The sequence below is a fragment of the Tamandua tetradactyla genome, chromosome 1 (assembly GCF_023851605.1).
Source record: "Tamandua tetradactyla isolate mTamTet1 chromosome 1, mTamTet1.pri, whole genome shotgun sequence".
Taxonomy (NCBI): domain Eukaryota; kingdom Metazoa; phylum Chordata; class Mammalia; order Pilosa; family Myrmecophagidae; genus Tamandua; species Tamandua tetradactyla.
The window spans coordinates 193,839,635-193,900,582 of NC_135327.1; the positions used below are offsets into that span (position 1 = coordinate 193,839,635).

At 40.8% G+C, this 60,948-nt stretch overlaps 1 protein-coding gene and 1 non-coding gene across 5 annotated transcripts; both read right to left on the bottom strand.

Moving 5' to 3' along the window:
• Positions 1-15,586: 15,586 nt before the first annotated feature.
• TRNAC-GCA (transfer RNA cysteine (anticodon GCA)) lies at positions 15,587-15,658 on the bottom strand. Its single transcript has one exon. It is a non-coding gene; the product is annotated as a tRNA-Cys (tRNA).
• Positions 15,659-31,248: 15,590 nt separating this feature from the next.
• Positions 31,249-59,394, bottom strand: ZNF777 (zinc finger protein 777). 4 transcript variants are annotated; one of them, XM_077148958.1, is made up of 6 exons: positions 59,277-59,394; positions 53,546-54,406; positions 52,340-52,466; positions 50,402-50,515; positions 35,640-35,891; positions 31,249-32,417 (listed from the first exon to the last, which is right to left on the bottom strand). In XM_077148958.1, the coding sequence occupies exons 2-6, from the start codon at positions 54,389-54,391 to the stop codon at positions 31,258-31,260; spliced, it is 2,499 nt and encodes an 832-aa protein (XP_077005073.1). In that variant the 5' UTR covers positions 54,392-54,406; positions 59,277-59,394; the 3' UTR covers positions 31,249-31,257. The 4 variants fall into 4 exon arrangements, with proteins under 4 accessions (XP_077005073.1, XP_077005054.1, XP_077005063.1 ...); XM_077148939.1 differs by lacking the exon at positions 59,277-59,394 and adding an exon at positions 58,479-58,603; XM_077148948.1 differs by lacking the exon at positions 59,277-59,394 and adding an exon at positions 58,479-58,602 and having other exon boundaries at positions 31,249-32,414.
• Positions 59,395-60,948: the final 1,554 nt, after the last annotated feature.

A 60,948-nucleotide genomic window follows, 5' to 3' on the forward strand; every position in this document is an offset into this window, starting at 1 on the left:
CAGTGATTGCTTACTATAGCTTAAAACAAGGTTATACACCTTTTATTAAAATTTTTGTATTTTTGAATTTAATCTTATATTTATTCCACATTAAGCATTTATTATACCCACCCTGATAACTTATGGTTCTGTATTCAAAAGAAGAATATTTTAAACAAAGCAAAGTCTTATGGTGTCTGAAATAAATAAGAAAAAAAGTCTGCCTCAATGCAATTGAACAGTAATTTAACCTTTTAAAAAGAAACATTAAGGTGTAAACTGTCAAAAATGAAACAATAAAAGCCAGATACACAAGACACATACTGTATTTTTCCATTTATATGAAATTCTAGAAAAGGTAATGTGCTGGTTTGAAATTGTTATGTACTGGCATTTTTATGCACTGGTTTGAAATTGTTATGTACTGGCATTTTTATGCGCTGGTTTGAAATTGTTATGTACCCCAGAAAAGCCATGTTCTTTTAATCCAATCTTGTGGGGTGGGACATTTTTTTTTGTATGCTGTATGATGGGGTCACATTTCATTATTTTTCCATGTGAGTATCCAGTTATGGCAACTGTGGTAGTTAGATTCAGTTGTCAACTTAGCCAGGTGAAGGCACCTAGTTCTGTTTCTGTGGACATGAGCCAATGGTAGGTGAACCTCATCTGTTGCTCATTACATCTGCAGTCGGCTAGGAGGCGTGTCTGCTGCAATGAGTGACGTTTGACTTAATTGGCTGGTGCTTAAATGAGAGAGCACAAAGTAGCACAGCATAAGCAGCTCGGCTTTCCTCATCTCAGCACTCACAGCTCAGCCCTTTGGAGATGCAGAAAGAAGTCACCCCGGGGAAAGTTGTTGAAACGCAGGAGCTTGGACAGAAGGCCAGCAGAGACCATCCTGTGCCTTCCATGTAAGAAAGAGCCTCAGTGGAAAGTTAGCTGCCTTTCCTCTGAAGAACTAACAAAACAAATCCCCTTTTATTAAAAGCCAATCCGTCTCTGGTGTGTTGCATTCCGGCAGCTAGCAAACTAGAACAGCAACACTATTTGTTGAATTTTTGTTTGTTTGCTGTATTTGTTTATTTTGCTTATTTGTTTGTTTTGGGGGGAAGTGCATACACGGGGTATTGAACCCGTGTCTCCTGCATGGTAGGCAAGAATTCTACCACTGAACTACCCTTGCAACCCCGGGTGGGACCTTTTGATTAGGTTGTTTCCATGGAGATGTGACCCTACCCATTCAAGGTGGGTTTTATTCCTTTCCTGGATCCCTTTATGAGAAAGAGTTGAGTGAAACTAAGAGAGAAAGAAAACGCCCCAGGATACGCCACAAGGACCTAAAGGAGCTGAGAGAGCCATTTTAAGAGAGAAGGGCCAGCAGATGTCACCACATGCCTTCCCATGTGACAGAGGAACCCCAGATGTGATCGGCCTTTTTTCAGTCAACGTATCTTTCTCTGGGTGCCTTAATTTAGACATTTTCATGGCCTTAGAACTGTAAATTTGTAACCTAATAAATCCTCTTTGTAAAAGCCAATACATTTCTGGTATATTGCCTTCTGGCAGTTTTAGCAAACCAAAACAGGTAAAACTACAATGATAGAAAGCAGCTCAGGGGTGCCAGGAGCTAGGGATGGTGGGAGGGCATGGATAGCAAAGAAGCACAAGGAAACTTTGCAGGGAGTGGCAATATTCTATATCAAGTTACACTGGTAGTCTTAAACTCATAAAAAATTACACACTTAAAATCAGTGAATGTAATTGTTCATAAGTTATACTTCAATATTTAAAAAATATTTTAACCAAATTTTAAACAATTCAACAAAAATATTTTACAGGAAGAAAAACAATGATTTTTTGGAGCAGTCTGGTTAGGTTGCCCAAAATACTGCAAAGCATATGGTTTATGTTAATATTTCCTTTGCTGCAATGTACTTGTGAGAAACTGAATTTTCATATTATGATACTATAAAAACAAAATATAGGCATATATAGGTTTGATATTGCACCCAAGGATCTGATTAAGCAACATCATTCCTAATAGTACAAGGATATGTGATTAAAAAGAGACAAATGCACTTTCTCATTACAAAATATTGGCTATTTTTATATGTGCTATTTTATAATAAAAATTTTTATGTGAAATATTTTACTTCATCATAAATTTAATGTGGCTAAACTCACTTTTGAGGAATTATCTGTATTTTGTTTATCTAGACTAGAGGCTCACCATATAAAAATAAATGTGTCCCCCAACCCACCCCACTTTCCACCCCATCCCTGGGAAAGGTGACTGGCCTTTGTGTTCTTTTTTTTTTTTTTTTATGGAACTTAATTTTTTTTTATTAATTAAAGAAAAAAAGAAATTAACACAACATTTATAAATCATTCCATTCTACATATGCAATCAGTAATTCTTAACATCATCACATAGATACATGATCATCATTTCTTAGTACATTTGTATCGATTTAGGAAAAGAACTAGCAAAACAACAGAAAAACATAATGAATGTCAATATAGAGAAAAAATAAAAATAATAATAATAATAAAAAAAAGACAAAAAAAAACCTATAGCTCAGATGCAGCTTCATTCAGTGTTTTAACACGATTACTTTACAATTAGGTATTATTGTGCTGTCCATTTTTGACTTTTTGTATCTAGTCCTGTTGCACAGTCTGTATCCCTTCAGCTCCAATTACCCATTATCTTACCCTGTTTCTAACTCCTGCTGGACTCTGTTACCAATGACATATTTCAAGTTTATTCTCGAATGTCGGTTTACATCAGTGGGACCATACAGTATTTGTCCTTTAGTTTTTGGCTAGACTCACTCAGCATAATGTTCTTCTAGGTCCATCCATGTTATTACATGCTTCATAAGTTTATCCTGTCTTAAAGCTGCATAATATTCCATCGTATGTATATACCACAGTTTGTTTAGCCACTCGTCTGTTGATGGACATTTTGGCTGTTTCCATCTCTTTGCAATTGTAAATAACGCTGCTATAAACATTGGTGTGCAAATGTCCATTTGTGTCTTTGCCTTAAGTCCTTTCAGTAGATACCTAGCAATGGTATTGCTGGGTCGTATGGCAATTCTATATTCAGCTTTTTGAGGAACCGCCAAACTGCCTTCCACAGTGGTTGCCCCATTTGACATTCCCACCAACAGTGGATAAGTGTGCCTCTTTCACCGCATCCTCTCCAGCACTTGTCATTTTCTGTTTTGTTGATAATGGCCATTCTGGTGGGTGTGAGATGATATCTCATTGTGGTTTTGATTTGCATTTCTCTAATGGCCAGGGACATTGAGCATCTCTTCATGTGTCTTTTGGCCATTTGTATTTCCTCTTCTGAGAGGTGTCTGTTCAAGTCTTTTTCCCATTTTGTAATTGGGTTGGCTGTCTTTTTGTTGTTGAGTTGAACAATCTCTTTATAAATTCTGGATACTAGACCTTTATCTGATATGTCGTTTCCAAATATTGTCTCCCATTGTATAGGCTGCCTTTCTATTTTCTTGATGAAGTTCTTTGATGCACAAAAGTGTTTAATTTTGAGGAGCTCCCATTTATTTATTTCCTTCTTCAGTGCTCTTGCTTTAGGTTTAAGGTCCATAAAACCGCCTCCAATTGTAAGTTTCATAAGATATCTTCCTACATTTTCCTCTAACTGTTTTATGGTCTTAGACCTAATGTTTAGATCTTTGATCCATTTTGAGTTAACTTTTGTATAGGGTGTGAGATACGGGTCTTCTTTCATTCTTTTGCATATGGATATCCAGTTCTCTAGGCACCATTTATTGAAGAGACTGTTCTGTCCCAGCTGAGTTGGCTTGACTGCCTTATCAAAGATAAAATGTCACCATGTAATAACATGGATGGACCTAGAGAATATTATGCTGAGTGAATCCAGCCAAAAACTAAAGGACAAATACTGTATGGTCCCACTGATGTGAACGGACATTCGAGAATAAACTTGAAATATGTCATTGGTAACAGAGTTCAGCAGGAGTTAGAAACAGGGTAAGACAATGGGTAATTGAAGCTGAAGGGATACAGACTGTGCAACAGGACTAGATACAAAAACTCAAAAATGGACAGCACAATAATTCCTAATTGTAAAGTAATCATGTTAAAACACCGAATGAAGCTGCATCTGAGCTATAGGTTTTTGTTTTGTTTTGTGTTGTTTTGTTTTGATTTTACTATTATTACTTTTATTTTTTTTTCTATATTAACATTCTATATCTCTTTCGGTTATGTTGCTAGTTCTTCTAAACCAATGCAAATGTACTAAGAAATGATGATCATGCATCTATGTGATGATGTTAAGAATTAATGATTGCATGTGTAGAATGGTATGATCTCTAAATGTTGGGTTAATTTCTTTTTTTCTGTTAATTAAAAAAAAAAAGAGAGAAGGGATAATTGGAGATGAAGGGATACAGACTGTACAACGGGACTGGATATAAAAACTCAGAAATGGACAGCACAATACTACCCAATTGTAATGCAATTATGTTAAAACACTGAATGAAGCTGCATGTGAGGTATAGGTTTTTTGTTTTTGTTTTTTTTGTTTTTTTTTTCTTTCCATTATTGTTTTAATTCTTATTCTGTTGTCTTTTTATTTCTTTTTCTAAATCGATGCAAATGTACTAAGAAATGATGAATATGCAACTATGTGATGTTATTAAGAATTACTGATTGTACATGTACATTGAAATGATTTCTAATTGTTTTGTTAATTCTTTTTTTAATTAATAAAAAAAAAAAAGAAAAAAAAAAAAAAAAAAAAAAAAAAGAAAAAAAAAAAAAAAAGATAAAATGTCCATAGATGAGAGGGTCTATATCTGAGCACTTTATTCGATTCCATTGGTCGATATATCTATCTTTATGCCAATACCATGCTGTTTTGACCACTGTGGCTTCATAATATGCCTTAAAGTCCGGCAGCGTGAGACCTCCAGCTTCGTTTTTTTTCCTCAAGATGTTTTTGGCAATTCGGGGCACCCTGCCCTTCCAGACAAATTTGCTTATTGGTTTTTCTATTTCTGAAAAATAAGTTGTTGGGATTTTGATTGGTATTGCATTGAATCTGTAGATCAATTTAGGTAGGATTGACATCTTAACTATATTTAGTCTTCCAATCCATGGACACGGTATGCCCTTCCATCTATTTAGGTCTTCTGTGATTTCTTTTAGCAGTTTTTTGTAGTTTTCTTTATATAGGTTTTTTGTCTCTTTAGTTAAATTTATTCCTAGGTATTTCATTCTTTTAGTTGCAATTGTAAATGGGATTTGTTTCTTGATTTCCCCCTCAGCTTGTTCATTACTAGTGTATAGAAACACCACAGATGTTTGAATGTTGATCTTGTAACCTGCTACTTTGCTGTACTCATTTATTAGCTCTAGTAGTTTTGTTGTGGATTTTTCCGGGTTTTCGACGTATAGTATCATATCGTCTGCAAACAGTGATAGTTTTACTTCTTCCTTTCCAATTTTGATGCCTTGTATTTCTTTTTCTTGTCTAATTGCTCTGGCTAGAACCTCCAACACAATGTTGAATAATAGTGGTGATAGTGGACATCCTTGTCTTGTTCCTGATCTTAGGGGGAAAGTTTTCAATTTTTCCCCATTGAGGATGATATTAGCTGTGGGTTTTTCATATATTCCCTCTATCATTTTAAGGAAGTTCCCTTGTATTTCTATCTTTTGAAGTGTTTTCAACAGGAAAGGATGTTGAATCTTGTCAAATGCCTTCTCTGCATCAATTGAGATGAACATGTGATTTTTCTGCTTTGATTTGTTGATATGGTGTATTACATTAATTGATTTTCTTATGTTGAACCATCCTTGCATACCTGGGATGAATCCTACTTGGTCATGATGTATAATTCTTTTAATGTGTTGTTGGATACGATTTTCTAGAATTTTATTGAGGATTTTTGCATCTATATTCATTAGAGAGATTGGTCTGTAGTTTTCTTTTTTTGTAATATCTTTGCCTGGTTTTGGTATGAGGGTGATGTTGGCTTCATAGAATGAATTAGGTAGTTTTCCCTCCACTTCGATTTTTTTGAAGAGTTTGAGGAGAGTTGGTACTAATTCTTTTTGGAATGTTTGATAGAATTCAGATGTGAAGCCGTCTGGTCCTGGGCTTTTCTTTTTAGGAAGCTTTTGAATGACTGATTCAATTTCTTTACTTTTGATTGGTTTGTTGAGGTCATCTATTTCTTCTTGAGTCAAAGTTGGTTGTTCATGTCTTTCCAGGAACCCATCCATTTCATCTAAATTGTTGTATTTATTAGCGTAAAGTTGTTCATAGTATCCTGTTATTACCTCCTTTATTTCTGTGAGGTCAGTAGTTATGTCTCCTCTTCCATTTCTGATCTTATTTATTTGCATCCTCTCTCTTCTTCTTTTTGTCAATCTTGCTAAGGGCCCATCAATCTTATTGATTTTCTCATAGAACCAACTTCTGGTCTTATTGATTTTCTCTGTTGTTCTCATGTTTTCAATTTCGTTTATTTCTGCTCTAATCTTTGTTATTTCTTTCCTTTTGCTTGCTTGGGATTAGTTTGCTGTTCTTTCTCCAGTTCTTCCAAGTCGATGGTTAATTCCTGCATTTTTGCCTTTTCTTCTTTTCTGATATAGGCATTTAGGGCAATAAATTTCCCTCTTAGCACTGCCTTTGCCGCATTCCATAAGTTTTGATATGTTGTGTTTTCATTTTCATTCGCCTCTAGGTATTTACTAATTTCTCTTGCAATTTCTTCTTTGACCCACTCGTTGTTTAAGAGTGTGTTGTTGAGCCTCCATGTATTTGTGAATTTTCTGGCACTCCACCTATTATTGATTTCCAACTTCATTCCTTTATGATCCGAGAAAGTGTTGTGTATGATTTCAATCTTTTTAAATTTGTTAAGACTTGCTTTGTGACCCAGCATATGGTCTATCTTTGAGAATGATCCATGAGCACTTGAGAAAAAGGTGTATCCTGCTGTTGTGGGATGTAATGTCCTATAAATGTCTGTTAAGTCTAGCTCATTTATAGTAATATTCAGATTCTCTATTTCTTTATTGATCCTCTGTCTAGATGTTCTGTCCATTGATGAGAGTGGTGAATTGAAGTCTCCAACTATTATGGTATATGAGTCTATTTCCCTTTTCAGTGTTTGCAGTGTATTCCTCACGTATTTTGGGGCATTCTGGTTCGGTGCGTAAATATTTATGATTGTTATGTCTTCTTGTTTAATTGTTCCTTTTATTAGTATATAGTGTCCTTCTTTGTCTCTTTTAACTGTTTTACATTTGAAGTCTAATTTGTTGGATATTAGTATAGCCACTCCTGCTCTTTTCTGGTTGTTATTTGCATGAAATATCTTTTCCCAACCTTTCACTTTCAACCTATGTTTATCTTTGGGTCTAAGATGTGTTTCCTGTAGACAGCATATAGAAGGATCCTATTTTTTAATCCATTCTACCAGTCTATGTCTTTTGATTGGGGAATTCAGTCCATTAACATTTAGTGTTATTACTGTTTGGATAATATTTTCCTCTACCATTTTGCCTTTTGTATTATATATATCATATCTGACTTTCCTTTTTCTACACTCTTCTCCATACCTCTCTCTTCTGTCTTTTCGTATCTGACTCTAGTGCTCCCTTTAGTATTTCTTGCAGAGCTGGTCTCTTGGTCACAAATTCTCTCAGTGACTTTTTGTCTGAGAATGCTTTAATTTCTCCCTCATTTTTGAAGGACAATTTTGCTGGATATAGGAGTCTTGATTGGCAGTTTTTCTCTTTTAGTAATTTAAATATATCATCCCACTGTCTTCTAGCTTCCATGGTTTCTGATGAGAAATCTACACATAGTCTTATTGGGTTTCCCTTGTATGTGTGTGTCCCTTGTATGTTTTTCTCTTGCTGCTTTCAAGATCCTCTCTTTCTCTTTGACCTCTGACATTCTAACTAGTATGTGTCTTGGAGAATAGACCTATTTGGGTCTAATGTCTTTGGGGTGCGCTGCACTTCTTGGATCTGTAATTTTAGGTCTTTCATAAGAGTTGGGAAATTTTCAGTGATAATTTCTTCCATTAGTTTTTCTCCTCCTTTTCCCTTCTCTTCTCCTTCTGGGACACCCACAACACGTATATTTGTGCGCTTCATATTGTCATTCAGTTCCCTGATCCCCTGTTCAAATTTTTCCATTCTTTTCCATATAGTTTCTGTTTCTTTTTGGAATTCAGATGTTCCATCCTCCAATTCACTAATTCTAGCTTCTGTCTCTTTAAATCTACCATTGTAGGTATCCATTGTTTTTTCCAGCTGTTCTACTTTGTCCTTCACTCCCATAAGTTCTGTGATTTGTTTTTTCAGTTTTTCTATTTCTTCTTTTTGTTCAGACCATGTCTTCTTCATGTCCTCCCTCAATTTATCGATTTAGTTTTTGAAGAGTTTTTCCATTTCTGTTTGTATATTCAGCATTAGTTGTCTCAGCTCCTGTATCTCATTTGAACTATTGGTTTGTTCCTTTGACTGGGCCATATTTTCAGTTTTCTGAGCGTGATCCGTTATCTTCTGCTGGCGTCTGGGCATTTAATCAGATTTCCCTGGGTGTAAGACCCCGCAGGTTGAAAGATTTTTCTGTGAAATCTCTGGGCTCTGTTTTTCTTATCCTGCCCAGTAGGTGGCGCTCGTGGCGCTCATCTGTCTGTGGGTCCCACCAGTAAAAGATGCTGTGGCTCCTTTAATTTGGAAAACTCTCGCTGTAGGGGGGGTCGCCAGCCGAAGCGGCTTGGGGGAGTGCCAATCCGAATCTCCCAGCCGGCCTGGGGATCTGCACACGGGGAGGGTCGCCGGCCTCCGTGCTTGGGGGAGCGCCTGTCCAAATTTCCCAGCCGGCCCGGGGCGCCAAGCGTGGCAGGGGGGCACCAGCCGCCGCGGCTTGGGGACGTGTCTATCCACCGTTCCCAGCCGGACTGGGAAGCCACGTGTTTGGAAGGAACCCTGGTCGCTGTTCTCTGCGACTTGGGGATCTCCGATCCAATTCTCCCAGCTGGTCCGGGGGGCCGTGCGTGGGGTGGTGGCGCCAGCCGCCACGGTTTGAGGGCACCGCCTATCCAATTCTCCCAGCCGACCTGGGAAGGAGGGAGGGAGGGACTCCAGCCGCCTGCCACCCCGACCCGGGGAAGCCCGCGCCCCTCGGCGATCTCACCAGAGAGGGTTCTCCCAGCCAGTCAGCCATTCCAGAATGGGGTACACTGTCTTCTTGGTCTCTGTCGTGGCTCCGGGAGCTGTTCTGTATCGTTTCTACTTCTCTAGTAGCTGTTCTGGAGGAGGAACTAAGACCCGCGTGTCTTACTAAGCCGCCATCTTCTCCAGAAGTCTTTATATAGAACAGATTTTAAAGTTCGGTATGGATTATAGTTCCATCTTCTAGCTGCTCCAAGACACATGCTCAGCAGGAGGAGGATGTGCGTGGCCCTAAGGAGGGGACATTCCTCTCTCCCCGTGGTGCCATCGCAGGTCCTGTTCCCATGTGGACACGGCCGGAGGAGGGTGGAGTTGCTGTGAGGCCTGCAGGCCCAGTGCCCAGTCAGGAGCTGGTCCAGCCACCACTAACAAATGTCCAGGACAACAGCCACCCAGGTGCCAAGGACGTGTGCCTCGGCCTTTGTGTTCTTGAGGTCTGAGTTTGGGGTGTAGGGGTGAGGATAAGAGGCATTAACACTATTGTGTTAGTGTGTCCGTGTGTGCACACGTGTGTATGCAAGGAGATCTTATCTGGCTAGGTGGGCTGCCTAGGATACTACCTCTAAACAAGCCAATCAAGGAGATTAACTTGTATTTGTCTGTGAGATGGAGGGGATTAGAGGTTTGATGCAAGGTGGAGAGAGCTGGGCCCCACTGGAGAAGGATAGGTTGGCTCCTCTAGGATGGGGAAGGAGGGTTTTGATTGTGGAGGAGGTAGAGACTTAAACTTAGTAAGACAGTCTTTGGGGAGGAGTCGCAAAAAAGCAGGTGTCCCGGGGCAGCTGGGATCACCTGTGCTTGGCCCTAAGGGAGCAGAGCCACATGGGGAGCTGCTTGCCTCAAAACTGCCCTGACAGATGTGGGTGAGGCGTGGGATTCAGTGACCACTGCAGACTGCCCAAACTGCAGGTTCTTACAGAAAACAGCAGGAAGGAGGAGGGAAGGGAGACCCTTAAACAGATCCACTGGGAGACCCTCACAAAGTCCACCCATTTTGGTGGATGTGACATAAGCTGAATTTAATTTGTTTTATTTTTCCATCGTAAATTGTGAGTTTTAAAAAATAAATACTGAATTTACATGGTATGACATTCAAATTGTACAAAAAAAGTATGCAGTGAAAATTCTTCCTCTCACCCCTATCCAACAAGCCTCCCATTTTCAGACCCTGGAGGAAACCATGCTAACACTCTATGTACTCTTCCAGAGATGGTTTGCACATGTGAATAATTAATGTATTTTTTCCCTTCTTTTTCTCAAACACAGATGGTAGCATAATATATACACAATACTGCCTATTGCTTTTCTCATCTAATTTAATTTCTATAAAGAAAAACTGTATTTCTTACTAGCAGTCATTTTGATCTGTTTTTCCCCTCAATACAGTAAACATTAATTAAATCAAACCAGCTCCATTCCTACAAAAAGGCATCCCTGGGAAAGAAACAAAGGCTCAAAGTTCTGGGGTGCACTCAGTTCTGTAACAGGAGAGAAGAGGAAGACTTCCTAATAGGACTTCAGATCCTCCACCTTTACCAGTTGCAAGACTTACCATAAGACCCAACACAGGGCAAAGGGAAGTTTGGCAGCTATTTCAGTGATTGAAAGAAGGAATATGAGACAGATTTGAACCAGGGCATCTTAATCTGCTGTCAAGTGCTTTACCCCTTAACCATAGGCCCTATTAGGACAAGTGAGCCTTATTAGGACTTTTCAATTTGGTAGCCATACTCAAGATAAGCTGTAACAAACAGGACAATGTTTGTTGGCCACTTATAATGTGCTAGACACACTGTTGTAAGAGGTTCATATATATAATTATTTTAATCCTTCTAACACCCTTTGATTACCCTTTGTGGTAATACTATCATCATTATCATCATCAACATGGTCATTGTGGATAAGGAAACAACGACACAGAGAAAACAAGGAAGTAACTTTCCCCAAATCACAGAGTTAAGTAGCAGAATCAAGAGTTAAACAACCACTACATTATCTTGCCTTGACTCAGCTGCCCTTTGAGAGGGGTGTGTGGGGTCTTGCTGGCTCATGTCCAGTTCTTCTGCCTGCCCTGTGGCAAACAGCCCTCCCCTGATACCTTCCCACCAGTCCTGCAAACTCTTGCCCTTTTCAACAATTAGGCTGCAGAGAGAAGCAAAGAAGTTGACCTTACCCAATGCCTTAAGAGAGACTTCTGGAAATAAGAAGGTGTATTAGTTAGGGTTCTCTAGAGAAACAAAATCAACAAGGAACACTCACAAATATAAAATTTATAAAAGTGTCTCACGTAACTGCAGGAACGCAGAGTCCAAGATCCACAGGGCAGGCTGTGAAGCCGACGATTCTGATGGAGGGTCTGGACAAACTCCACGGGAGAGTCTCACCAGCTGAAGCAGGAAGAGAGCCTGCCTCTTCTGAATACTCCTTAAAAGGCTTCCAGTGATTAGATTGAGCATCACTCACTGCAGAAGACACTCCCCTCGGCTGATTACAAAGGAATCAGCTGTGGATGCAGCTGATGTGATCATGATTTAATTCTATGAAATGTCCTCATTGCAACAGACAGGCCAGCACTTGCCCAACCAGACAAACAGGTACCACCACTTGGCCAAGTTGACACATGGACCTGACCATGACAGGAGGCTTGAACTGAACTTTTCTAAATTTGTGTATTAATAAATTTCTGTTTGAGGAATGTATCACATGGCACATAATTGGAAATATACAAAATGGAATACAAGGAAAAATTAAGACTCCAGTCCATCCATGTCACCCAGCTACCAGGTAAGCCTCTTCACTGATTTCTTGTTGTATGTATACACTAAAAAAGGAATATTAAAAAAAATAAGGGGGATATTTTCTTCAGGGTTTATTGTAGTTTATCATAGGGCATTTAATATGCAATTATAATATATTTATTCTAGTGCATGTACATATGCATATTGTGCATGTATGTATATATATTCAAATATGTACAAAACTAGATATAACTGCCTTGCACCTACACTTTATACACTATAAAGAAAACAATTTTAGAAATTAATCCAAATGAAATATACATCCAATCATATTCAAATTAGTAGCAGTCCAGATGAAATTGTTCTGTTAGAATGTGTTCTTTGCATGGTGCTTGTGATACTACCAACTGCTACAGAGTTTCTGTCCCGTACCTGTGAGGGCTCCTTTCTCCCCCAACTGTTCTCTGAACTTCTGCAAAAACCTGTTTCCATATGACACACCTAACACTTTACCTCTCTTGGCTCAAATGCCTCTCTTGTTGATCAAGTTAGAGTCTGTGCTTTTTCTCATCACAGGTATTAAAGTACAGCCTGGTGATAACTTACACTCAGACAGGCACACTCAAGCACTGAGCACCAAGAAACAACTCTTGATTCCACACTCTGGCACTGAGTACCGAGAAACAGCTCTTGATTATAAGGGGGCCAGCCAAAAAATCCATGGCATTCCTGTATTTAAAATTGGTATTAAAATAGGAATGGAGAAATTAAAAATTCTTATGAGAACTCAGGGACCCCTGAAAAGCACTGATCTAGCTGTCCCCCTCATGATAGCTACCTGTAAAGAGATTCAGATGCCTGTCCCCACACATTTGGGCTACTAACAATAGTTAGGACTAGAACTTGCTGATTTTGATTTTTGCTCCTCAAACCTTGCTGAAAGTATGGGCTGCCCTTCTTTCACTTTCTCCTCTCCCCCCTCCCCTGTTCACCCTCTTGACCAGCCACTGACATGAGCCTTTCGGAGAAAAATCGTTCCTAAGGAATAATTACTGGTAAGGTGGTGTCTAAAGAAGTTGAGGAACTGTAAAGTCCTTGCTACGTAGGGTGAACAGAAGTCTTTGTTAATAGGAACAATCTTGCTTTCCGGTCTGTTGCCCTGGCACCTCATTCATGGAATCAAATTGACACTTTGGAAGTTCATTTTGCCAAAGTTGTAACTTCAGATATTATTGTAAATGCATTGTAAACTTGGTTTAAAAGTTTAACATTGAAGATAGACTTGTTTTTGCAGTAAAAATAAAATAATATTTTGAAACGTTTAGGGAATTGCAATAATTAAAACAAAATTTGCAAACAGGACATCGTTGAAATGTATCCTTGCAAAAGCAGGAGAGAAATTGAACAAATTAAACAATAATAGTTCAAATGGTATGCAAAATACAATTCTGAGATTCTAGAATTGCACTTGTGATATCTTGACTTGTGGGAAGAATCTTTTGATGGCGCTCCTAATTTAAACTGGAGAAATTTCTATTCTGTACCTGAAAGGAACAAAATTTAAAAGGCCTTTGATTTTTGATATCTAAATTTAGGGGAATCTTCCAAAGAATGTTTGAACTCTTCATTTGAAGAGTTTTATCTCGTGACTTTTGGGGGGAGGAAATATTCTTTGAATGGAAGCAAAGACAGTACCTATGAAATTTTTGTGACTGAAATATTTACATAATGTGATATAAAAACTTAGAATTGAGACTGTTCTTCATTTAGCATAGTTTATTCTGAGCTTACCAGTTATTTCAGCACCTGAATCAAGAGTATTTTAACTAAAAATATTAGGAATACAGAGACGTGTCAATTGAAGGTATCTGCAATTTCAAATGCCACAAGCATTTATGGGAGAAAAAGAGGAAAATACTGAAAAAAATACATTCTTCGGAATAACACCGTTGACACAGTATTAGAGACAGATATATCTAAGACACTGATTAAAGCATATGACTATATACCAGGAATAATTATTCTGTTTGTGTTATTTTTTAACTGGTCGAGTAATACAAAAAAGCTTTTTTGAATTTTTGCTTTAATGTCTACAAATTTTTTTTATTTTTTAGAAAGAATTTTATTTTGTGAAAATAAAATAAATATTGCAGGTTTCCTATATAGTAAGACAAACAGAGAAATATTTCCAAAAAGTATATAATTTTCAATTATTTTTAGGATCCCTGTTTACTCCCCAAGGCATTCTTATTTGAACAATAATTACTAGGTAGCTAGAAAGTCTGACTACCTATTGCACCCAGTTGCCTTATCTGCTGTCAACTGCTATCAAAACTTGTGGTCCAGCTCACCTGGAAATCTGTTCTACACCTTCTCCAGACCTTGGGAGCTGGAAGAGCAAGCCAGTGAAAAAGGACCATCTCTTGGGACTGCCTAGCAATCCTCTTTGCCTCAGGCTAAGATGATGAGGAACATAGGGTGACCGCAGAACTGCAACCCAACTCCATCTTCTGACTCCTCTGTGGGACTGTTTTCCCTCCTCTACACTCTGGGGAGCAAGAGGAGCTTCCCTGAACTCTGGCCAATCCCACCCAAATCCATTCATTCCATCGAAACTGCAGGGACCTAGGGAGGCTTTCCATGGTTGCATTGTCCCACTGTCCAGTACAGTAGCCACCAGTCACGTAGGCTATTGAGTGCTTGAAAAGTAGTTAGTAGTCTGAATTGAGAGGTACTGTAAGAGTAAAATGCACACCGGGTTTTAAAGGTTTAGTTCAAAAATAAAAGAAGATAAAATATCTCGTTTATAATTTTTTATGTTGGTTACGCGATGAATTGAGAATGTTTTGGATATACTGATTAAGCGAAATATGCTATGGAATTAATTTCTCCTGTTTGCTTTACTTTTTAAAACGTGGCTACTAGAAATCTTTTAATTAGATTCCTGGTTTGCGTTATATTTCTACCGGACAGCTCCGGTCTAGACCTCGGCCTTGGGGGACATGAGGCCAGAGGGCCGCCTCGATGGGCACCCCCTGGGGCCGCCCAGGACCCCCACGCAGAGCAGCCTTTGTGTTCATTCTCTAGGGTCCTGTTTCATGGAATCCTGTTCTCCAGGCTGTGGGAATAAAAAAGACCCTGCGATTGGTAGTCAAAGGATCACCACCTTTTCAAAAGTCACCTTCACAGTGGCCTCCAGGCCTCGAAAAAGTTAATTCCCTCCCTCCTCTCTCTCCCCCCCTTTCCCCACCCCTGTCTCCCCTTCTGTCCTCCTCTCCCCCTCCCTCTCTCTTTCTGCCTTAGTTTCCTTACTTGTAAAGTGGGGAAAACAATGAAAAGACCTACCATGAAGGCTTCTTGTGAGGAAATAAGAATGTGGTATTTAAAACGCACTTCGGAAATGGCAAATAACATAGGAACGATAGTCACTACGATTAGGTAGCAACAGAACACAGGGGAAGACCGTCAAACAACCCACAGACGACGGAGTCAGGAGGTAAAGTACACCCGAGGGTGGGACGGGGATGATTCCTATTTTCAGGTCTCAAGTTAAGAGTATGTTTGTCTTCCCAGAGCCTGGAAATTTCAAAAATGGTGACGCTTATAGGGGGCACCCGGATTTGAACCGGGGACCTGTTGATCTGCAGTCAAATGCTCTACCCCTGAACTATACCCCCTGGCGCTGGGAATCTTCCCACTTAGCCCTTTACGCTTAAGGAGACACATCCGCGTCCCATAAGAGATGATTGTTTCTGAATCTTCAGCTTTGTTTCCCCTTTGTCACTCTTCACCTCAGCCTTCCTATTCTGCAGTCACACTCCAAAACTTTCTTCCCCACCTTTGGTGCTTTGATTGATTTGGTCACGATCTTTTGCCCTCAGCAGCAGGCAGTCACGCACCCTCTCCTTCTACATCGGGGAAAAACCCAGGCAACCTGGAGCTCTTCACCACATCTAGCTTTGGATCCGAGAGCCAAACCCAACTTGTTTATTCAGTCAGTCCCCCTCCATGTCTAATTCTCTTTATCTACCCTTTCCTGTCTTTTGTATTTTATTTTGTTTTATTTTATTTAGCCCTCTCTGCTTGTCTTTCCTCTTCCCGTCGTTCTCTGAAGTCACTCACGCGTCTTCCCTACACCGGCAGTCCTTTCCTAACCACACACACCTCGGTTGGTCCTTTTTCTCCTTCAAGTATTTTCTTTTCCAAACTAACTCCTTATCTGAGATGTAAATGAAAGCCCAGGTCTAGTAAATAGAAGTTGGACCATTTATTCTGAAAACAAAAATAGGTGATGGAAGCTCAGTAAAAAGAGACAGTATCGAAGGACTTGTTCTATAAAATATTAGAACACCTACTAAAACTCAAGAATGAAAACAGTGCAAGAACAGAAGAGACACATCCAACAAACAGAATACAGACATGGGAATACACCATGGTATGTGTGTAAATTTAATGAAGTATAATTGCTAGTGTTTATTGAACAATAACTATGTGGCAGGCACTGCTCGCAACAGCCCTGCAGGAGAGGTACTCTATTCTCCCCATTTTACAGATGAGGGAACTAAGGTTCAGAGATTTAATTAAGTTGTCCGGTGTCAAATAATTAGTGAGCTGTCATGCAAACTCAAGCAGTCTGGTGTCCACACACTTAACCACAATACTGCCTAATAAGTATAGCAATCATACACTCAGAGGGAAAGGAAGGGTTATTTGGTTATTTCCATAATTATACAGGAAGAATTAGTTCACATTTGGGAATAAAATTAAAGTAGCAACTAAAACTCACATCATACACCAAAATAAAGTTCAGGTAGATGAAAGCATTAAATATGAAATATTTAACGTAAATAAAAGTACAAAAACATACAAATAAACTTCTAATGAATAACTGAATGGCAGGGAAGGGCTTTCTAAGACACAATGGAAGAAATCCCAACAGAAGACTTGGATACATAAATATTAGAAGTTTACATACCTAAAAAATTATTTTTTCCTGATAATTAAAAACATCCATTAACTGACTATGGCAAGAATTCTATAGCATAGCATAAATTAAGGATCAAATATATACATATCACATCAGAGACTTGACTGGAGCCTTTAGAGTCCTCAGCTGGAGAAGGAGGTGGGGCTAGGGGTTCCATGGATGTTAGGAGGAGAGACTTGGACTGAACGGAGAGCAGCTGTCTGGTTTCACTGCTTTTCTTGGTATCTCTTCTCTCTGGTCTTAGTGAATCTGCACCTGGTTATCTCGGACATTATTTCTCTCTATGGGAATTTAATGCCATTGCTTGTGGGATCTTCTGAGCCTTGACCTTGCACACTGAGGATCAGAGGAATGGTTCCTGTGGCATCTCCCACTGCCCCTGTGAAGGTGCCCTGGGTTGCACAGCTGGTCCTGCCAGGTGCTGCTTCCACTCTGGCAGGTACCACTCCCGTGCAGCTGTCCCTCGTGGGGCATGTTTGGCATCACTAGTACATACAGACCTTTCTTCCTGGAACGCTTGCCTCCTTTTGATCCCAGATCAGCTTGCTGTATAGGCCTTTCCACCCTTCAGCTCATGATTTTGGGAAAATATTTGTACTATTTACGACAGACAAAATACTACAACTTAATATCCTTAAATGGCAAAGGCCACTGTTGGGGATTGAATCGTACCCTCCACAAAAGGCATTTTCAGGCTCCAACCCCTCATCCTGTGGCTGAGAATCCATTTGTAAATAGGGCCTTTGAAGATGTTATTAGTTAAGGTGTGCCCAGACTGAATGTGAGTGTGTTTCCATTCAATGTAGCTGAAGTCCTTATAAACAAAAGAAATTGGACACAGAAAGAGAAGATATGGGGAGCATCCAGTAGCTGGAAGTCAAATAAAAATATATAAACAAATATAACAAGAGACTAGTGAAATCAACTAATTCCTTTTGATCCAGTCATAATTCTGTGTCTATAAATACATTCTTAGAAAAAAAAAAGCCTAAAATATGAAAAAACTACTGGCTCAGAAAATATATATATATATATAAACGAAAAACATACAAACAAGTATTAGAGAGGTGGTTAAGTAAAGTATGGTGCATTCATGTGATAGAAATCTAGGTAACAATTAAAAATGTTTAATTTACAAGAAAATGTGAGTTATATATCAAGTCAGTGATCCTCAGTTCTGACTGTATCTTCCCAGGTAGGGAGATTTTTAAAACATTAATGCAGGGAGGAAGGGTCAGACCCATTGAATCAGAATAACCAGGGGTGACACCCCCACCGATGTTTTTTAAAAAACGTCTCAGGAGATTCAAATGTGCAGCCTTGATTGTGAATCATTGTGTTGAATGACAGAGGGCATTATCTCAAATATAAAAATAGACAAAGAAAAAAGCTAAAAGGAAATCTTTTGAAATCCTAGTGGTTCTTATTTCCTTAGTAAGATTATTAACGGTTATTTCTAGTTTATAATTTTCTGTATTTTCAGTAAAGGGTAAATGTTTTTTCATAAACCAATTAGAAATATTTCAAGTGTTTTCAAAGGACCTACAAAAAGCACCTAGAGGCCTCTGAATTTTAAATTAGGACCTTCCTAAAATATAGTCAAATACCTTTCCTCAGTCCATACCCCCAAAAGACTAGCCCCTCCTCCTTAGTCTCCTTCCTATCCAAAATACACCCTGGGACTCGTGTCGAACGTCAACGGTCCTCCACTCGGGGACATTTATGTGGCCCTTCTGGAAGTGAACCTACCTGTTCTGCTGCCCCCAGCATCGCCCTGCTAGGATCACAGTTACCCATATGTCTGCAACTAATTTGCATCATTTGCTCCTTGGCATAACGGTGAGGGCTAACAAACAAATAGGGGGAGGATGGATGATTTTTAAGCTTCTTTCTACTCTCTGTACTCTCCCAACTTTCTGTAATAAAATGCATCTGTGCTGGTTTGAAAGGATGTGTGTCCCCTAGAAAGGCCATGTTTTAATCCTAATCCCATTTTGTAAAAGTGGCCGTTTCTTCTAATCCCTATTCAGCATTGTATGTTTGAAACTGTAATTAGATCATCTCCCTGGAGGTGTGATGTAATCGAGAGTGGTTGTCAAACCGGATTAGGTGATGACATGTCTCCACCCGTTTGGGTGGGTCTTGATTAGTTTCTGAAGTTCTATAAAAGAGAAAACATTTTGGAAAATGAGAGATTCAGAGAAGCAGAGAATGCTGCAGCACCACGAAGTAGAGAGTCCACCAGCCAGCGACCTTTGGAGATGAAGGAAAACGCCTCCCAGGGAGCGTCATGAAATAGGAAACCAGGAGAGAAAGCTAGCAGATGACACCGTGCTCGCCACGTGTCCTTCCAGCTGAGAGAGAAGCCCTGACTGTGTTCACCACGTGCCCTTCCACTTGAGAGAGAAACCCTGAACTTCATCGGCCTTCTTGAACCAAGGTATCTTTCCCTGGATACCTCTGATTGGACATTTCTATAGACTTGTTTTAATTGGGACATTTTCTTGGCCTTAGAACTGTAAACTAGCAACTCATTAAATTCCCCCCTTTTAAAAGCCATTCCATTCTGGTATATTGCATTCTGGCAGTTAGCAAACTAGAACAGTATCTCATTCAAAATCAGAAAAAACAATATCACAAACTTAAGCACATTCCTTTCTAATAGTTGCAGACAATACCATAAGTAATTGCTTAATTAGATAAAAATAATCAGCGGAATGCTCATTTGGGAAATTATAATTTACATAACTCATTTAAGCATTTATATGAATAATTATGTCCATTTTGCAGATGAAGACACAGCCTCAGAAAGTTTTCAAGGGATTCAATTTCATGATGTCTCCCTCCGGGTCCAGGGCTCTTTTTCCCACCAACTTCTTCTGTCTTTTGTCTAGTAAGGGCTGGAAAATTGGCATACAAGGGCAGAATAATTTGGGGATCTATAAACATTACCACCCCACTCCCAACCCCACCCCCCCGCCTTTAAGGACATGTGTTCATCTAAGATATTTATATCGGCCAACATTTATTATTTACTATGTTTTGGCACATAGTAAAATTTCCCATTTAATCTTCACAACCATCCTTTGAGGTAAGTATAATTATTATGTCCTATTAAGGAGCTAACATAATCCCCATTTTATAGAAAAAGAAACAGACTCATAGGGATTAAGTACCTTTCATTCACTCATTCAACAAATACTTTCTAGACACCTACTGTGTTCCAGGTTCTTATCTGGGCATTGAGGACTCAGCAGCGAACAAGCAAACAAGGTCCCTGCACTCAGGGAGGAGTTTATTTTCCAAGAGATGCAGGGTGACAGAGGAGTAAACAAATAAATGAACAAGGTAATTGCAGATACTGAAAATACTATAGGAAAATAAGATAGGGTGATGTGATAGAAAATGACTGAGGTGAGACTGCGTGTTCAGGGATGTGACAGTTTGAGCTGACACGTGAATGATAAGAAGCCAGTAGTATAAAAATCCAGACCTAGAGGACTCCAGGCAGTGGGGCCAGCTTGGGAGGATTAAGAAGCATGGATAATGCCAGTGTGGCTGATGCAAAGGGAGAGAGCAGGACAGTGTGGTGTGAGCCTTGTAAGCCACAGTCAGAAGATGGGTTTAATTTCAGGTGCATGTAGGAAAGAAGGGAACATGGAAAAGATGCAGACCTGTCTCTCTCTGGTATACACCAGCCACTGCCTCCAATGCCTTCCTGGATGGGCTCTCTGGAGTAGACTCAAAACAGGTTCTCACTATCTCTTGCCTGTTCTCTGGTGACTTATTCCTCTTGTCAGTCTGAAGCCTCCTTCCAGCATGTATTTAACTTTGTTCCAGTTTATTCAGTTAACCTGGTTCCTGCCCTCATGGAGAATAATTTCTAGTGGAGGCCGCATACCCGAACATGTACTTTCACTCAGTACTTCAATTACAGTTGTACTAACTGCCGTGAGACCATGGATTTGGGTAGGGTGGGGGTGCGGTTAACCTCATCTGGAGGTCTGGGGAGAGCTTCTCAGAGAAAGCGACATTTCCATAAAACCTTGAGGAGATGAGTGGGCCAGGGAGGTGGGGTAACATGGATGAAGGCCACAAACAGAAACGCAGAAAGAGGCCCTGGTGCTGGAGTCTGGGGAGACAGACCAAGTTGGGGCTGAGGAGGCAGACATTGCCTGTAACAGGAAGAGCCTGGTCCGCCCTGGTAGAGATTTTGGACTTCACCCTAAAAGCAAAAGGTGTTATGCAGGAGAAGACCATGATTAAATTTTCACTTTAAAGATCGCTCTGGCTGCCTAATGTTCCCAAAGCACAGCTTCATCAAGTTAAATTCAAATGTAATCACTCTATATGACTCAACCGTACCATTCCCAGGACACCACCCACCTGCACATCAATCACTCTGAACCATGTGGTTCCTTAAACCCCTTCAGAGCCATAGAAAACAAGCTCCTAATTCTCAGCTCTTCCTGTCAATGCCCTATTTATTTCCCAGAGATAAAAAGTATCAAACTGTCAACCTTACTGTGGAACAGTTTGGTAATATGCATCAAAAGCCTTAAAAATGTCCATACTCTTTGACCTGACAAATCTACTTCTAGGTATGTAATTTTTGGACATAATTAGGCAAATATTTGCAAATTTACCAAGGAGTTAAAAAAAAAAAAAAAATCCAGCCCATCATCAGAACAGTTTCTCAAGGTCCACCAATGCATTGTACATCTGCCATTTGCCTAATTAACTTAAGCTTTGGTTTCCGGTATTTATAAAATGGGAACCGTAGGTGTGCCAGTTTGAAGGGATTTATGTATCCTAGAAAAGCCATGTTTTAATTCTGATCCAATCTTGTGGAACAACCATTTCTCTTAATCCCTATCCAAAATGTAGGGTGGAAACTTGATTAGGTTATCTCCATGGAGATGTGGCACACCCAACTGTGGGTATTAACTTGATTAGATGGATATGTGACTCCATTCCCGGCGGGTCTTGATTAGTTTACTGGAATCCTTTAAAAGAGGAAGCATTTTGGAGAAAGCTTCAGAATGACAAGAGAACAACCAAGTCCACCAGTGAGCGACCTGTGGAGATAAAGAGGGAGAATGTGCTTCAAGAAGCTTCAGGAAGCAAGAAGCCTGGGAGAGGAAGCTAGAAGATGTCACCATGCTCACTTTGGGCCTTTCCAGTTGGGAGAGAAAGCTTGAACTTCATCGGCCTTTCTTGAGTGAAGGTAACCTCTTATTGGTGTCTTAATTTGGACATTTTTATAGAGTTGCTTTAATTGGGACATTTTCATGGCCTTAGAACTGTAAACTAGCAACTCATTAAATTCCCCTTTTTAAAAGCCATTCTAGTTCTGATATGTCGCATTCCCACAGCTAGCAAACTAGAACGGTAGGTGAAGCATAAAATGAAATGCGGCATGTTAAAGTGTTTTATAAACTGCAAAGCGTGATATAAATTCAAGGACTTTAAATTCTTCCTTCTTGGAACCTCACAGGCTTCTGGGCTTTTTTTTTTCTGCTCCTCTCTGCAAGGGATTTTAGCCATTGATGTACATAGTCTTGCCTCTATTATACCTGTAAATTCCGGAGGCCTAACCATTGTTTGTGGGTGCCGCAGCGCCGGAATTACAGAGAGGAGGGGCAACCCTGTTTGGCAAGGGAAACTGATGGTTCGTCTTTTAGCTGCGTCTGCACCGCAAACCCAACGTTTTTAGCAGAGGACCCATTTCTAGACCTGGGATTGGTATTTCCACCCGCGAAGACCCACCCTGGACCACGCGACGGTCCCGCTGCGCCTTCGCGCCACCACCGAGAGGCTCCCAGCCTTCGGCGCGTTCCTAGAGCGGCCCGAGCGGGCCAGGTGCGGGTGCGGCGGCCTCCCCGGGCCTCCCTGGCGCCGGCCAGCAGAGGGCAGCACGCCCCGCGGTCGGGCTCGCGCCCGGCCCGACGTGGCACCGGCACCTTGAGCAAGGCCTTGAGCCAGTGGCCCCCCAAACGTCCGCCCGCGCCGCCTGTCCGTGAGTGAGTGCGGACCATGCAGCAGCGAGCTGTGTGGTCTGATGTGTTCAGTGAAATTGGTGAGATGCGGCTTAGGCAAAGGAATTTCTAAAACAAAGAAGGTATATAATATCAAAAATATAATAATATACAATAAAATAATATAGAACGTTAATAATATGTACGAAACCCTTGCCACATTACCTCACAGCAACTCTTACAGCAATCCTGTGAGATGAACTGTTATCTCCTCATTTTACAAAATTCTGAAATTTTGAAGAACTGGGTCACTCAGCCAGTAAGTGACAGCTGTGAGTCAAGCTAGGGAGATGTGAGATACCCCTGTCCTCTGGGGGAGCCAGGGCGCTCAGTCTGTGGACAAGACTCAGAAGGGGTTGGCGGGCTGGCATTGGGAGAGGACGCGCCAGAGCTCCCCAAAGCCTGTATTTTGTGTCATGACTATAGGGAACCAAAAAGACATAGCAAAGAGGAGAGATTTAAAACGAGAGAAACTTTCAGAGCCGCTGTTTGTCTTGTGCCAGCACAGACGAAGTGACAGCTTGACAATTCACTGATAAGTAGAGGAAGGGTGGACGAGCTGGAGCAGATGCCACCAGAAACTCCAACGGCTCTATCTCTGTACAGTCCTAGTGACTCTCTACCCTTGGACTCCTTATCAGGGAGGGGGTAACCTTCCTTCAAAGGACAGGGCAGCCCGAGAAGGATTTTCGTCATCACCTTAGACAGGCTGCTATCATGGTAAGAGGATTTGGCAGTACATACCTCACAGTGTCTTGGGGACTCTTACCTAAAATTTGGGCAAAAATGTAAAAGAGGATGATAAAATACATTTTTAAATGATATATTTTAAAGGTTTGGGATGAGGTTTAATAAAGAAAGTAATATCCATTCCAGCTGGGCAGACACTTAAGATTTTATCCATACTTCTTCTTGCATACTGTCACCTATGGCTTTTTCATCCATTCATCTAACATTTATTGAGTACCTAGTATGTGCCAGACCCCATGTCAGACACTGGAATTTGCAAATAAATGAACAAAAGCGGTCCCTGACCTTGGCCAATATCCAACACACAATGCCAGCTGAGTGCCCCACTTGAGGTGTGCATCAAATCTAGGAAAGCTCTGAGGAGAAGGACCCTCAACGCTGGCTGCCTCGTTGTTTGTGTAATCTGCGGGGTTGTAATTTGCACTTAATATTTTCCCTTATCACAATGTAAGCATTTGCTGTTAAAATTTAATGTTGGGGATCCCGATAGCTTTCTGATGGGTGTTTTTAGACATCTGTGCTGCTGTGTACTCCCTTGATTTTCAGGGATTCTTGGTGGATTGTTAGCTCACTGGATTTCACTGATGCAGTTACAGGGACTCGCTATTTCCTGATAAGAACTTCTGCCAGGTAATGAGGTTCTAGAGGGTAGAATGCATTTATACCCTAAAAGGAAGAAATAAACTTAAGAAGCCCTGTGCTCTGTCAAAGATTTAAGTAAGCAGGGAAGTGTCACTGGATAAATTAAACATAGAGTTTGGATTAAGACTGGGAAATATTGAAGGAAGGGGGAAAGGTGGTTATGACATGGCCAGGGCAGAGACTTTTTGAGGTGGGACCTCTTTTTGGAGACCGCTTTGTCCAGTCGTTGGGGGCTGGAGGAGGGCCAAGCAGGTAGGACTTGGCTACCTCCCATTCCAATCTGAGTGACTCTGCCTTCAGTTATTTTCCATATTTAGCCTCTGAAAATGGTTTTATTTAAGCAAGGGAGTCTGGGGCTAAAAACAAAAGTTTGAAAACATTGGCAGATGAAGTGCAGAAAATCTAGCTGATCATTATAAATCTGATTAATGATGTTGTGTCCTGAATCTGACAGATATTCTTAAATATATTGCAGACTTAGTTTCTGCAGGGAGGAGGGTGAACTCTTTCAAGTAATCCACTTAATTTCACAGCTGTGGAGACTGGTTAAAAGTCATACTGGGTGGCAAATATTTATGGAAGAGATTTGATACTGTCTTTTGGAAAAATATGGGGCTCATTCAGTTTGAATTGTTTTATTGTGGAAAGCTCAGAAATTCCTTTTATACTCAGAAAAAAAAACACAACAATGTTATTTTCATCTGGGGGAAGGTTTTAAATAAAATTCTGAACTTCTGGTGTGTGATTACATGTTAATGTGAGATAATCTTGGTAAAATGCACACCCAAGCATGTTTGTATGCAGTTAATGCTCGTTCCAAGACTCTGAAGAGCTGGCACAGATTTGGGCAAGAAAAATGTGTCTGTTTCTCTCAATATGTGTATATATCTACTGTTAGAATCAAATATACTAAAAATTGGCTTAATTTGGTCTGGATAGTGACGTGTTTTTTTTATCAGTACTCTGAAAAGTTTGAGGTTTAATTTCTTCCATATTTATCTGAAAACATAACAACCTTTGGATTGTTAAGGCATTAATTAATTTAAAATAATCTAAGCAAACCATTGGGTTATAGTGGGAAAGTAATAAAAATACTTTTATTTGGACATTATTATAAAATTGTTCAGGCAGTTACTACACAAACCAACTTAACTGCCTTTACTTCTGGATAAAATAAATGTGGCAATTTTTAGTGATAACTATCAATCAAAGTAGGCTAATACATACAAAAAAAAACTTTTTTAGATTTTAGAATGTGTTTGTATAACTCATTTACCTGCAGAGAATTTGGGCACTGAACATGCAGTTCTTGGGATATACTTTCGGTAGGAGAATGGTAAATGTCACTTTTCATTATACTTTCAATTTTCTTAATTGAATTTAGCTTAAATCTAATACATGTCAATCCTTTGAAGGAATAATTTTAGTATTTGTATATCCTGTAAATAAATAACTGATTGAATTTGCTCCTTAAACAGGTTTTATACTTATTAGACTATACTGAAAGAAAACAGTCTGTTTTTCTGATATGCATTCTTTAAATAAAATTACCAGTGAGGGTAGAAATTTTCATTGGTAAATTTTGTCATTAAAATTCAACTTTCCTCATTGCCCATTTCAATAGACAGTAGACAGAGAGCCTGGATATTATTACACAAAGAGAGCCATTTGGTTTCATTCATGTGGTGGTGGGGAGGGAATGAGGAGAACTCCAAAAGTAGTGTAAGCCTGGAGTAGAGTCAGAAGTATACATGTAACTTTACCAAGACAGCAGAACATTTTCTGTAAATGAATGACTTCTTAGGTCCCAGCATCAGAAAACCAGAAGGGGAGAGTTTTGCCTTAAAAGATAGCTCTCTTCCCAGAATCCCTAAGGAAGAGAGGGGCTCAGATGAAAGTGGGGCTAGATTAGTCCTCCAGCCACCAAGAGGCCTGCGGCATCTGTCCTCCCAGGTCAGGCAAATTGTAGCGTGTCCCAAATCTCCCTGGCTGGACTGGCCACAGCGAGCTTTCAGCCTCTGTCCACAGGCAGTCAGAGCTGCAAATCAGAGAGAAAAGTACTGTTTGCCTATCTTTGTGAAGGATCTAGGTTGAACAAATTGGGAGGCAGTATATAACAGCAGTTAACAGTACACACTTTAGGTTCCTCAGGCTTTAAATTCTGGTGATGTGACCTTGGGCTGGATACTAATTTCACAGATAGCTTCAGACAATGAAATGAAATGAAGGCACGCACTTAGCACAGTGCCCAGAACAAGATAAGACTCAATAAATCAAAGTGATTATTTTTATTATCCTTAATAAATTCAAGGCTAGGTCTGATTTCTGACCAGCAGTTTTCATGTAACATCATTATCAGTAGGACTAGATTTGCTTTTTTTTCTTTTCCTTCTTTCTTCCTTATTTTTAAATTCTTTTAGCCTGAAGCTATGCTTTGTAGAAAACAGAAATAAAAGAGTTATTGTCTATGTTTTAACTAAAAATTCTCATTTCAAGAAACCCAGCTTTAAAATTGATGCTTTAAAAATTTAATTCTAGAAATTCCCACTATGACAGGGAAGCAGTAAGAGGCTTCAGAAGCCCAAACGCTTTCCAGAAAGCAGGAGAGGCCCTGGCCTGACTCACCGTTGCCCTGGCAACAACAGGGCCTGGAGGGCCTCAGTCCCTGATCCCTTAATCTGAGTAGCTGCCACAACAGCGCCTCAGGAAAGGTCTCCCACAGACACCTGGCTAGTTAATGCCACACTGACTAAAAAGAGGGACACAAAAAAGACAGAGATGTTAGCTTTTTCTTTGTCAAAAATAGCTGCCTACATGTCTCCCTGATGGTCCCTGCTTTTCCAGACCAGCAAAGGCTTAATTTAGAAAATAAGACCACAAAATCTCCACCCAACTTTAAGTACTGTCAAGGCAGTGGATGGTCTTCTGATCCTTTTGTGTTTCTCCATGCAGCCCAGCACAATGCTTTGCATACAAGCAGTGTTTAATAAATACCAGGGGGCTGTATGACAGCAACACTCCATAGGCATCAGACCTGCGTCCTGCTCCGTTTGTTGCCTCTTCCCAGCTGTGTGAATGAATGAGCGAGAGCAGACGGCTTCACTCCTCTCCATCTTAATTTCTCCAGCTGTAAAATGATAGGACTCAAGTCAAGAGTCTTTTTTGGCTCTAAAATTATTTTTCATTCTATTACCATTTTCATAATTTTGGCAAACATACGACAGAGCATGTTCTGCTTGATATAGTCCATTTTCCCCAATTGTGTCTTAGATTTTTAAAAGAGTGAGAGTAAAATGGGATCATTTGAAAGAGGTACTGGCTTTTCAATTTTCAATAACCCATTCCATTCCCAGGGAAAGAACTTTGTGGCTAAGCATATGGGCTTTAGAGTCGAAAGTCCTGGCTCTAGCAGTCGCTTGTATGACTTTGGGCCTTTAGGCTTATCACCTATAAAATGGGTATGTATAATAATGTATACCCCAGAGCTCTAAGGAATTGTATGGAAAGTTTTTGAAAGTAAGAAGCTATCCATAAATGTCAGTTATTCTTTCTGGTACACAATTCCATGGAGCCAGTAGCTACTGTTAACTTAGGAGTTGGACAGTCTGGTTTTATAATTAAAAGGGAAGTGCTCTGAATGAGTACCAGAAAGCCCAATGAGGTGGCCACTAGCCCACTGGAAATACTGGTATATGGCTGACAGTTGAGTTTAGACCCCTGAACTTGTGACATCAGGACCAAGATTTAGTTGTCTCAGTGGTTTGATTTGAACTTCCTCACATCAAAATAATTTTATGAAAACTTTCTTCTCAGAGATTCATTTTTTTAAAGACAGATTATCCCACTACCTACCTGAACTTCTGTTTTTACTAAATTAAGCTGTCATTAGCCATAAACTGAAAATGAAAATAGCAAAATTTATTTTGAGACCTGCTACCTACCTATTCTCGATGTTATTTAATTCTCAGACCAGCGGGACCCTTACTATCCCTGTTTAACAAATGAGGAAATTGAAGTTCAGAGAAGTTAATTAACTTACTCAGTATCTCACAACTATTAAGTGGCAAAGTCAGAAGTTTAAATCCATACTTTTTGACTCCAGACTCTGTCACATTAGTGACCATCTCTATTTGATATTTGGCCTCTGATTGCTAGTTGAAATTACAGCAGAAGGAAAGTGAGAATCGTGATGGTAGCAGGAGGCAGAACAGAAGGGAATAATTTTGGAGCCTAGGACACTGGACATCTAGGAGGGAAAGGCATAAAGTGGGGTTATAATTAAAAAAGGGAAGGTGGAAGTGCAGAGAACCTCTAGTCTGGCAAGATTTGGTTTAATCCTTCTATAAACTATATTTCCTAGGAAAAGGAGACTCAAATACTATTACCCTTTGACTTCAGTGTTACTGAGAATGTGCTATGTAACAACATTTTAAAAATGAAGTTAACTTCTGAGTCTTTAATTTGGATTATACCCCAAAGCGCCTGGTTTCCCACTCATGTTTGAATATCTTCAGAATCTTTGCTCCTCAAATTCTAGGACTAGTGAAGATTTTGAGCAGCAATGACCCTCCACCAAAATCTGCAAAATATCTCTGCTCAGATCTCTTTAGGCTTCAAATATCCTGATGTTAAGAACAACCACCACCATTTTCCCCTGTCATCCCCTCAACCTCCACCCATAAATTCCATTCTGTGACCTTTCTATTTAACACTGCTGATTCTTCCATGTGTTTGACTATATAAGGTTTCCTTCACCATCAGATTATCTTGATACTTTGTTTGCATCGTGTCTCTCTCTTGCTCAAGAATCTTCAATAGTTTCTCAAACAAGCTCAAATTCAAACCCCATGGTCTTGAAGTAGTTAATACAAGACCCTCAGTGCATCCCCAGAGTCTATTCCAAGACTATGTTTTGACCATGTTTTTCTACATAAGTCCTTTCTCCAATTCATTGGGTTTAATCAATCACTGTTCCCTAACAATATTTTGAGCCCATCATCCACACTCTTGCTTAAAAGAAGACCCCCACCTAAAAAGGCCTTCCTATTGGTCTCATCTACACAAAACTCTCCATCCTTCAACACCATCCCATATTGTACCTCCTTAGAGAAGCTGTCCTTGACCCCTCCAGGTTCCCTCCTCCTGGGTGCTGCAGTGTTTTTCAACCATTTGGCACTTAGTATTTACCATACAGTGATGTAATTTACCTGTTCCTGTATCTCTGTCTCAGCTTTCCTGCTGGTTCTTGAGATGAGGACAAAGCACTGGCCTCCTCTCCAGTTCCTTTCACGCCACCACAGATCTCTACTCCTTCCTCTGGCTGCTTTCTCTAATGTCCTACTGTCTATTTGAGACATTTTCAGTGTAAACAAGAAGTTATAGCCTTAGGCCTTGGTGCATCATTTCCCATCTCAGTGCCTCAGTTTTCAATTGAGAAGCAAAGCTTTGATGCCACCTATGATCCCTTCTAAGGAAAAAATGGATCACTGTCTTCCTCCAAATTCCCTTTTACAAAATCTCTGTAACTATTGTGACCCCTGTCGTTTTTCTCCACCTCCATACTTACAACTTAACTATGTCCAGCTCTGGCAGGTCTTTCAGGACCATCTTAGTGGCCTTAAGCAGAAAAGTCTGGCCTCCCCCAGTTTACATGGCTGAGTCAGGCAGGATGCTAGCCTTGGTAAATTGTCCCTTCAAGTGGCCCTTAAAGCTCTCTGGGTCACTGCCAGCCCCGTAGCAGAGTAAGGGTAAAGAGCTCTGTGGGCAATGTAATATGTCTTCATTTCCTCCCTAGAGGTGCCTGGAAATTAATGAATACCAAGTGAAACCAGGATGCAGTTCATGCATTCAACACATCTAGAGTTAACCTGGTGCAACATTGAAAAAAAAAATGTTCTGACTAGTGCCTTTTGTGGCTTCCCTAAGGATTTGCACCAGGGGCCTCTGCACCCCTTCCCTACACCTCTGTAGGCCTCAGGTCATGCCACTCCACGGCCAGCTGCATGTCAAGGCAGGCAGGAAGGCTGCTTGCATCAGAGGGAAGTCCTTTGGCTAGATATATCTTTCCAGCCCATTACAAATCCGACTGTCACTTTCCCTTGGTCATTCCAGTCAACTGAAACCTATTCCTTTCCTGAGCTCCCACAATCCTCCCTGACACCCAGCGCATATAGGATGGTCTGCAGTCAGTTGCTTTTACCCTTAGACTTGTGTACCATTCCAAGCTTGTAAATCCTGTCTCCCCTTTTAGATTACAAACTCGTCTGCAGCAGGATGTGCATCCTTCTCACCATCCAGCATGGAAGGAGCATATAAAAGATACTCAGTAAAGCCTTTCGACTAACACTAGGTACAGGTCACTGAGGTCACGTCCTCAACCCCCACCCCTAAAAACCAAACAAAAACGGCAAACAGGAAACGCTCGTCTTTTAAAAATTACTCTATTATTATCAAATAGAACCACAGTATCCAAAAGGTAATTATAAAGTTCTATCCCCAGCTAAATGGCCCTGCTTCGCCCCTCCGACTGGCCGGCGGCCAAATCACTCCCCCCGTGCTGATTGGTTTCATCCATTTTATTGTCAAGGAAATTAACAACCCGAAGGGGTTCCCCAGGTCCGCGCTCTCCCCCCTGGGGCCGCGGGGATACACAATGGCAGCCAACAACCTGGTCTCACTACCCCGGTGTCCTTAGCGGGAGGGACGGAAAGAGAGGGGAGCTCACAGCAAAGGGGCTCTGGGTCCACCCTGCCCCGCCCCCGCCCGGTGGGCTCGGGCCTTCCCCGGGTGGCCGCGGCGGGTGTCCGGGGGGCTCGGCCCCGCGCACCCTGCCCGCGGGGTCGGCGGCGGGGCGCCGGGCTCACTCGCCCGTGTGGGTCCGCAGGTGGTACTTGAGCGACTGCTTGTAGCGGAAGCACTTGGCGCAGTGCGTGCAGGGGTAGGGCCGCTCGCCCGTGTGGGCGCGCTGGTGCTCCAGCAGGTGGTGCTTCTGTGTGAAGCGCTTGCCGCACTCGGCGCAGTGGTAGGGCCGCTCGCCAGTGTGGATGCGCCGGTGCTCCAACAGGTGGTGCTTGCGGATGAAGCTCTTTCCGCACTCGGGACAGGCGTGCGGCCGCTCGCGCGAGTGCACCCGGCAGTGGTTGGTGAGCTTGGACTTCTCGCTGAAGCTCTTCTCGCACTCGGGGCACTTGAAGGGCCGCTCGCCCGTGTGAGTCCGTTGGTGGCGCAGTAAGTGCGACGGGCGGCTGAAGCTCTTGCCGCACAGGCTGCAGATGAAGGACACCTCGTGCTTGCCCGCGTGCACACGCTGGTGGATCACCAGGCTGATGTGCAGGCGGAAGCTCTTCTTGCACTCCGGACACGTGTAGGGCCGCTCGCCCGTGTGCGTGATCTGGTGCTTGGTCAGGCTCGACTTGTGGCTGAAGCTGCTGTCGCACTCGGGGCACTTGTAGGGCTTGGGGCCGCCGCCCCCGCTGCCGGAGCTGGGCGACTTGGGCCGCGGCTTGAGCGTGTGTTTGGGGTTGAAGCCCGACCCGCGCTCGGGCGAGGAGTAGCCGCCGCGGACGCGATGGATGCGCTGGTGCAGCGTGAGCTGCTGCTTGTGCCGGAAGCTGATCTCGCACTCGGAGCACTCGTAGGGCCCCTCCTTGATGTGGTTGCGCTGGTGGATGATGAGGTTGATCTTCAGCCGGAAGCTCTTGCCGCACTCCATGCAGGTGAAGGGCCGCTCGCCGCGGCGGTTCCGCTGCTGCTGGCTCGAGGACCCCCGGTTCTCGTTCAGGTGCCGTTCCCCGTGGGAGCTGGGAGCCAGCCTCTTCACCCCTGGGTTTCCCAACTGCAGGGGTGGGGGGCTCTCCTCGCCTTCGGGAGACATCTCCCCCGGCAGTGGGGTCTGGTATATACTGGCGTCGTATCTCCCCGACAGCTGCCCAAGGGACTGCAAGTGCTGGGGCAGCTCGTCTTCCTCTTCCTCTTCCTCCTCCTCATCTTGTTCCTCTGTTTTTATCACGATCCCCTCTGCTCCAGAGACAGAGAGCAAGATAAAGATGTTAGCTGTTGACTATAATAGCTCCTAACCTGGATCTAGGTATAGATCACGCATGCCCACCAACACACACTTCACATTGTCAGCCCAAAATCCTTCTTTGGGGAAACCTCTTGTTTCCACTCCCATGGGGCTGGACATGTAACCCAAGCTGGCCACGGTGTTTGGAACAGGAAAAAGCAGCGACTCCCGATAGGCCAGTCAGAGTTCTCTCTTGGAATTTTATTCTGGAGGAAGTAGGTCAGGCCTGGTTGGTCATGATGTGAAGTTGGCCACTGCCTGTGCCCATTTTCCCAAGCTGCTAGGGCAGCAGTGCCCAGCAAGAAAGAAAAAAACCAACAGGAATGCAGAGCCCTCAAGAGGCACCCAGATCGAGACTGAAGTTGGCATACTCATGGGCTTACCAAGTATTTGAGCCAACAAATACTTTTTTTTAATTCCATTTAGGCTACTTAAGGGTTAAGTTTCTAGCATATGCATCAAAAGGGTCTCCACTCAGAGGTCTCAACATTTTCCCTTCCACAGTCTTCTCTACATGTACTCTGCTCAACCAGACTGGTCTACTCCTTATCTGAACTCACTTGGAAATTTCTCCTCCTGCCTATACTCACTCCCCTCTAAGAATTCCCCCTTCTTCTCCATGTCTCCAAATCGTTCCAATCATTTAGCATCCAGCTCCAATCCTGTCTTTTCCCTAAAGTCTAACATGATTTCAACTGGCAGGACTCCACCCCTTCTCTGAATCACAGCACTGTGTTGGTGGCCCACCTCAGGAATCAGGGACTCAGCTCAGTAGCATCATGTGTGAATGACTCACCTGCATAATCACCCTCTTCCAACCTTGAAGTTGGGACTGGGCTGTTCTTCTTTGCCTTTCCCACTGTGGGCAGTGCCACGAACACAGTAAGTGTTCCATTTACATCCCTGACTAATTACTGTCCTCCTGCTCCATCCCACTGCCCTCGAGCCCAGCCCTTTAGGATCTACCTAAGTGCTGTGGCAAATGTGGCATGCAAGAATATAAGTCCTAGAGAAAAAGAATGGCCTTATTACTGTTTGGATTTTCTCAAGTGCCTTGTACTTATTTGGCACTCTGTAAACCCTGTTAATTGTAAAGCTCTATTTTTAGTCATTGACCTTAATGTGATTATGAGAAAGTTACTCACTTCTCTGAGCCCTTATATGAGACAGAAGACATAATAACAGTCTACATTTGCAGAATCCTTAAAAACAAACACAAACTTTTTCGAAGCACTTTGATACCTGTTCTCTTTTTATGTTCACGATATAAATTAAGTCAAGCAAAAATCCCCATTTCAGCGATGGGGAATCCAAGACCCAGAGATATCAAGTGATGCACACAAATGAGGAAAGTCATAGACCACTTCAGAGCTTGCAGATTAGAGATCATCTAGTCTCTCATCCTGTCTCACAGAGAAACTAAAGCTAGCAATGTTTGTGACTTGGCTTAGGTCTTAACTTCGTTCATGACTTAGCTATAGCGCTTTTTTACTACTCTCAACCTAGTAAATTGTAGTGTTAAAATTAGAACATAGGTGTGCTAAGTCCCAGCTCAGTACTCTTGACATATGACAATGCTGTCTCTGTACTGCTAGGATTCTCATCAGGAAGTGACTTTGAATATCCTTGGAAAATGTTTAAAAGATCAGGAAGGAGGAGGCAGGTTAAGAGGCTGAAAACTAATTGCTCTGGTGTTTATTCTGAAAATACAGAGTTGTTTACAAAAGAGGGGGAAAAATAGGCCTAAGAGGATTTAAACTCTCCTTGAGTGTCAAAGTTGTTCTTTCTTAATGAAATCATAAAAAACAGTTATCCCTAAAATTCTGGACTCAAAATCTACAAACTAATGGTTGCTAATTTTCTAAGGTTCTATTAGAATTACTGGGAAGGTTCAAACGGCACTCTGAGGTTTATATTATGAAGCTTATTATTAGCATCTACCCATAATTTACCTTGTATCTTTCATTATTATTTTATGAAAGGCATAGGCAATGTGGTATATTAAAAAGAATTCTGGAATATCAGTTATTAAAAAATAAGGAATCAGATCCATATCTTTTGACCAATAAGGATGTTCGTGATACTTTATTAAATGCAAAAAGGCAAACTACAGAGGAATTATCTATAGATAAAGTGGAGAACTTTAAAAACCATCAACATAATTTTTTAAAACCTAAATAAAATGGATGTAAATAAATTTCTCAATATAAACAATAATATATAAATTGATATGATGCTTAATGACACTTTTGCACATAAACGAAACAAAAACCCAAGTGAATTCTACCAAATTTTCAAGGAACATCCTTAATTCCTTCCCATCTTGTCCATTTTTTCCCCAGAATATAGAAAAAGAAAAAAACCTGCTCAGTTCATTTTATAATCCTAGTTGAATCTTGTTACCAAAACTAGGAGGATGATTCAAGAAAAGAAAAGTTCAGGTTCATTTCATTTATGAATATAGTTGTAAAACTCCTTGATAAAATGTTAATTAACTAAATTCAGTAGTGCCTTAACAAAAATACATAATAATGATCAAGTAGGGCTTTTCCCAGGATTGAAAGGATGGCTCAGCGTAAGAAAATCTATCCAAAAAGATACCCTGGGGTAAGAAACGTGAACGCACCTCCTTAGTGTTCTTCATTGTACTGACAAGGAGCAAGTGTGTGCAATGATGACCCTGAGGTTTTATCATTTTAAAAATGCAGATGACACCTAAATTCTACCAGGGAAAGACAGTACAGTCAGTGATTTAAAAAAATGTACTCCAAGGGTTAAAATCTTCAAGTTAATAAAGGCTTCTGGCGTACATAAGAACCATCCAGGACAAGTCAGGAGATGGAAATTCTAGCTTTGCCCTTATCTGTGTGATCCTGGACAACTTATTTGACCTTTCTCTGCCCATAAAATGAGGGATTTGGAGGTATGATCTGATATACCTTCCTATGCTTATCTGAACCAGTCCTTCCCTATCCCAACTTCTTTCCTAGCCCTTAAATTCTTAAAACTCCTGTGGCAGGAAACCCACAAGGCCCTACGTGGGGTTCTTTCACGTCTGTTGTCCCATCATTGCCATGTCCTCCTCTCTGAAGGAACCTACAAATTTCCTGTAGGGGGTTGGGCTATCTATAGGGCTCCTCCCACCAGCTTTCCACCTGCCCCTACACAGAACTTACCTGTGCAGTTTCTCTGCTGCACCAGCATCTGTTTGAGCTCACTGAACTCACTAGAGCCTTCCGTGGACTCCTCCAATGTATTTTCCTGTTCCTGCATGTCCAAGTCAGGCTGTTCTCCACAGGGGTCACCCAGCTCTGAGTCCTGAAAGCCATGTTCTTCCACTTGCCCCATCAGGGGTTCAGGTGCCTCCAAACTTTCTGAGCCCTCGTCATTAGTCTGTACCTCGATCTTAATCACAATCCCGTCGTGTGCTGAGATAGGTGGGAAGGGGTAGGGGAAAGGCAGAGGAAAAAAGAATCCAGAATATTTTCATTCCACCTGCTGAGGTTTCTAAGTACCAGAACTCAATTTTCAAAAATTCCTATTTTAGAGACCCTGAAGAAATATGATATTGAAGTGGCAGAAAATAAAAATATAACATTTTCTGGACATTTTTATAACTTTGAAGGCCAATAAAAACTGTAGTAAAGTTAAAATGGATGTTGAGTTTGTTTTCCATGACCCCCACACTTTTTTACTATATTCAGCATCATCAGGGTCTTTAATGGACCCTAATTCCTTTTCCCAGGTTAGGCCAGCCCAAACAACAGATAGTTTCCCTCTCTCACTCTCTTCTCTTCCCGTCTATGTCACTTACAGTCGAGCTGTATAAAGAAAAACCTAATCATCTCTTACCACTCACACCCTTTCAGCCCCACTCTAACAGACTTGAGGTATCTATCCTTCCATGCCTTTGCCTTGCCCACATTTACAAACACTTATATATGTATAATAGGAACTTTTTTTTTGTTTTTAAACATTGTATTAAACACAGTGCTCTGCAATGTTTTTTTTTAGTTGCCTACTGGTGTGTAGAATAATATCAAATGTATCATTACACACAGACATAATTTTACATAAATGAGATTATAGCATACATTTTTGTTTCTTAATGTGCTCTTTTTTTTCCTTTTAACTTGCCTTCCCCTTGCTTCCCATTTCATTATTTTGCCTTCCCAGGTAACTCTTATAAAATTAACCTTGCATTTTTTATGCAATCGTTTACAACATCATATATGTTTGTTTTTATTTTTTGCCCATTATTGGTTTTAAAAAAATAAAATCACATTATATCTAGTCTTCTATATCTTCCTTTTCTCAAACATCTTATAAAAATTCCTTAAAATAAATTTACATAGTGTTAATGCATTCTTTTAAAAAGCTGCACAAATTCCACAAGGATAATAATGTAATTGATTCAATCATTTCCTTTTAAAAAAAACATTCACTTTTTGTTCACAGTCTTTTGTTATGGTGAACAATATGCAATAACCATTTGTTTTTATCTCTATAAAACACTGGTTTATTTCATTGTGCATGCATATCTTTATCTCATTTCCAATTAGGTTGTTGTTTGTCAATCTGTAAGAATTATTTGATACCTGTATTACAGTTAACCTGTTTTCTTTTATCTGCATTGAAAATATCTTTTTGTGAATCTGTCATCTGTCTGTTGACTTTATATGTAGGACCTTTTACCATACAGTATTTTAGAAGTTTTTACACTGTCAAATGTGTCCATCTTTCTTTTATGCTTCTGAGTTTCCTGACTTACTTAAGAAGATGTCCTGTGATACTAGATGGCACATCTGCTCTTCTAGAGCTTATCACAAAATTTTTATTTTATTTCTTACATTTAGGTGTTTAATCTGTCTGATTTATTTGTATTTTCTATATGATATGAGGTAGGAGTTCAACTTTATTTTCTTCCATATGGATAGAGTTGTGCCAGCATAAACCCCCTTACATTTTGAAAATCACTGTTAGATAAGGATATTATAAATGTGTAATGTATAAGCATTCCTTATTCAACATTTATTCAACAGATATTTACTGAACACCAACTCCTAAGTGCCATGCAGTGTACTAATGGACTGGATACATCAGTTAACAGACATTCTTACCCTCATACATCTTACATCCTACCAGGATTAGACAAGTAATAAACAATAAATATACTGTATGTTAGAAAATGATAAGTGCTAAGGGGGAAAAGGAAGAAACCAGGAAACCAGTGAACAAAACAGACAAAACCGTTGCCCCCATGAAACTTCCCCTTGCTCTGCCATAGCCACTTGTTATGCTTCCCTAAAGTGGAACACATCACTAAGAAACTGGCCAGCTAATTATGCTCAAAACCAATGCCATATGACCTAAAACTAGGTTCATTCTTATGCTTGGCAATTCTTTAATTCCTCTCTAGTTAGCTAACTCAAATCTTTTGGAAATAGAATATAAAGTAGCTCTAATATTTTTCATACTGCATTCCCCACAACCTTAAATGCAGACCTTTTCTACTTTTCCAAAGAACTGAGTCTCACACTCCCACTCTCACTCTCCAAAGATGTCTTTATCCTGTCTCTGTTTAAAAAAAAAAATCACCCACATTTAAATCCTTGATTTCCTCCTGTTCTATTTCAAAACTACCATTTTTACCCTCTTTTTCTCTCCCATCTTAGAAACTATTTCAAAATTGCCATCTTTACCTTCCTATTCTCTCCAATCTTAAGAAAAACTGTCCCCCTTCCTCCTCTTCCACCCTAAATCCTCTATTTATTTCCTTAACACCACCCAGTTTTTCTCCCTGGAATTCTAGTCCCCCTTTTCTCCTCATTCTTAAATTATGCTCCCTCCAGAAACATGATTGTGACTCTTGCATCAGAAAAATATCTTCCCTGATTTCATAAATTTCTTAAAATATTTTGCTTGCCTACTCCCCAAAATAATTTTTAGAAGCCATGAGCCAGATGGTACAATGGTGGCTCAGTGGCAGAATTCTCACCTGCCATGCTGAAGACCCAGGTTCAATTCCCTGAGCCTGCCCATGCAAAAAAACACACCTATGAACCCTTTTGCACCTATTTGAATAAATGTAAAATTCATCAATAACTGCAAAAGATATAATTTCTGGAGTACTGTAAATATTGATATTTTAAAATAAAACTCTTCCACCCCCTCCCTTTAAATGTAGCCAACAGATCTAAAAACCCAAGTAATTTAAAACTTATCATATTCACTTAAAAATACATGAACAGGTTCTTTGACAGCTGAAATTTTTATATAATTTTTTTCACCTTAAACTTATATTTTCATTCTACTTTTCCCACAGAATTTTATCCTACTAGAAGATATTTTTATACTTGGAATTCCTTTACAAACCACCTCATCTACCTCTCTGCCACAGAAATATGTATGTAAATTGAAATTTTAATTTTGCTTTCAAGTTCCAATAAACAAGGGCTCTAATTTTTTTCCTGACTTAAGTTATCCTTAGTAATTTTTACTACAGAATGATAAACAATTATTCAAGATAGAAAACAAAAATCTTTTTGGAAATGTATCTTTTACAAGGATGGACAGGGGTGTTTTCTGCCAATTAGTTCACTTATCTGAGAATAAGTATTCTTATTACTAGAGTGACACAGAGTTCAGAATTAATTCTATTTCTCTATTACATTTTTATAAATGCAAGCATTGGGAAATATCATTTGCATAAACATGTAGATGGTATAGGAGCTTTGCTATGGAACTGTCACTTGATGCTTTGAACTTCTGAATTATATGCCACAAAATCACATGGTTACATATCATTACAAATTATTTTTAATGACCTATTAGCTGACAACTTGATTAGGTCCTTCGTCAATTCTGTTGAAAGCAAAGTACTGCAAACTGTCTAACTTGCAAAAGAATTTGTCATCCAGACTCTAGTGATGCATTTCTGGACATGTACCCCCAAATTCTGGATTTCACTTTGGTGACCCAGAAGGTTTTATACCTCAGAGAAATACTCCATAGTAAGAGAGCATTGGGAGGCCCATCTCCACTCCCACTCCCATTTTTGGCAGTAGTGAGATGTAGGAAAGGAGAACCAGAATTTCACGAACCATATGCATTATGTACTCAAAACTGATAAGGGTTTGAATGAGAACTGGTAGACTAAGGATCTGGATATTAAGCCCTTAAACCATCATGTTGCATATCTCATGGAAAGTCTTTCTGTACCCTCAAGGGTACAGGTACCCTGGGTTGAAGACCACTGGCCCAACTTAAAGACCTCACTCAGTGGCTAGAAGGAAGTACCTGAAACTGTAGTGCTATGTTACAGTAGCTATCTTTCTTGAAAATGATTGTATAATGTTATAGCTTTTGCAGTGTGACTGTGTGATTGTGAAAACCTTATGTCTGATGCTCCTTTTATCTACAGTATGGGTAGATGAGTAAAAAACATGGATAAGAAATAAGCAAATAATAGGGGGAACAAAGGTTAAAATAAATTGAGTAGATTGAAATGCTAGTGGTCAATGAGGCGGGGGTAAGGGGTATGGCATGTATGATTTTTTTCTTTTTGTTGGAGAGATGCAAATATTCAAAAAAAACGATCATGGTGATGAATACACAACTACGTGATGATATTGTGAGCCATTGATTGTAACCATGTCAAGAATGTTTGTATGTTTGTTTGTTGTTTACAATAAAAGCATTTAAAAAAAAAACCTCACTCAATTGCCCCCTACTCCACAAAACATCTACCAGTGCCCTCACGTTCCTCTCAGAACCCTAAGCACTTTTCTGCTCCTCCCTTAAGACACTAACTCTTTTTCTACTCTCAATGCGCAGTATTTATACTTTCACGCGCCCCCATTTGTTAGACAGTGGGCAAGCCACCTTGTTGCCACCAGAAAGGTCCCCCAAGCCTAAACAACTTTTGAAAGAGTATTACAACTAAACAGCATTCATTAAGCAGTCATTTGTTCTTCCACTTTAAAAAGTTAGTCAAAGCAGTGTGGGAATATAGTTTATGATCAAGTTAGCATCTCAAACGTACTGCAAAAAGGAGTGCAGACAATTGGCTTGCTGACTAGAAGAAAAAGAAAAAAATTACCTCACATATCTTACATCAAAATAAATTCCTTAAAGTAATCCAGAACACAGGGGTAAAGAAGACAGTGTCTATATTTTAGAACCATACATACTCTTTGAGACCAAAGGAAGAAAGGTTTATTTGGTCTGGAACTGAAATTTTTTTGCACATAATCTAACTCAACCTATCTGTATAGCTCATTTGAACAAATGAAACACAGGAAGCCCAGAATAAGATAGAGGATCTTTAATCCTGTATAGATTGCAATGCTTGGATACATCCTAGAGTATATTAAGCAGATAATCAAAAAATATTGGCAATGTCCCTTGAAGGATGGGAGAAAGAATATGGAACTTTAAGCCTTACCATCAGGGAATCCCCTGATACTGTGTCAAACTTTAGGGACACCCAACTCAATAGGCCATGCCCTTGATCCTGACGCTTACTCATGTGAAGCTTATGTAGGTAGCGGAGAAACTTAGACTACCTATAGGCGTGCCTAAGAGTTGCTTCTGGAGGACCTCTTTTGTTGCTCAGATGTAGCCCAACTCCGCAAGTGAAATCACTGCCCTTCCCCCTACATGGGACATGACATCCAGGGGTGAAAGTTCCCCTGGTGACATGGGAGATGACTCCCAGGGATGAATCCAGACTTGGCACCGTGGGATCAACAATCCCATCCTGATCAAAAGGGGGAAAAGAATTGTAACTAATAAAGTACCAGTGGCAGAGAGAGCTCAAATAGAGTTGAGAGGCTACTCTGGAGGTTGCTCTTATGCAAGCTTCAGTTAGACCTTGCTACCTTGCATAACTTGCTAAACCCCAATCAGGACCATTCTAGCCAATCCTAAAGAACACCTAGGGCAATATATAAGATTCCACAAGGATACCATGCACTAGAGTAACTTTCCAGAAACCTACAACCTCTAGATGGGTCCCTGGTCCAGATAAATCCTGAAACCTAAAGGGCTCAGCCTCTCCAGAACATCAGATAGTTCCATCTCCCAACCCCGTATCAGTGACAGACCCTTCTAATATGGAAAATTTAGAATGGCCATAGCCCAAACAACCCTAAAGAGAGGGATGGAAAGATCAAAGATGATGGTGGAGTTATACAGTGAAGATAGGATTTAACTAATGAATATGAATGATGAATCATTAAATTGATATCTTTTAGTCTCCAGTATGTTAGAGCAGCTAGAAGTAAAAACCTAAAACTATAGAAACATAACCCTTGTTAAACTCTGAAATATGTTCTACAACTAACTATCGTGCTGCGCTTTGAAATTTATTGCTTTTTCGTATATGTGTTATTTTTCACACACACACACAAAAAAGTCGATTCTGATGAAAAAATATATTTAAATCTTCTAGCCTCCTATATTCTGGAGCAGCTAGAAGGAAAAATCTGAGAGGATCATATGGTAGCCCATGACAAACTCTGGGATCTGTCCTGTAACTACTTGTTGAAGAGTGCTTTGAAAACTATTGCTTTTTTATTTCTTTGCTTTGTATATATGTTATACTATAAATAAAAACGTTTTAAAAATATAAATTCCTGATGGGTCAAAAATTTAGACATACAAAATGAAATCATACTAGAAAAAAAAAGCATGGTGCAAAAAGTTGAGCTGAAGAACAGACTATTCCTAGATTTCAGAACCTTAGATATTCCTTCTGGAGGCTGTGCAGTCAATGATAACAAACATATTATATGTACCTAACCCATATCAACTCTAATTTTTGATCTATAATTTTTGAAATAATTTTTGTAGCTCTGCTTTGACATCATGTGGCTACAAAAAACTTAATTTGTGATTGGTTTTTAATCTCTGAAATCACACTTGTTTGTAAGAACTGTTGTGAGATGGGAAAAACCTATCCTACAAACACTTAATTCATTTTTCAATTTTCAAATGAATTAAATGTTTGTGAACACTAAATTTAATAATTAATGATTAATCATTTTCAAATAAATGTTTGTGAGCACTAAATTTAATAATTAGTGAAGCTGACAATGCCATATTTGTAGATGTTTATTTAAACATTTAATTACTTACACTTTGCAATGTTCTTTTTGTTTTTAGAGCAAAAATATTTTATTTTCATAGGTTTTTGAAAAGCTCATAGGTCTTAGGCCTGTGATCATAGCATTCACTGAATAAAATAGCCCCAATAAGTATTTCTACACAGGCATTATTTCTACCCAGCCACCATAAGGAAAGTAGCTGATAAATTTAAAAGCATAAAAACTTAAAATTGGTAGAATTGGACATACAAAATTTTAAATTGCTCTACCACCAAAAACCCCCCACTATTTGCAAATGTAAATCACAAACAGGGAAAAATATTTGCATACATAGACAAGACCTAATATCCTTAATATTTTAAAAAGCCTTTTCAAATCAATAATCAAAAGATGAGTAATGCAAAACAATATGGACAAACGGTAATACCCACAATTAAGAAGTACCAGTGAGCAATAAAGGTATGTAAATATGCTCAAATCAACATTAAAGAAATTAGGAAAAAAAATCAACTATTTTTTGCCCATCATTTTGGCAAATATAACAAAGATAAATAATACTCACTATTGGCATGGGTGTGAGGAAACAGGTATTCTCAGACATAGATGAAGGAATATAAATTGTATAAATTGGCACAGTAGTTTGAAGGGCATATGCCAATATCTTTAAAAATTTTTAAAGGTTATAATCTTCACCCAGCAAATCCACTTCTAGAAATATAGTTTCAGACAAGTGCACAAAGATTCATTTATAAGGATCTTTATTGAATCACTGGAACTTGTGAACACCCAAATGTAGATCAGTGGAAGATACTTAAATAAATTATGAAACCATTACCCAGAAAGCTATATAGTCTGCTACTAAAAAGAACATTCATATGTTCTGAAGTAAAAAGATGTCAAATGTATATTATGGAAAACAGCAAGCTGCCAAATATATACTTCTATATATATATATATATATATATATATTTTTTTTTTTTTTTTTTTTACATAATGAGAATGTATTTGTGGATTACTTGTATAATTAAGACCTATGTTTGAGTTTATTTTACTCTTTGTATATAATTGGAAGGAATAAACTTTTGACTCTTGAGAGAGAATTATAGGGACTTTACCCTCTATTTTTTCTTTCTGAATTTTTTTAGAAATACAAATGGCAAAAGACAAATGTCAATGAAACATTAAAAATTTTATTGGAAAGTAAAAAAACAGTGCTGCTGCATTAACTTTCTCAGCTAGCTCAAAGTAAAGAAATGATGGCTAATATTAACTCTGCAACTTTCTCATAGGTATGCTTTTAAAAAATTTTGGTATAGGTAATTTTTAATCTTTTTTTAAAAAAAGTTATACATGCTTTTATAAGGATTTAATTGTTCTTCAATACCTGTTAAAAGAAGATTCTCCTCCTCCCCAAACTCCCATTCAGAACTCTAAGTAATATACTTTGATTACTGGTCCTTGATTTTTCAACTTCCAACTGGCAGAGATGAGGGCTATCTCCTCCACCATCCTTGCCCATCTTTTCCAAGTCCCTGATCCTTCCAGTAGTTTCGCTGTCATTTTGATTAAAACAATATTGGCTGTTTACATGAATATTATTCACAATTGAACCATGTAGTATACTATAAATACTTTTCTATGCTGATAAACCTTTTTGCTTTCTCTGGAGCTGATAAGTTTCTCTTTTGCTTAGCTCACTATTACCATTAATTCAACCCCAACCTCCTCCCTTGCGCGCTATATAACTCTCCTCTCAAAACACTGAAACATACTGACAATTCCACCAATTTCATCTTCTTAAAACTCTTCTGATGCTCTGATATAACTGGGTGCCTTTGTACACAGCTGTTTTCAGGGATACCTCTTACCATCACCCAGGATTCCCTCCACCTGTCTATTGGGTTGACGCTCCTAACCCTTGGGTCTCATGTCTTTCCTCTTTATTGGTTTACTTTCCCATTTGGTAAAGCATCTCCTCTGGCTTGAGAAACAGCACATGGGAGACCATGAACATCTCAAAATGTCTCGATTTCACTCTCATATTTAATTAAAATAGTTAGGCTATATATCAAACTCTAGGTTGGAAAACATTTTCCCTCAGAATTTTAAAGGCACTGTTCTACCATCTTCTGGTCTCCTGTGTTATTTAAAAATACGAAGCCATATGTATTCTTGTTCCTTTGTTGGAAGCTTTTTTCCCCTCTCTCTGGAAGCTTGGAGGATCATCTCCTTTTCCTTAGATGTCTAAAATTTCTTACTGAGGTGCCTAGGTCATGTGTGTATTTTCACCTGTTGTTCTGGGCAGTTGTTAGGCTCTTTTTCTGGGAATTTTAAAAAATTATTTCGTGGAAAATTCCCTCTCCTCTGTTTTTGCTCTTCTTTTTCTCTGATACACCTATTATCTGAATATTAGAATTCCATTCTTTACTTTTCTTATTCTTTCTCTTTTTTCTTTAGTTTTTGGAAAATATGCTCAATTTTATCTTCCAATACTGCTAGCTTTTAATTTTTATTAAGATATTTTTAATTTTCAAGGGTTCCTTTATATTCTTTTTTAAAATAGACATTATACTTCTGTGCCATGGAAAGTAAGTATAATCTTTCACCACTCGGGATTATATATATATAAATTATATATATATATATATATATATATATATATATATATATATATATATATATATATATATATATGTATGTATACTTACTTTTTTCCCCTTTCTGTATGATCTAAATGCTTCCTCTAAATTTATTTTTCTGTTTGTTTTGATTTTTGTATATTAGAGACTTTCCCCAGATATATTGTGATTCTTGGTTGTCCATTTTTACTTAATTGAAAGTTATGTGCATTTGGTGCGACCTGCTAAATAGGGATCTTCAAGTAGGATGATTTGACCAGATCATTTTACTGGGAAAACTCTTGGGCTGGTCCCAAGGGTCCCAGATAAGTCTCTTCCAATATCCTGCCCTGAAGGTTTAATCAGTCCTGGCTGCCAACATTTCTGGGGTCAGGTTGGGGAAGAAGGCTGAAATCTCAACATTCACTATGTTAATTTTCACTTACTCCCCTGTTTTCGTATGGTATCCCACCCTCAAGGTATCCCATGTCCAGAAAAAGTCTTTTTTCACCCTTTCTAGAGAATAAACCTTCAATCATTTACCAGGGCTAGGTAGAAGCCAATGCCTGCTGCAGGGATTGGAGAAGATAACGGAGGGGGAGGTTAAATGACTGTTTAAAAGATGTTCAACCAGTCTTCTATTTTTATTCCCCACTTTTACCCATCTCTAGATATACCTGGTTCTGCTAATTCCTGAGCCTTGAGTGGTGGTGGGAGGAAGGAGTAAGGACTACAAATTGGGTTTCTTTTTGACTTTCCCAAATACCAATTTCAGATTCAGCTTTCTAAATCAGTAATCATCCATCCATTTGCTTTCATACTCCAAAATTTTGTTGCTGTTGTATCCTTGTCCATTTTTAAAAAAAATCCCTTCACTGTTTACAAGGATTTGGGGGGTAAAAGTAAACATGTGTTCAAACTGCCATCTTTAACTGGCAGTTTAATTTTTATTTTAAAAAATAAAAAAATATTTTTTAAAAATATTTTTATGGAATAAGAATTAATATATGTTCACCACATAAAATTTGACAAAGCATAGAAAAACATGATTTTGGTATTTTCAATCCAGTTTTCTTCTACTATCTTTTGTGCACATTACGGACTTTATATTATATTTACATCTTCCACTTCTACAAAGTTAATGTCTCCTTCCACTTCTACAATGTTAATATCTCCTAGCAACAGGATCTTTCCCATTAACATTTACAACAGGCTTTAGCAATCTCCATCCTAAATGAATAGGAGGTCCCCATTCAGTCCCCATCTATGTCCTTATAGCTAAGCTACTTGAAAAAACTGTCAATATGTGCTGTCTCTACTTCCTTTGGCCCCTCCCCCCACCCAATTCATTCCTCAACCCACCCCAATCAGGCTTCCTCTACCGTCCCACCAATATTTCTCTTGCTGAGGTTACTGAAAAGTTCCAATTAGCAAATTCAGTGGACACTTTTCAGTCTTTGTCTTCCTAAACCATACAGCAAAATTCAACATTACTCATCATGCTCCCTCTTTCTAGAAACATTCTTCTCTTGAAATACCCTATGATGTACTATCCTATTTTTTTCTGATTACCTTCTGGCCACTCCTCTGTTCCTTCTTCTCTTTCCAGATTCTTTACAACAATGGTTTTCAATCCTGTTTCACATGAGAATCACCTCTCAAGCTTAAAAAAAAAGAAAAAACTAATGCCTGCCCTTCCGCCCCAGAATGATATATTAAAAATTCCCAAATCTACTCTAAATATCACAGCTCCCCAGGGAGTGACCTGTGCTCTCTTCTCTTTTCCCTCTACAATCTCTCCCTGAGTAAGCTAATCCAGTCTATGTCACCAACACCAAATGTCTGTCTCTAACTCAGCCCCCCATTTTGAACTCCATACTCCTTTATACAGCTGCTTTCTTGACATTTACTCCTTGATGCTCTCAAACGTAATGTATTCAAAACTGAATTCTTGATCATTTCTCCAAATCTAAACCTTATGTTGTCATCCATCTACCTCCTCTGTTACTCAAGCCAGAGATCTGACACCTCACCACTTTCTCATGTTCAGCACCCCCACATCACTGAGTCCTTTCTATTCTACTGCTAAAATATAAATCTTACAAATATCTACTTTTTTTCCTGGCTAAGCCAAGGTCTCCTGCCTAGACTACTAAAAGAGTCTCTAACTGGCATCCCAGCTTCTAGTTTCTTCTTCCTGCAATAGTTCCCCTAGAGCAACCAGAATATCCATCTGTTCTTTAGTTTTCTACTAAAAATTCCACTTGTTCAAAGGGGCCTTAACCTTCTGAATGAGGTCTATCATACTGTATGTCTTGTAGCCCTGGATCCTTTTCTTCAAGGCTCTATTACTATTAGTAACTGCATTTTTAATATGTGGAGTGTGTTGGTTGTTAACGTAAGTTCTCTCTACCAGAGTATACTTGTGAGGGCAAAGGATCTCGGGTACATAGTTCTTAACATAGTACCTGGTACAAAAATATTTGATGAACTAAACACTAAATAACAAATGAAATATAAGTACTCACAAATATTGCTTTAATGCCTGTATAATAGCCTATCATATATGATAAAATATATGTATATACATCTTAACCAGAATTTTGGATTCTGTAGAATTCCAGAAAGGAAATCACTAGGCCAAATGGATGACTATTTACTTAAAACATATTTTAAGGCTAGAAAACATCAAATTGTTTTCTAAAAAGAATGAAACTAGGTCCATTCTCAGCAGCAACACAGAGTACACCGATTTCAGTCATGTCTTCTTGTTTGTTTTACTCTTTGCTAATTTGTTAGGTGAAAATGGTACCTGGTTTCTCCAGGCCTTCATTATCACCGTTATGGGGCCATGAATATGTGCCCCTGAGTATTCTGAAAGTAGGGTTGATATCAAAATCATGTTTGTATTACCTTGACATAAGGGATCCAAGAATCCCCATGATTAATAAATAGTTTGCTGAATGAATTTACTTAACCAGTTCATAAAATTGTCATGTTTGGTGTATTTGGAACAGTGAAAATTCTCAATATTCTAGATTTTTCCCTCTTGATAAAAGTTTAGTTTTGGCCCAGCACTGGCTTTGGCATGGAAAGACAGGTTACAGCTGATGGGTGCTATTAAGGACTCTGATAATTGTAGTTTCAAAGAACAATCCTGCTATCTGTACAGGTTCAGCCTTTGGTTTAGCACAGAGGTGTGAACTGAAGGCCAACTCTGTGGAGCAGCAGTTCCCAAGTTCTCTCTTGTCCTCTTTCCCTCCCACCCTAGGCTCCAAGGGTTTGGAGATGACCAGTGGAACAAATGGCACATTTCAGCCATACAAGGAAGCCTCAGTGAGGCTGCCACTTCCCAACAGCTCAAACCCAGGCTGCATACGTACATATGCAGAACAAAACTAGCCAGGGGCATAGTGAGCAGGAGTATTTTCCTTTCGATTCAGGCCCCATTCTGTGGGAGGCACATCTGTGAAAAGGGTGTGAACCAGGAGACAGAGAAAGGGAATTGTGCTCTCACTCCAGCACCTCTAAGAAAATGCTACGAGAGTAGCACCTGAACCACAAAACCCCAACTGGGACATCAGGTTGTATTTTAGGATTTTTACCACAAACAGCCTTTCTCATATTCTCATTCTTTGCCTCCCAGTCTTTCTTTCTTATTTTTTCCTTCTCATATCTCTCTATTCCCACTCTAACCTTGTTTGTGGACGTGGCCACTCAAATCCTTAAGATTCAGACTTATTTTCCTGCAAACAAACTATTATTCTGACATGTGTGAACTTGTCCCCATTCTACTATCCTATTTTTTTTTTTTTGTATGCTGTATGGCCAGGGTCATATTTCATTCTTTTAAGCATGTCCCATTATCACAGAACCATTTGTTGAATTTCTTTTTCTTTTTTTTTTTTAAATGAATTTTTTTTTTTTTTTTTACATGGGCAGGCACCGGGAATCGAACCCATGTCCTCTGGCATCACAGGCAAGCATTCTTGCCTGCTGAGCCACTGTGGCCCTTTTTTTTCTCTTTTTGGGAAGTGCATGGGCCAGGACATTCTCACCTTTTAAATTCATTGTCTTTATCTGCCAAGATGATAAGCATCTCCCTCAATTTAAATTTCTAGGTGAATTTCTAGCAAGATCTCTCTTAACAAACATGCCAGCATTTATATTTTCATAGGAGTTCTGTCTCGCTCATAAGTCATCTTTACTCTAAATACCTGTGGTTGACATTACTCAATGTATTTCTCAAACTCCTCCTTGGAGCCAATTTATAGATCCCAAAATCAATGGCATTACTTCAAAGCAAAATCTAGCCTTTGGCCTAAGCTGTTTTTCCCCCGCTAGATTACCCTCCTTTTTAATAGACACAGTCACAGATGATGTTTGGCTATTTCCAAACGATACAGCTCCCCACAAAGGACAAAGCTTTGCTTTCACTGAAGATCTTCTAATTAATGATGCAAGTCTAAAGGCAATTCCAAAACAAGGGTTCCAAAAACTCACTATGTGCCATAAAAGCAACAGCAGTGTTAAGTGTATGGTGGGCCACTGCTATGACCACTGTGAAAGGCACACATCCCAAGTATAATGACAATAGCTGGGATTTACTGAGTCTTCATGACATGCCAGGCCCTAGGGTTAGCTGTTAGTACTGATCCTATTTTAGAAAGGTCGAATAACTAAAATCATATTCCTAGTAAGCAGAGGAGCTGGGATTCAAATCCAGGCAGCCTGATCCCAGAGTCTGTATCTTAGCTACATGTTCTTATAGTTGGTTGTACCTGATGCCTACCTGCTAACTCCATCTGACCACCTCATGTAGATATTGTCTTGCCTGGAGTCATGTATTTTAGGATCTGTCTCTGTACATTCCACTGACCAGCTGCAGTACTCAGGGATGCGGCCCTTCTATGGGAAAGTCCAGGATGCATGAGCACTGCCTTTCTCTGAGTTTCTTATTTTATTCCTTGCAAAGAGCAAGGTGATGCTTGGATACATCAAAAACTCCCTAAGATAAGGAACGCAAAGGCATTCTTATTTATCCAATAGTTTGGGCCACTGGCAATAGTGGAAGCCGCATGCAGGCCTCCTCCTTGCATAAAGCTTGCTAACATATCTCTCCAGGGTCTATTGTGGATTGTAAAGCCCCATGTTGGAACCTCCTAAGGACTGAAATATCTACAATCCAGAATCTACCCGCCAGCGACTCACCAGCACTGGGATCTGTGGGCGTCTCACCCTCTTCAGAGTCTTCCTGTTCCTGCATGGTTGGTCTTTCTCCTCGCTCCATCTGCGACATAAGGTCTGGTTTGGAAATTGCATAGTCTGGGCAGAAGAAAGGAAATAAAATATATTATGGGATAAGGTCACACTGGATGGTAAGGTGTCAACCTGTGTGAGTGTGAGACCAGGAGTAGGCTCCTCTACCAGAGACTGGCAGTGTTTGAAAATAAATGGGCCAAGTTTCTAATCATTTTTCTTAGGGCCCACTCTGAATGTGTGTATGTGTGCATATGAGTGAGTGTGCATGTATGTCTAAATGTGTCCTCCCATGTAGGGACCTACCTAGGTCCCTGTACCCTATACCTAGGTACAGCCTACCTACCAATGAAAATTGGCCCATCTGTCATCTGTGGCTCGTGTTGTTCACAGGTGGCCGATGCCTGCTCAGGATTTTATGACAAAGGCTCAAAATATTTGAAATTTAATAAAGTAAAAATTAATCTTGATAGAAAACCTAGAAACCATAAAACAAAATAGGGGTAGATTTCATTACATAAAAAGTTTAAAGATCTTTGGAAATAAAGTTAAAAGGTAGATTTGGAAGAAATATTTTATATATATATATATATATTTAATATCCATAATTATATATAAGGAACTCCTACAATTAGTAAAAACAAGCAAACAAAAAAATAAAGCAAAGATATGAAGAGGTAATTCATAGATGAAATACAAATGGTCAGTAAACATAAGAAGGGATGTACAAGTTCACTAATCATCAAAAAAATATAATTTAAGGTAATGAGGTGTTTTCATCTATCCAAAAGACAGAGATTTAAAATAGAAGAACATCAGTGTGGGCCAGGGTATGGAGAAATGGGCATTTTCACACATAGCTGTATAAACATAAATTGGTTCAGCCTTTTGGAGAGCCACATGGTAGTAGCCATAAAATCGTAAATGTGCACCCTTTTGACTCAGCAATTCCATTTCTTGGAATCTGAACTACTAAAATACTCTTGACAGTGAACAAATATACAGAGATGTGTATCACAACACTGTAATAATGAGAACAGAATCAACCTACTGTTCAACTATGGAAATGTCAATTGCCTGATGGTTTATCCAAGTAGGTCCACATGTCCTGACATAGAAAGCTGTCTATGACACACCATTAGGTAAACTAAGCAAATGACCCCATTTCTGTAATCCATGAATTGCATGTACATGACTGTTGCATCATGTTAATATTTGTATATGCATAAAGATAAGATGAGAAAGAACAGGACCAAAGGTTCATGACGGTTGATTCTGCAGAGTGGTATGGGGAGAAGGGTTGTTTTTTATTATATAGTTCTAAATTTCCAAATATGTATGTATTTTTATAATTAATAAAAAAGAAAAAAACATTTTTAAAAAATGAGTGAAGTTATCCTATGGGGAGTTAAATATGTGCAAAATTCAAACAATTATAGCAAGAATCAAAGTTTCTATACAATAACACATTTAATGTCTTTTAACTTTTTTTGTATATACCTAAAGAGTTTCCTATATCAGAGAAATGGATGCATATAAAACTAAAGTATATTTTCCGATGTTTTCATCCCTAAATATTTTAACGACAGCAAGTATAATGAAAAAAAAAATCCACAGGTTTTGGGGTAAGGCAGGTCCTAGTGAAAGAGTGACATCCTAACAAAGGGACCTAGGGCAAGGACTTAACCCCCATGGATCAGTTTCTCATCTGCACAGTGGGGACGAGAACCTGTGAAACGTAAGTCCACAACAGATGCTCTCTAAAGGTAAGAATTCAGTTTTTCTTCTTTTCTACTCTTGGTCCTACTGGAGTTCAGAACTCCCGAAGGTTCTGAATTAACCCCAAACTGATGTCAATGATGCCCTCGATGAGTGACACCTTCTCCTTACCCATGGAAACCAGAGACTCGTAGTTGCCTCTCATCACATTCTTGTAGAGCTCCTTCTGCCACTCAGACAGGTTTCCCCACTCCTGCTCCGAGAAATGGACAGCAACATCGTCGAAGGTTACGGGAACCTGAAATCACACACACAAGCTTGGCTCTGACCAACTGGAGGTCAGTCACAGGTCTCACGACTGTCAAATATCAAGGCAACAAAATGGCTCAAGCATCTCTTCCTCAGGATTGGTGTGGGAAGGGCCCAAAATACACAGCTCCGGCATTTTACCTAGGACCTCCCTAGGAATCTGGCCAGGCTTTGGCCACAGTCCTGGCTCCAGAGAATGAGATGCACGGTATCTGATCCTTTCCTCTCTAACAGCATAATCCTTGCTACTCTAACGTGTGGACTGAGGACCAGCAGCAACAGTACCATTAGGGGCGTTGTTAGAAATGCAGAATCTCAGGCCCCACCCTAGATCTAGTAAATCAAATTCTGCATTTAGTAGACTCTCTGGGTGATTCATACGCACAGTACTATTTGAGAAGTGCTGACATAGAGAATACAGTCTATAGAAACATAGGGAGTTCTGCCTACATGAGGCCATGAACAGGGGCTATGGCACAGAAGAACAGAAAGAACAGAGTGAAATCCAGTCCACATTCAAGTTCTTTCAGAATCTTCTGCAAAATAATATTAAAGACTTAACTGTTCTCTAGGATCATAGGATACCTCTTGAAATCATTTTACTGGCATTAACATGCTTTATTAGTCAAATGATAAAAATGTTGAGCAGGACAAAGCCCAGTAATGTTTCACCTGGGAATTCTTTTCACTCTGATAACAAATCACTAATTAACTCCTCAATGATGATTCACCAATTAACATTCATCAGTGACTGACTTTAAAGCCACTCAACTTGGCTATCATCTGGCTTTCTCTACCACATGGAGCACTCTACTGAATGCCATTCTAAACTGACAATCCCTGATCACTGGAAAATATCTCTGATCTATTAACCTATGCTTTTTATCAATAGGAGAAATCCTTTAGTTTTGGCGTGTCCCGTTCTTAATGAACCAACCCTAAGGATCATTATCTTTTTTTTCTTTCTCAGCCATTTCTTTCCCTTTCTTTTACATTAAACTAAATTCCTAAACCAAACATTCCTATTCAGACCATTTCCTTGGGAATCCCCAATTGGGACAGATTTACCTTAGGTACTTCTCCATTGCTACCTGGAGGCAGCCGCAGGATCCAGAAATTTCTGTTTTTCAGTAGGTTCTCCATGTTCTCCAGCCGCCTCTGCAGCAGCCCATACTCCTGCAGCAGGGTCCCCAGCACAACCCATTTGCTCTCCAGATGGTTTGCAAACTCCACGGCAGTCTTCTCACAGTCAGCTATCTTTTTTTCATTTGTCCCCGTCCTGCCCTCCAGGGTGAGTAACCTCATGGCCTGGGCCTCCAATTTCCTTTCCACTGCCTGGACGGCAGCCCACATGGCCAAACGGGTGACCTCTGCCGTTGGGAGTGATGTTTCCTTCTGGGCTGCAGAAGAGATCTGGAAGGGGCTGTCCTTTTGGGAGACTGGGCTCTGGAGCAGGGTATCCATGTCAGGCTCAGGAACTGTGGGAGAGAGGGTCATAGGGTCTTTCTCAGGAACTTCAGGGGAATGGAGTGGGGCTTCCTGATGGTGGGTGGAGTGGGAAAGAAGTGAGATTTCTTGTTCAGCAGCAGCTGGGGGTGGAAACTGGGTTTCTTCTTGGGAAGCCAGGGGGCAGTGGAGATGAGTCTCTTGCTCAGAAGTGGCAGGATACAGGAGTGAAGGTCCCTTCTGAAGGACATGTGGCATTCGGCCAGAAGTCTCTTGCTTGGGAGCACTGGGAGCTTCGAGTTGGGAACCTTGTCGGGGAATGGTGGGAGACAAAGAAGGGATTTCTTTGGGGGGAAGAACACGGGATGGGAACAGAGTTTCTCGGGGGAGTCCAGCAGTGGCCTGGCGCAGGGTTTCTTCTTGAGGAACATTGGGGAATGACAGAGGTGATGAGCGTTGGGTCTCCATGTCCAGTTGCTGGACCTGTTTTCAAAGAAAGGAAATGACAGAATTGAAAGGCCAGAGTTTCCAGTTGGCAAAGTAAATTCCAAAGATAAGTATCCACATTAAAAGGGTCTCAGTTTGGGGAGCAATATGATATGTTTTGGGGACATGAACCTCTTCTTGAGACTTTGGCACTGATTTAGACATAAATTATGAAACTCTTATGAAACGCAAATAAAAAATGATTATACAGCCTTCTGTTTTTGATAGAGCCATCTCCTTTTTGCAGAGCATGTACGTCAAGGTATTGTCTTATGAGCAGGCATGTGTCAAGGAGAAAGGGGACCTGACTTGGATTAGAACACTGACCCTCAGCCTTTTCTTCACCTCTGACTAGAACACCTGGGTCAGTTACCCAACTTCATCCAGAAAATGAGGATAATATCTGACACACCTACTACCTCACTGAGCAGGTCGAGAATTAAATGAAATAAAACTTTGAAAACAAACAGAACAGCATTTTATAGATGCTGGGCCCTGTTATTATTATTATGAGATTCCCAGCAAGGTAGAAAGTGACCATTGGATGGGAGCAGTATTGTTAACTGTGGCCCTGACATCCAGCCCACACTATTTCTACCAGTACTAGTAGGCAGTCCTGGGGCACTTCCCATACACTTTCCTTCCCTTTTGTCCAATAGTGGGGATTTAATATTACCTTTTTAAGTTTCTCAAACACTTACTCTTTAATAAAAGTTGAATTGTTGACCTAATAAAATTTCTTAAAGCGTTTATATGATGTATTTGACTTTAAAACATTTTCTGTGTACCCAGTCCCCACCACAGTAGCCAAGTGGGCTTCTGAAAATTCTGGGCTTCCTTCTGCTATAAGCAGAGAGAGAAGAGAGAGACACCCAGACAGGTGAGGACATGCCAATTCAGCCATGCCTACAGGAGTCAAGGTCCTACTGGCAGATGGTCCCGGCCACTGCTGTAGGTGTGCTTTGGTGGTCTGGGTTCTTCCAGATGCTTCTTGAGGAAGAGGCAAGGACTGGATGCAAAGCTCAATTCGGCCAGTTTTGCTCCTTCTGTCAAGACTGGTGGGGACTAAAACCAAAACAAAGATTCAGGTTCCTTTTGGGATTTCAATTATTCATATGCTCCCTGTTCCCCACCTTGCCACATCCATATTGAGATAATGTTTGTATCATTGGGGAGAAACAGCTAAGATCAGTGAGTGATCAATTCTGTATTTGTCTAACCAGACAATCAATATCTCTACTGGAATGAATGGAATTTCTCCTATGACAATTTTTGTCCATTTCTTCATAATCTTACCTCGGTGAGTCTGCTAAATGGCCAATTACTACACTTATATACATGTGATCTTTAAAGCAATTAAAAAACTCCAGTTTTTTTCATCTAAAAATTAGCATATATCCCTGGTGCCTGTTCAATAAATGTCTGTTGAATGAATGAGGAGCAAACTGCTGGATTATAAGAGAAAGGTTATTACGGCAAATAATGAAGTTCCTTTAGTCATTCATCAAAGACTCACCTAAACCTATTTATCCTCCATACTTATTTTTTTTTTATCTTTTCATTCATTCATTCATGAGTGGCTTAACTGAGGCAACATCACACTTTTAAGACAAGGCGTGAAGACCCAAGATCCTGTCTGAGCAAAACGTTTTGGAGGTAGGATGATTCAATAGCTCCGCTGCTATAGAATGGAAGAGCTAATTAGTTGTGTAATAGCTAACAAGTATTTGGAATTTATTACGTGACAGGAAGTGTGTAAAGAATTTTAAAGGGTTATCTCAGTTAATCCTCACAACAACCCTATGAAGTAGGTACTACTAGCATTATTATCTACACTTAGCAGATGAGGACACTGAGATTTGGAAAGTCTAAAAAAGTTGCCCAAGGATATACAATCATCTGGCCACACCTGAGGTTGTGTCCAGGCTTCATCTGTACTTTGAGGCAGCTAGCTGGTCAGTATGAGCTCTGAATCCTTTCTACCTCTAAAATTAGGGTGGAGGCCTGGAGAATAAACAAAGATCTATTGAGGTCCTATCATGGGGTTGGGGTGAGGGGTGGAGGCCCTGCCCTTACAGACATTACCATGGGTTGGGTTCTTGGACTCCTTAGAAAACCTAATGAAAGTTATGGATTCTCCCCTTCAAAAAATACACATGTTTGCAAACACTTTCAAGGGATTCATAGACCCCTTAACCTGAAAGCTCATAATGACTAAGCCATCTCTCAACTCTTCACTCTCAACAGGTGGAGGCAAGCCTCTTTTGTAGGAGCCTCAGATGCAGGGAATGTGACTAGCTTAATGCAACACAATAGACACATTATGGCCCCACTTTAGAGGGAGATTAGGATATCTGTCTACAACTAGTGGGAAGAAGAGAAAAATCTGCCCGGGGGGGGGGGGGGGGGGGGCAAATTTAATCTTCCTGTGTAACAGAGGGGTTTAAGTGAAACAAGGACTATGCTTTTTTTAAAAAAAAAAAAAAAAAAAGGCTCCAGTTTAGTTAATAAAGCCTGCAAAGCAAGACATCTTCACATCATCTAAGGAAAAAATTTTCCTTGCTCTCTATTAGACCCTCTCACTCTTTTCCACTTCTGAATTTGGAGGGCTGAATAGAGATGTAAGACCAAAGGAGCACGTCCCATCTTCTACTCCACCCCCAAAATAAAAATTTCCTTGCTATAATTTCATCAGTCCCAGTAAACCTGTGGGTTGATCTTACCTTAAGCAGAAAGAATGGCCAAAGAGAGAGACAGTACTGTAAATACAATATCTAAAATGCACAAGCACACATTCTCAAACTACTGGGGGACAGTAGGAGTTCAAAAATCCTACTGAGCCACATATTCCATAAGCTTTAATTACCCCAATGTCTCATAAATGGATGGAATCCCTGGGGAGTCATACTATAATAGCAGATACATTATTATACATATCTGACTTTAAAAAGAAAGCCTTGTCATTTTTTTGTATCACTCAGTGTGGCTCATCCAAGATTGTACACCATTCAAGGGTCCTGTAAACCTAAACCCGGAGGTAGTAATTTTAAATCTCCATTTTATTTATTTCTACAAAAGGTTAAAAAAAATTTTTTTTTTAAAGAGCTAGAAGTCTTTTTTAAAAGCCACGTATCCCGATCTCTTCACGATAGGAAACTAAGGCTTAAAGGCAATGGCTCCATGCAGTAATCTTTCTCACCAGTACAGCTACTGCATCTGAAAAGGCAGGTCAGCAGAGAAATTTTAAGACTGATTTCAAGAATAGCCCATTGATGAAGAATATCAGCCTCCAAACCCTTAGTAGCTTGCTCTCTGGACCCCAACTGTCTGGACACCCAAAGTTTGGTGTACCAGCAGTGTGAGAGCTGATCCGGGGTCCTCCAGATGCAGAAGCTGGAGGTTGAGGCGCTGGAGCCCAGATAAGTCAACTGCTTCCCCACAGCGGAGACGCTCGGCTGGGCGCCGGCCGGTTCCAATCGAGCTTTCAATTTCCCACCCGACGGACCCATGCCCACAGTCCGATCCAGCCTTAGGCCCCAGTCCAGGTCCCTAACCGTGGGAGGCCGCTGTTAGAACCGCCCTCTCGCGTTTTAGGCCCGCAGGCCGGGAGGCAGACATTTCCCAGGACATGGACGCAGTGCCACGGATGACTCGCTACGTGACCTTGGGGTAAGGCAGATCGCCTCCAGTTTTTCCGTGCCTCAGTCTCTCCGCTCTGCGAAATGGGGAGAGCCGCGTCAGCGCCACACTCAGGTCGGGTGAGGCTCCCAGGCGGCCGAGCTCTGCGGAAAATGTGGTAGTTGCAACCCCGACGGACGTGAGTGCTGAAATCGGCTCCGCAAAGAATGAGGCACGCCACCCCGGGCGCCCCACCTCGGGGCACGTGTGTTAGAGGGGAACACAAGTGTCCGCCGCAGCCTCGGACAGACGGCGGCGGAATTCGCCGCCAGGCTCCTAGTCCCGCAGATAGCAACCCCACCCCCACCCCCCCACCCCAGTCCAGTTCAGGGGCACGCAAGCTCCACCAGCGCCCCCCTCCCCCCAGCGTCGCAGCATTTCTTTCCCTTACCGAGACCCCAGGCCGGGCCGCCGAGCCTGGGACACGCAGACTGTCCCCGGGGCCGCGAGTCCGGGTGTCCGTCCGCGTGCGGGCCGCCCGTACCGGAGCCGGAGCTGCCTCGGCCATGGCCCTGCGCTGTCCTGCCCGGGCCCCGGGGGAGTCGCGCCGCCGCTGCCGCCGCCGCCGCCGTGCGCGGCCACACGCAGGGTCTGCACTCGGCCCTCTCCGCAGGCGATGCCCCGAGCGTCTACCCTTCCTTCCCAGCCACTCGCTCTCGCGCGGGCCGTCGGGCTCCGGCCTGCACCAGGCGCACGGGGTGGCAGGGACCGAGCTGCCGCGTCCCGGCGGCGGCGTCGGAGCAGCGCGCGCGGGCAGAACAGGCGGCCCGGCTGGCCCGCAGCGCTCCCGGCGCGACCTGGGCCCCCGGCCCTCAGCACCGGCCCCCGCCCCGCGCGCGGCCCCTCTGCGGCCGCCGCTGCGACCCCGGCTCCGGCCCCGGCCCGGGCTCCGAGCTGCGCTCCCGTCTCAGCGCCTCTTCAGCAGGGGAGCTGCACAGCAGCTGCCATGTTGATACAAACTGCATCCTGGGAGGCATGTCCCTCTCAGGCCGTTTAAAGAGAAACACTCCGACACTCGTCGGAGGCTACAGGAACCCAGACAGCTCCATCTACAGCTGGTAGGAGCGAACAGTGTCGAGCGAGCAGCAAGGGAGCGAGCGGACACGCCCTGAGCTCGGGGCCAGCCCGTCGTGGAGCCTGAGCCCTACCATCTAGGCCTCCCACCCGAAAGCACCCTCTGGCCTCTCACCTGGGATCCTCGCCTTCCCGGGCACCCCTAGGGCGAGGCCGGGAGGCAGAAAAGCAGATGAGAAATAGCAGCACGCGGCCAAAGCGACACGGTGGCGACTGGAGGCGGGTTGATTGGCTCCGACAGCCTTCCTCCCGCCGGATCCCCTTGCGTCTCTCAAATCCAGAACTCAGGGTCGTTCCCTTTCAAAACCTGCGCTCACAAAGGGATCTAAGAAATCCCGTCGCACCAAAGAAAGCACAGAGTTCATGTGACCAGCTCTGTGCAATCTGGGTTCCAGGGAAGCGGGCCGTGGTTCCAAGGGTAGCCAGGGGATTGGGGTGCTTTTGTGAACCTCCTGCTTGTCGTTTTCAACATTAAAAGACAGGATTCCTAGAATCATAGAGTGCTAGGACTGGAAGGGGTCGGACGGGTCATTTATGAGGAAATTGAGGCAGAATGAGGAGTGACTTGTTACCGGAAGTTAGTGTCGGCCCTTAGTGCGAATGCTCTTTCTAGCCTTAGAGCTGTCTTAAAAAGGATAACAGTTTGGAGTTGGCGAGCTCCCTTTCCTGGACAGGTTCAAGTAAACACATATTTGTTAAAATATGGCAAGGATTAGGAATCAAATGAGAAAGAGGGGGGGAAAAAGTGTAGGCAGACCTCCTAGCTACAAACAATGAAACCCAATAAGAACTAACTTAAGGGGGGTTAAAAAAAAAAAAAAAGGATCTGTTTGTTTAACTGACAAAAACCTAGGGAGGGCATGGGGTGGAGTTGACCTTGGAAGGTAGAACAGAATAGCTGTCGACTCAGATCTCTGGTTAAGAATAGAAAGTTATGGATAGAGACAAGGCCAGTATTACCTCCAAACTTTTCCCTCCTTTCCCAGAGTCAACCTTCAAAATGGGGGTTGAATTCTCACCTATGTCTGTGCATGTCATACCATGTATGTATCCCTAAACAATGCATGCTAGCGTTTTTGGTATTTTTACATTTTACATGAATGTAAATTCAGTCTATATTCTGTTGCAACTATTTATTGAATAAATAAACAGCAGCCAGGGGCTTCTGCATAGATCTCACTGTGCACTGTGCTAGAGCTCTTTCTCTAGAGAGACGCTTATATATGGAATATTGGCTGATGGAAACACATTCATCTTTTCTGGGATTGCCGAATTGCTGACCAAAGAGATTGTGCTAGGTTACACCCACCAACAATGCACGAGTTCCTGTTCTTCACATCCTGGCCAACTCTTAACAAATTAAGAACTTTTTTGCCAACACCATAAGTGTGAAATGGTAGTTAATTATTTTAATTTGTATTAACATTTGTATTTCCCTGATTACTAAGGAAATTGAACATCTTTTCATATTTATTGAACATTTGGGTTTCTTCCCCTATGAATCTCCTCTTCATATCCTTTCCCAATGTTTTTGTTGTGAGGGCTTTTTCTTATTGGTCTATAGGTGTTTTAAATATATATTCTGGATATCCATTCCATGTTGGTTATGCCCATGGCAAATGTCTCTCCCAGTCTGTCTCTTGCCTTAACATTTTTCTTGGTAAGTGTTCACAAAAATTTCTATTTAAATTTAATCAAATTTAGTAGTCTTTTCTTTTTATGATTTGTGCTTTTTCTGGCTTTTTTTTTTGTTTGTTTTCCTCTCTAATCCAATGCCTTAAGGATAT

Bases quoted from the DNA above. Each gene is read 5' to 3' on its own strand.
- ZNF777 (XM_077148939.1), bottom strand. From the start codon at position 58,595: ATGGCCGAGGCAGCTCCGGCTCCGGTACGGGCGGCCCGCACGCGGACG. The intron at 54,407-58,478 runs GTAAGGGAAAGA...CTTTGAAAACAG, and splicing joins CGGCCCGGCCTGGGGTCTCG to GTCCAGCAACTGGACATGGA. The intron at 52,467-53,545 runs GTAAATCTGTCC...GTGTGATTTCAG, and splicing joins GCAATGGAGAAGTACCTAAG to GTTCCCGTAACCTTCGACGA.